This window comes from Bos taurus, chromosome X (assembly GCF_002263795.3).
Source record: "Bos taurus isolate L1 Dominette 01449 registration number 42190680 breed Hereford chromosome X, ARS-UCD2.0, whole genome shotgun sequence".
Lineage (NCBI taxonomy): Eukaryota > Metazoa > Chordata > Mammalia > Artiodactyla > Bovidae > Bos > Bos taurus.
In genome coordinates, this window is record NC_037357.1 from 52,520,003 (window position 1) to 52,592,091 (window position 72,089).

Genomic DNA, 72,089 nt, shown 5'->3' on the forward strand with positions numbered 1-72,089 from the left:
TACCAGGGGCGGGGAGCCTGGTGGGCTGCCGTCTATGGGGTCGCACAGAGTTGGACACGACTGAAGTGACTTAGCAGTAGCAGCAGCAGCTTGATACAGATTGCACTGAATCTGTAGATTGCTTTGGGTAGTTTACTCATTTTCACTTATTGATTCTTCTGATCCATGAACATGGTCTATTTCTCATCCATGGTATATTTCTCCATCTATTTGTGTCATTTTAAATTTCTTTCATTAGTGTTTTATGGTTTTCTATATATAGGTCTTTTGTTTCTTTAGATAGATTTATTCCTAAGTATTTTATTCTTTTTGTTCCAATGGTGAATGGGATTACTTCCTTAATTTTTCTGTTTTCTCATTGTTAGTGTATAGGAATGCAAGGGATAGCCTGAAACTTTACTGTATTCATTGATTAGCTCTAGTAATTTTCTGGTGGTGTCTTTAGGGTTTTCTATGTAGAAGATCATGTCATCTGCAAACAGAGTTTTACTTCTTATTCTTTTCCAATCTGGATTCCTTTTATTTCTTTTTCTTCTCTGATTACTGTGGTTAAAACTTCCAAAACTATGTTGAATAGTAGTGGTGAGAGTGGGCACCCTTGTCTTGTTCCTGACTTTAGGGGAAATGCTTTCAGTATTTTGCCATTGAGGACAATGTTTGCTGTGAGTTTATCATATATGGCTTTTATTATGTTGAGGTATGTTTCTTCTGAGCCTGCTTTCTGAAGAGGTTTTTTTTTTTTTATCATAAATGGGTGTTGAATTTTGTCAAAGGCTTTCTCTGCATCTATTGAGATAATCATATGGCTTTAATCTTTCAATTTGTTAATGTGGTGTGTCACATTGATTAATTTGTGAATACTGAAGAATCCTTGCATCCCTGGGATAAAGCCCAGTTGGTCATGATATATGATCTTTTTAATATGTTGTTGGATTCTGTTTGCTAGAATTTTGTTGAGGATTTTTGCATCTATGTTCCTCAGTGATGTTGGCCTGTAGTTTTCTTTTTTTGTGGCATCTTTGTCTAGTTTTGGTATTAAGGTGGCAGTGGCCTCATAGAATGAGTTTGGATATTTACCTACCTCTGCAATTTTCTGGAAGAGTTTTAGTAGGATAGGTGTTCGCTCTTCTCTAAATTTTTGGTAGAATTCACTTGTGAAGCCATCTGGTCCTAGGCTTTTGTCTGTTGGAAGATTTTTTATTACAGTTTTGATTTCCATGCTTGAGATGGGTTTGTTATGATTTTCTATTTCTTTCTGGTTCAGTTTTGGAAGGTTATACTTTTCTAAGAATTTGTCTATTTCTGCCAAGTTGTCCATTTTATTGGCATATAGTTGCTGATAGTAGTCTCTTATGATCCTTTGTATGAAGTAAGATTAGATGTGAACTACAGGAAAAAAAAAACTATTAAAAATACAAACATATGGAGGCTAAACAACATGCTTCTGAATAACCAAGAAATCTCTTGTATGCAGTAAGATTAGATGTCAACACAGGAAAAAAAACTATTAAAAATACAAACATATGGAGGCTAAAAAACACGCTTCTGAATAACCAACAAATCACAGAAGAAATTAAAAAATAAATCAAAATATGCATAAAAACGAATGAAAATGAAAACACAACCAAAAATCTATGGGATTCAGTAAAAACAGTGCTAAGGGGAAGATTCATAGCAATACAAGCTTACTTTAAGGAACAAGAGAAAAATCAAATAAATAAACTAACTTTGCACCTAAAGCAACTAGAAAAAGAAGAAATGAAGAACCCCAGGGTTAGTAGAAGGAAAGAAATCATAAAAATTAGGGCAGAAATAAATGAAAAAGAAACAAAGGAGACTATAGCAAAAATCAACAAAACTAAAAACTGGTTCTTTGAGAAGATAAATAAAAGACAAACCATTAGCCAGACTCATCAAGAAAAATAAAGAGAAGAATCAAATCAACAAAATTAGAAATGAAAATGGAGAAATCACAACAGACAACACAGAAATACAAAGGATCATAAGAGACTCCAGTATTCTTGTCTGGGAAATCCCATGGACAGAGGAACCTGATGGACTTCAGTCCTTGGCATCGCAAAGAGTCGGAGAAGACTGAGCAGCTGAGCACGCACACATACCTTATAACAAGCACCTACTGCACGTCAGACACTTTTCTGTACATGATCTCACTTAATCTGCATGAATTTGGCATTATTGTGTCTACTTTAATTAGGCAACAGCAGCTCAGAAGAGTTAAGTGACTTGCCCAGAGTGGCACAGCTGGTGCAGAACTGACGTTTGAATATGGTTCTGACTGATTTTGAAGCTGATACTCATTATATTACACAGGTGTTCCTCAGTGTCGACTCCTTAGAATCTTTGCTCCAGGAAATGCTCTAGGAAAAAAAAAGAATTTCTTGATTGTATTAATCAGGGTAGGATAGGAAAACTTCTGTGACAAACAGACACCTCCCAAATCTCAGTGGTTTAATGCAATAAATGATTATTTTGTATCCCTGTCACAGTGCAATGCTGCTTGGAAGGAGTGGGGGGCGCTGGGCTGGGGGTTTCTGATCTACACAGACTTCCAATGACCGAGGCTCATCTCATAGTGTGACTTGGTCACTTTTATGTCCCTGGAGTCCTTTATTGAATTCTCTGCATTCTGCCAAGAGGTGAGGGAAAATTGAGAAGGTGGAGGAGGCACAATCATTCTTATTTTTTTAGTTACATAATCAAAATAGTAATATATGTTTAACAGTTTTCACAGTCAATAGTCAGAGAACAAATAAAAGATACCTACAATTGCAAGCCATAATAGGAACTTAACCATATAAAATAGTTACATACAGTTTGGGGGGTTAAGTAGATGTGGTAAGTGGAAGTGCATACATGCACATGTTCTCATCTGCCAAGCCAATCTATGTCTTTTGGTTGGTGCATTTAATCCATTTACAGTTAAGGTAATTATTGATATGTATGATTCTATTGGGCTTCCCTGGTGGCTCAGAAGGTAAAGAATCTGCCTGCAATGCAGGAGACTGGGGTTTGATCCATGGGTCAGGAATATCCCCTGGAGAAGGGAATGGCTGGCTACTCACTCCAGTATTTTTGCCTGGGAAACGCATGGACAGAGGAGTCTGGCAGGCTACAGTCCATGGGGTCACAGAGAGTCAGACATGACTGAGCAACTAAGCACACACATACATGATACTATTACCATTTTCTTAATTGTTTTGCATTTATTTTCTGTAGGTCTTTTCCTTTTCTTATGTTTCCAGTCTAGAGAAGTTCCTTTAGTATGTGCTGTAAAGCTGGTCTCATGGTGCTGAATTCTCTTGCTTGTCTGGAAAGCTTTTGATTTCTCCATCAACTTTGAATGCGAGTCTTGCTGGGTGGAGTATTCTTGGTTATAGGTTCTTCCCTTTCATCACTTTAAATATATCATGCCATTCCCTTCTGGTTTGTAGAGTTTCTCTTGAGAAATCAGCTGATAACCTGGTGGGAGTTCCCTTGTATGTTACTTGTTGTTTTTCCCTTGTTGCTTTTAATATTTTATCTTTGTCTTTAATTTTCATCATTTTGATTACTATGTGTCTCGGGACACATCCATTCTTTATTGCTTTGGCCTGGAGAGGACACACATCACTTCTACTTACATTCCAAACATAAGAACTAACCACCTCATTACAAGGGAGCCTGGGAGATCTAATTTGGCAATGGGCTCTTAAGAAGAGAAAATGTGTTTGGTGAGCATCTAAACAGTCTCTGCCACAGGGATCTGATATACTACAGTGCAATCTCCCAAAATATCAGCTCTGCTTGTGACCTTGGATGAAGTTATAACCTCTCTGTTCCTCAATTACCTTACCTTTAGAATGAAGAGAACAGTAGCGTCTATCTTACATGAAAAGGGTTACATGAGGATTAATATATGTGAAGCAAGGACTTCCCTGGTGGTATAGCAGTTAAGACTCTGTGCTCCCAATGCAGCGGGCCTGGGTTTGATCCTTGATCAAAGAACTAGATCCTGCATGTTTCAGCTAAGATCCAGTGCAGCCAAATAAATAAATCATAAATATAAAAAAGTAACAAGCTTTAAAAACTACAAGTGAAGCACTTAGCTCAGACCTAGCACACAGTAAGGGCTTGATAAATGGCATCTAGCTGCAAACTCTATTCTTTCCATCTTTTAGAGACCATAAATGCACATTAGCATATTAGAGGTTCTAAGAAATCTCAAAGTAGAAACATTTTTTTTTTTTTAATGTTTGATTAACTCGGCCTTTCACAGGCAGATTTCTCCTCACAGCCACCTTTCAGCATCTGGTGGAACTGACATTATAAAAGAAGTACTTTGGGAAGCTCCATCCTCCTTCTAGGGAATGACTCCAATGAACTGTGTCAGTGCTTTCAGAATGTTTCCATATCACGTTATTGATGCTTTCTTTCCTATTCGTTATCTCCTATTTGGAGAGGGGTTGAAGGGAGGTTCTTTTTTTTTAAATGCCAGCCTGCTGTCAGTTGGGCTGCTGGGGACAGGAGAAGAGGCATTGTGTCTTGTGGGGGCTGGGGGTTTCTAAGAAGAGGGGCAGAAACTGGGCTGGTGAGTAGTGACTGTGGGACAAACAAGATGACTGATGTCCAGATGGACCAAGTCAGCACCCCACTCTAACCTTCCAGGTTTGAATTTGGAGGATCCAATCTCAAGAAAGCCACGGATCACTTCAGTGGTTCTATTCCCCTCTTAAATCTGTGAGTGAAGATGGGAAAATGTACTCTGATTATCTAATAAAGGCCAGCCATGAACAAGACATCATATTAAACTAGGACTTTGTGGGGAGAAGATACCTGGTGCTTATAACCCTTACATGTGGGCTATATGAAGCACACCGTCTACCCTTGCCAGCCATAGTGCCCTCGTGGGAAGGCCCTCGATACGGTCTTGTGAAGTTCATAAATAGTGCCTCTCCTAACCAATTCTCAGGAGGGAACCACTATATCTTAAACAGTTTGTCCCCTGCTCCCCAGGCTTCCCAGGTGGCTCAAACAATGAAGAATCTACTTCCCAATGCAGGATACCTGGGTTCGATCCCTTGGTCAGGAAGATCCCCTGGAGGAGGGCATGGCAACCCACTCCAGTATTCTTGCTTGGGAAATCCCACAGACAGAGGAGCCTGGTGGGCTCCAGTCCATGGGATCTCAAAGAGTTGGACATGACTGAGCAACTAATACACAGAACACACACACCTTTTCTCAAGACTCCAAACCCTCATCCTTGATCCCATCTCTCTGACTTCCTCTCTTGCTTGCTAGCCCAGGGAAGGAGCTCCTGTCATCGTACCTGAGAGCAGGGATGTCTTAGAGCATCTTCAGTTCACTGATACTGCTATAAGCTGCCACCTGCTCACCATGCCACCCCCGATGAAACTATAATCCAAATAAAGCACCTTTAAGCAGATGCAGCCTCCAGGCAAACTCCCGTGCTCCCGTAACACACATTTCAGATCACTGTCCCTAAATCCCTACTGCATAGAAGTGGATAAAACTTTATTCCTTGCCCCCTTCCCTCCTCACTACCCCTTGGGATTTTCTTGACAGGTAATTATCTGACAGAAGACATGCCTAGGTCAATGAATGTGCACACTTCTCCATCTTATGGCTCTCATGGCTGTGCCTCATGCCCACATCAGCCTGCGCATCTGCCCCTCCCTTATGAGAGTGCTTCCTTTAGCTTCTCAAAACATAGCGCCAGATGGGAGGGAGAGAAAAGGAGGCAGGAGGCATTCTTACTGGAGGAGGCCAAGATAATCTCCCCAGGGCAGAAACCATATCTCACAGCCCTTCTGAAACCCCTCTTTTACCCTCTGCACCAGGCACAAGGTGGACAGGAAGCTGACAGTAGGAAGAATTCACTTCATCCTTGCTGAACAACTGACACTCCTGTCATTTCCATTGTCAGCACTAAACAGTCAGAAGCCCTGCAGTAGCCGCTCTGGCTCCTCCCTTCGCACATTGCACTGAGTTAGTGGCCTCACCAGGCTAGCTGGTTCAGCCTGTGAGCTCCTCAGCACCTGAGCCTGGAAGGGGCCTGAAGAAAGAGGTTTTTTTTTTTTTTTTTTTTTTTTTCCCTGGTTTTGCTCTGTACAGAAATGGATGGGTGATCCAAGTTATCCAGATGCAGGCCCCCAGGATAAATCACAGGACACATTAAAATACATCACAACCCCTCCAACCACACACACACATACACGCACACACATGATTTAGTGAGCAGCTACTGTGTGCAAGTTAATGAGAACATTCAAAGTACCTGAGAATGATCATGAAGTGGTTGATTTACCACTATATCAACTAAGAATAAGAGGTAGCCTATTGAAAAATGGAATTTTCTTCAGAGGAATTGCCAGGAACCTAATAGAATGTCCTTCTGTATGCTCTGCTTAGTTGCTCAGTCGTGTCTGGCTCTTTGCAACCCCATGGACTGTAGCCTGCCAGGCTCCTCTGTCCATGGGGATTCTCCAGGCAAGATTACTGTAGTGGGTTGCTGGGCCCTTCTCCAGGAGATATTCCTGACCCAGGGATTGAACCTGTGTCTCTTAAGTCTCCTGAATTGGCAGACAGGTTCTTTACCACTAGTGCCACCTGGGAAGCCCCTAAAAGCAGTATGACATATTGTAAAGAGCAAGTCGTGGGTTCTTGTGTGGGTTTCCCTGCTTATTAGCTGGGTAATCTTGGGAAAGTTAAATTGTCAGAGTCAGTTTCATTATCTGCAAAATGGTGATGGTAATCATTTCTTCCTGTGGGATAAAAGTGAGAAAATCTATATGTCATTGCAGGAAAAGGAGAATGCACAACATGAGGACTTATGGGGTGCTTCAGGATTTGGACTTATGTGATTTTGGAGAATTCTGAAAGAGATGGGAATACCAGACCACCTGACCTGCCTCTTGAGGAACCTGTATGCAGGTCAGGAAGCAACAGTTAGAACTGAACATGGAACAACAGACTGGTTCCAAATAGGAAAAGGAATATATCAAGGCTGTATACTGTCACCCTGCTTATTTAACTTATATGCAGAGTACATCATGAGAAATGCTGGGCTAGAGGAAGCACAAGCTGGAATCAGGATTGCCGGGGAAAATATCAGTAACTTCAGATATGCAGATGACACCACCGTTATGGCAGAAAGTGAAGAAGAACTAAAGAGCCTCTTGATGAAAGTGAAAGAGGAGAGTGAAAAAGTTGGCTTAAAGCTCAACATACAAAAACTAAGATCATGGCATCTGGTCCCATCACTTCATGGGAAATACATGGGGAAACAGTGGAAACAGTGTCAGACTTTATTTTGGGGGGCTCCAAAATCACTGCAGATGGTGATTGCATCCATGAAATTAGAAGACACTTACTTCTTGGAAGGAAAGTTATGACCAACCTAGACAGCATATTAAAAAGCAGAGACATTACTTTGTCAACAAAGGTCCGTCTAGTCAAGGCTATGGTTTTTCCAGTAGTCATGTATGGATGTGAGAGTTGGACTATAAAGAAAGCTGAGCACAGAAGAATTGATGCTTTTGAACTGTGGTGTAGGAGAAGACTCTTGAAAGTGCCTTGGACTGCAAGGAGATCCAACCAGTCCATCCTAAAGGAGATCAGTCCTGGGTGTTCATTGGTAGGACTGATGTTGAAGCTGAAGCTCCAATACTTTGGCTACCTGATGCGAGGAGCTGACTCATTTAAAAAGACCCTGATGCTGGGAAAGATTGAAGGCAGGAGGAGAAGGGGATGACAGAGGATGAGATTGTTGGATGGCATCACCAACTCAGTGGACATGGGTTTGGGTGGACTCCGGGAGCTGGTGATGGATAGGGAGGCCTGGTGTGCTGTGGTTCATGGGGTCGCAGACTTGGACATGACTGAGCGACTAAACTGAACTGAACTGATTTTGGAGAAGGTTTAAGGAAGTGTGACTCCTCTGTCCATGGGATTCTCCATGCAAGACTACTGGAGTGGATTGCTATGCCCTCCACCAGGGGATCTCCTGACCCAGGGATGAAACCCAGGTCTCCTGCATTGCAGGCAGATTCTTTACCATCTGAGCCACCAGAGAAGAGCCTACACTAAGGAAGTGGGGCTTTGCATGGTTTGGAGGCTGTCAGGAAGCAGGAGTAATTCTATAACTGGGTATCTCAATAAATCATCTAAAATGAGAGAAGATTAAAGATGTAGTTAAAGAAGCAGCAGTCACTCATATTAGCCAGAATTGGGGGGTGGTGGTCATTTCTGAGGTTTAGATAATGTTCATATCTTGTTTTTGCTCAGATCAGATTATGCAGTGGCCTTTTCAGTCTAAAGCTCTCCTACTGAGCTATTTTGGCCCTCACAGTGGTCTTTCTTGGCTTTGATCCATCATGGTCACAGGGTGGCCTTGTTTGATTTTGATGTTCTGTGAGGTTGTTTCGCAGAAGAACAGCAAGCCTTAGCTGATAGTATGAGGCTGAGTCCTAGCTGTCAGGGGCTACTTGTTTTTTCTTAGTGCTTCCCTTATAGCCAAGGGCAGATGAAGTTGGGTTGCAGGACATTAATCAATGATAGCCAGAGTTTTTCTTTTGCCAAGATTTTGCTCATCAGGAGGTTGCCTGGAGAATGTAGTCTATAGCAGGTATGCTGCTGTTGCTAAGTCGCTTCAGTTGTGTCCAATTCTGTACGACCCTATAGATGGCAGCCCACCAGGCTCCTCTGTCCATGGGCTTCTCCAGGCAAGAATGCTGGAGTGGGTTGCCATGCATGCAAGAAGTATTTGCTACAGTATAAAATTCCCCTTGACTAGTTAAGAGAAAATCAAGAGTAATGTGATTGCTTATAACAGCTCTGGACACTGAATTTTGACCAGGTTGTTGGGATTTCAGAGTTGAGTTTATATAATTTAAGATTTTTTTTCTAGGGTCAGAATCAAATTTTGGACTATCTTTGCTGGTTTCTAATGTGGGAATCACAGCTCCAACAGTATACATGAAGAGGCAATCAGTTATCCCTTCTGGGAGTTCTCCAAAGTGGCTGGTATATGCTTTATTTTGGAGGTGACTGGGTAATTTGGAGGCAATTTAAAAATTATTTATAGAGAAACATAATTTTCTGGAGGAGTGGTAATTTCAAATATCTGAAAATATCTAAAATTAGAGTGAATACACAAGTTAAGTTAGTGTGATGTCTGATGCCCACATATGAAGTACTACCCTAGTGAGGCACAGACTGTATTGGGAGCAAAACTGACACCTGCAACAATAGCAGAGAGCCCATTTTGTCTCCTTCTAACTTTATAGAGCTTTTTTTTTCTTTTGAGTCAGGTTAAGCAGTTCTTGCAAAATAGGCCAAAGTTTCTCTGAAGGTATTATATCAGTCTTTGTAGTTAAATATTAGTATGTTTCTTTTAACTTGAAATTTGTTCAACATAGAAAGATATTTACATTTGAATATTTTATTTATGCTGAAGATAAACTCTATTTTTAATTTGTCAGATTATTTTTAATTCTAAGTTTTGGAGACAGAGTTCTCATAATAGTTCAACAATTAAAAGTTGGAGAAAATTTGACAGACTTACTTATTCTTCCTGTCCTTTCTTTTATAGAGTGAATGGGCAAATCCTTTTGTTACTTAATGTCCATTTTAGAAAACCCAAAGATAGTTTAGACATAAAAGACATTTTAATAGTTTTATCATTCTGCATTTGGGAAAGGGAAAATTAAAAATAGTTGTTAGAAGTGACAAGGTATAAGAAGACATAAATATCTAAAACCAAAAATATTTATAGTTAGCATGGTAGAATTACCTAGTGATAAACAACATCTATTAGGAAATTATTTTTTTTTTAAGAAGAGGAATCTTTATAAAATGATTTCAAATTACGTCACAAAGCTCTGAGAATTAACAATAATTTGGGGACAAAAAGGAACCTCTACTAATTTGGGCACAGAAAAACTTAATCATTCTACCAAAAAAAAAGAGTCAAATTCTGCTTTTACTCTTTTGATACATTATTCATGCAGCAATTTAGAGCAAGGAATTGATTAATACAAGTATATATATATATGCACTTATGCATATTCAGATACATAAATGTGAAAATATGTAATAATCTCAAGCTTTTAACTATAGCTTTAAATATAATTACCTTAGTGTGTTAAATTAAACATCATATTAAGCAACTGACAGCTTCTTAAACTGGAGCCTATTATACAGAGTGAAGTAAGCCAGAAAGAAAAACACCAATACAGTATACTAATGCATATAGAGGGAATTTAGAAAGATGGTAACAATAACCCTGTGTATGAGACAGCAAAAGAGACACTGATGTATAGAACAGTCTTATGGACTCTGTGGGAGAGGGAGAGGGTGGGAAGTTTTGGGAGAATGGCATTTAAACATGTAAAATATCATGTATGAAACAAGATGCCAGTCCAGGTTCAATGCACGATACTGGATGCTTGGGGCTAGGGCACTGGGACGACCCAGAGGGATGGTATGGGGCTAGGGCACTGGGACGACCCAGAGGGATGGTATGGGGAGGGAAGAGGGAGGAGGGTTCAGGATGGGGAACACATGTATACCTGTGGCGGATTCATTTTGATATTTGGCAAAACTAATACAATTTTGTAAAGTTTAAAAATAAAATAAAATTGTAGTTGGGAAAAAAAAAGCAAAATGAAAATAATATCCATTATCTTTTATACATGCTTCTATTTCTCTGTAATTTCTGTATTAAGTACAACTAAACATATATATTAATTCTTACCCTTTAAAAAATATTTGTTTATCTTATTTTTGGCTCTGCTGGGTCTTTGTTGCTGCATGCAGGCTTTCTGGTTGCTACCATCGAGGGCTACTTTTGGTTTTAGGGTGCGCAGGCTCAGTACCTGCAGCTCACAGCCCTTAATTCTTATCTTTAACCAAAGTAGAGAACTTTCCTTTCTTCAAACATTAGAGAAAACTAGAGAACAGAAAATAAAAAGCTATTTAGCTATCTTTTCTCCATGAGCAAATTATTTCATATCATTTTAAAGTTTTAGGGGGCAAAAAAAAATGTATAAAATATCATCCAAAAGGTTTTGTATGTTTTGTTAGTTGATTTCTATCAAACATAAGAATATAACTATATTTGTATCTGGCTTATTTATTTATTTATTTTGGAACTGTCCAGACATCCAAAGATTATTTACAATGAACCCAGGTCTAAGGTTTTAAAATTAGCTAAGAATCTGGACCGTCTAGTCAAGGCTATGGTTTTTCCAGTGGTCATATATGGATGTGAGAGTTGGACTGTGAAGAAAGCTGAGCGCCGAAGAATTGATGCTTTTGAACTATGGTGTTGGAGAAGACTCTTGAGAGTGCCTTGGACTGCAAGGAGATCCAACCAGTCCATCCTAAAGGAGATCGGTCCTGGGTGTTCTTTGGAAGGAATGATGCTCAAGCTGAAACTCCAATACTTTGGCCACCTCATGGGAAGAGTTGACTCATTGGAAAAGACCCTGATGCTGGGAGGGATTGGGGGCAGGAGGAGAAGGGGATGACAGAAGATGAGATGGCTGGATGGCATCACCAACTCGATGGACATGAGTTTGGGTGAACTCCAGGAGTTGGTGATGGACAGGGAGGCCTGGTGTGCTTCGATATATGGGGTTGCAAAGAGTCGGACATGACTGAGCGACTGAACTGAACTGAACTGAACTGGAGAAACGGGAAATACAATTTAGCTAAGACACTGAACTCTTACAATACACATCTTTTTAAGAATTTCATAAAATTAAAGTTTTGAAAAGATATCTATTATTTTCATTCTGTTTAGTTGAATACAACTTTATACATATAATTTTAATTTAAACAAGTTATGGAAACAATACTAACTTATTTAACTTATAAAACCAATGTAAAAAATTTTGAAAATTAGAAAGTTTAGTTATGAGACATTTAAACCTGGCTTTGAATAAACCAAGATGGTGTGCTAAAGATATAAAATCATACCAAAATTCTTCTTTTATTTTGAAAATAAAGCATCTTCTTATTTTCTTATAAACTATAGCAACAAGGCTATTAAGCTTTTCAGTGCACACAAAAAGTAACATGGTTTAATACATTAAAATTTTCTTTTAGACAAATCTGTGTTTATTTGAACTAAATATTCCTAGGGTATATGTGAAACAACTAAATTGTTTTGTGATAAATTAATATTTCAAGTTTCACCAAATAGGAGAAAGACAGAGAGAGGAACAGAAAAAATAAAAATGAGAGGGTCAGCCACAGTCAATGTATAATTATCAACCATAAAGGGTTAGTTATGTTTCCTGTGCAAGAATAAGGTAGAAAGTTCACATACAGAAATACAGATTTTGAGGTATACACATACAAAAAGAGTGGCATGTAGCTGGTTTTGACATAACATGGGCTCTGGATAAGTTTATCAAACTGTATAATTTAAAAGCCAGCATTTTTTAATCTTCCAAATATGAAAACTGAAGAGGTGATTCCTACATTAAACAAACTGTTCTCTCTTTTAGACAAAAGACACATTCTCCTCCTGAGTTTCTTTTGCTTTTTGCTCTAAAGAACCTCTCCTGTTCATGTCCAAAACTCCCCAAAGAAACCACTGCAGTTTTAAATCATCCCTGGTGAAATTGTGCCAGTTAGGGGGCTAAGTGTACAAATTAGCATTACAGGGAGAAAGCATGAAGGAAGCAGGTCTTGAGCCTGGAAGAGGTGCATTTTTAGACCGAGAAAACCCTATGAGAGCTCAACAGTCTATAAAGATGGTGGTGGTGAACTTCATGCATTCAGAGTTTGGCCAAAGGCCAGTCACTACCAGTGAGGGGCCAGACGAAATCCACTGACACTGGGTAGATGAAACTGACCAAAGCAGGTCTCAGGGACACAAAGACAAGACTGAGAAACCTTTATAATGCTTTGAAACGATGTGTGTGTGCGCTCGGTCATTTCAGCTGTGTCCGACTCTTTGCGACCCCATTGACGGTAGCCCTCCAGGCTCCTCTGTCCATGGGATTTTCATGGGAAGAATACTGGAGGGGGTTGCCATTTCCTACTCCAGGGATCTTCCTGACCCAAGGATCGGACCTGCTTCTGCTGTCTCCTGCATTGCAGGTGGATTCTTTACCACTGAGCCACAGGGGAAGCCCTTTGAAACGATCAGCTGAGATAAAGTTTGTCAGAAAGACACTGGTCTGAGGAGACCTGAACTCCTCAGTCCCTGGAGCCAGCTCAAGGACAAGTTCATTGAATTTGTGCCATCCTCTCCCCACAGATTTTTCCTCTTATAAACAAACAATGCTAAGACACTTAGACAAGCAGACAAGTAGGAGCATGTGTTAGAAGGCTAGAAAACAATTTTACCGGGGAACAATACAAATCTGAACAGATAACCAAAAATATCCCAAGGGATCATTCATGGAAAAGCAAAACAAACCCAAAGCTGAACGACTTCAATGAACTATCAGAGCACAATTCAGCACAAACTTACCTCCCAGATATGGGTAGGCTGGCACCTCAAACAGGTAGACAGGAGTCTCAGATGCAGTAACTATTACTAAGTGGCAGATCTGGGTCCAAGGCAGCCCTCAGCTGAAGGCTTCAGCTGAATACTGGTGAACCCTCATTTCTGTTGGTGTCCTCTAGCCAAAGACCGCCGGAGCACACCTGGAGTTGAACAAGTAGGACTTACTTCTCTTTGCCTCCAGAGAAAATGCATACCTTGTGGGACAGTAGGGTGTTGCCCTTTGATCCCTGGTTGGCCAGCTGGAGTGCCACAGACCACACGGTTGCCTCAAAAAAGAAAAAGAAAAAACCAACAAAACAAAACAAACAAATAACGCCCTACCCACAGACAAACAAACAAACAAAAAACAAAAATGTGATAGCTAGGTCATGTCTGAAGTGGTTCCTAGGCTAAACAACTCAGGGATCCAGTTGCCTAGTGAATCTGCGTTAACTGATTTTTGTGTAGACAGCACTGCTTTGCTACCTCTGGAGCTGGCCTGAGGCAGAGGCTTATAGGCTTCAGTGGGTTCTTTTCCAGTGGGCCATTTCCACCTGAGAGTAATTTCTCCAACCCCCATCTCTGACATATTCTCTAATAGTTTGTAGTACACAATTTAGCTCTTTCTCATATTTTTTGTCTGCAGCAACCCCCATGGGTAATGGAAAGAACACCAGACTTGGACTTGAAAGAACTGCATTTGAATCCTAGCTCTTCCTGTGCCAGCTGTGGGCTTTAGACACCTCAATTTGCTCATGTGCAAAATGCGTGTGTGTGTGCTCAGTCACTTCAGTCCTGTCTGACTTTTTGAGACCCCATTGACTATAGCCCGCCAGGCTCCTCTGTCCATGGGATTTCCCAGGCAAGAATACTGGAGTGGATTGCCATTTCCTCCTCCAGGGGTTCTTCCTGCCCCAAGGATCTAACTTGGGTCTCCTGTGACTCCTGCATTATAGGTGGATTCTTTACCCCTGAGCCACCGGGGAAGCCTGTAAAATGGGTGTAACAACCCTAACTTATGTGCTGTGGGATTAACAGTGTTTACTTTCATGAAAGAGGAGTAGGGTGATATATTAGTTAACATCAAGGTTCCTCTTAAGAAAGGTATAGTCCTTTGTAAGGAAAATACTTGGATATGTCAGTTTCGGGGAAGGAGAAACTGATGGAAAGGACTGGAAGAGAACACATATGTGGCTAAATTGCTCTTTGTAAGAAATAAACATGAATAAATATTTGGACGTGGGAGAGAAGAAAAAAGAGGAAGTGAGAGAAGGGAGAAAGGAACAAGAGTGGATGCATAGCAGGAGGATGGAATTTGCAAAGAAATTCCAAGTAGCAGTGTAGTCAAGGACTTTTAAATACAGAAATGTTTAGTTATCACTTTTTAATTGTTTGTATCACTGTATGTCCCATCCATCTACCCAACCTTGATAAATTTGGTTACTTGTACAAATCCTTTATGGGAGTGGTTTTTCACAGAAATCCAGAAAGAAAAACAGCATTCCCAATCTGCTGTGACAAAAAATAGAAAGCAAGGAGTTGCTGGAAAGCAATAGAAAGCAAGAAGATGAACTGCAGATGAAGCAAAGTTCATTAGGAGCCCAAATTCAGAACCAGAATTGGCCATGGGATTTGGGGCTCCCTTAGAATTCACAGAAATCTTGGGGAAGACACTGATAAAGGGGCTTTCCTGATAAAGGGTAGTATGGGAGCTGTAGCCAATTTTATCTGAGTTTGAAAGGACAGGCCGATCCTCTGTTGATAATAGCTTCCATGCACACATAGGGCAGGCCAAGCATAGGTAGATGCTCACTGTTAGTTGTGTCTGAGTCTCCATTTGGTTAATATCTCTAATATGTTTTCCAGATGAGCCTGTAAATCCCCTCAGGCAAGGCCTGTGTCCAGAAATCCTCCTATTACTCTGTATTCCCCAGGATACAGGAGAGACGGGAGATCAACAGGAGAAAGGTTAGGCCTTAAGTACTGACAACAAACACTATTATTATTATTGTGCTGTGTCCTAAGCTGAGGTGTGATGTGAATCCAAACCCCTAATCCCTGCATTGTGCAGCCCACCTCGGGATCAATCACATCTAGCCTTGCTCCAAATGATCTTCCCTAGCACCAGGCATGGCTCAGGGGGTCTGGTAAGGCTCACAAGATGAAGGAATTGGAGGACAGAATGCAGAGTAGAAGATGTGTCTATAGGGAACTGTGATTTATTTTTTGAGGTCTCCCTAGCAAGTTCCCTGGCTCCCTCCCCAGAAGCCAGCTTGACTTGCCATGGAAGATTGCTCTGGCTTATATGGTTGCCAGAATTAGCAAATAAAAATATAGGGCACCCAGTTAAATCTGACTTTCCAATAGATAAACAGTGAACACATTCTTTAGTATAAGTATATCCCAAATAGTAATTGGGAACATAGTTACCCTAAAAAAATTTTTTGTGGTTTATCTGAAATTCAAATTTAACTAGGCATCGAGTAGTTTATCTGGCACGCTTACTTGCCTGGCATGATATGTTAGACAGTAGAGGAAAGTAGGGTGGGGAGCTTTTGGAATTTCTTATTCAGCAGATTCAGCATTGGGAAATTGACACAGGCTGTTTTGCACAGCCTTTGAGGGAACTGCTTCAAGGATCATGCTTATGGCCATGCATGGGTGTGAGTGCTGATGTAGGTTGACCAGCTTGTCTCGGTTTGTCTGGAGTTTACCCAAGGTTAGCATGGAAATTTCCACATATTGGGAAACCTCTTGCTTTTTGGCAAATGAAGACAGTTGGCCATCCTGGTGAGGATGATACCTACGGTATTCAGCACATGGCTGAATTATTGAGTGAATCTCAATATTTCTTCTCAGCGTAGTTCCTTGAGTCCATTTAAAAGATGAACAGGTTCCAGGGAAGTCTAGGAATCCTGGATCTGAAAGGTGTTGGTTCTAGAGATCATTTAAGTTCAGACTTTGTTTGCTTAATGCTTATTAAACACTTCCAAAAATACTCTGTCACCTCTCCTGGTTATTATTGTTATTATTACACCTTAGCATAAGCACTGTGGTAATTATTTGATGTTCATTGTCTTGTGTAATCTTTTCAATAACTCATTATTATTACTGTACCTTTTTGGAACGAAAAATTGGAAACCCAGAGAGGTTGAATTGCCCAAAGTCACAGAACTGGTATTTAGTGGAGCTGCTACTAAAGCCCAGGTGTGTCTGACTTCAGAGTCTGTTATTAATCAGCTCTCTATGATTACAGAGCTCTGATCATCTGGAAGGCCTCCTTGGTATCTTGCTAAAATCCTTCATGCTGCAATTCTACTACTTCCTTCTTGTTTAGTTATTAACAGAGAGAGGACTGCTACTCCCAGGACTAGCCACGTTCTCCAAACTGAGATTTAACTGGGACAGCCAGCCCACCCCCAGCATCCTCCAGCTAACTTCATGATCCTTTTTGGAAGAAATTTGAGGACAGCTGGGGATCTCTTGCCCCAGAATGAAGAGCCCTATTGGCTGGCTCTCTAGGCTTGTAATATAGGCTCAGTGGCACTTTCTAAGCCAGCTCCTTGGAGGGTGTCTCCATGGGCTGAGCATTGGACAGAGCTTCTGTGGCTGGGCAGCTGCAGTATAGCCAGGGTATAGAGGACAAACCAGGGAGGATTTGCTTTCCTTCCTGAAGATTTGTGCTGCAGGGAGGAAGCAGAGGCTAAAGGAAGCTGCTGCCACTCTATCTTTTGAAACTCTTCCAAGAACTGCTGGATTCAGCCTGCGGAAATAATTGCAGCGCTTTAGAAAATTTGAAGGATTTTCAAGGATAACCCAAGGAGCATGTAAAACCCTCTTTGGAGGGTCCTCTGGGGAAATTGCTTCTTAGACTTTATGGTTTTGGACTAACTGTACTTAAAAAAAGAACCTGGTTCCCTCCAAGGGCGAGGGTATCTACATCCTAGGAAGGGGCAAGCCAGGATGGAGGAGTACATTAACCCCTCGCTGCTGGGGATGCACGCATATCTATGGCTGATTCATGTTGATGTAGGGCAAAAACCAGCACAAGGAAATGGTAACCCACTCCAGTACTCTTGCCTGGAAAATTCCGTGGATGGAGGAGCCTGGTAGGCTTCAGTCCATGGGGTCGCAAAGAGTTGGACACGACTGAGCGACTTCACGAAAAATACAAAAATTAAAACAAAAACAAAAACCCTCCCTGCTTTGGGGACTGGGGGAGGGGCAGAAGCTCCACAGAGCCTGTACACAGCCTCAGCTCCAGGGCCCTGTGCCCCTGGGCCCTCCCAGTTGTCACAGAAAATCCCACAGCAATGGAGTTCCTAAGTGGGTGGGGGGTGTGTGAGAGTGGTTGGGAGGTGGGGGCTCCCCATGGCTCAGTGCCTGCCACGTGCTACTCAGTGGCAGGAGGAGCCCATGCTGATGGGGAAAGCAGCTGCCCAGGCTCAGCCAGGGATGGGGAGGAGGAGGTGGAAAGCAAGCCTCAGCTGGGGCAGGTGGGTCTCCCTGTGTAAGGCATCTTCTTTAAGTTCTGGCCCCATGATCTGTGCTTACCTGGAGTATATAGGAAGCACAGATCCCTGGTGGCTCAGACAGTGAAGAAGCTGCCTGCAATGCTGGAGACCCCAGTTGGATCCCTGGGTCAAGAAGATCCCCTGGAGGAGGGCATGGCAATCCACTCCAGTATTCTTGCCTGGAGAATCCTAGGGACAGAGGAGCCTGGAGGGCTATAGTGCATGGGGTCGCAAAGAGTTGGACACAACTGAGTGCCTAACACTTTCACTCTTTGCAGAATACGTTCTTAGCAGGGATAACTGAGGCTCCCCTTCCTCTCCATCCTGGATGCTGGCACAGTTCCTTAAGGAAGGCATCCCAGCCTCGAGGGTAGACAATGTTCTCCATAGGAGTGAGGCTTTGGGTTGAGGTATTGGTACGGCCCACCTCTGTTGTAACAGGTGGTGTTGACTCCTTTGAACAAGCCAAGCAGCCAGGGCTGAAGGGCTTAGCCTGGCTTCTCTGAAGGGGCAGTCAACTTTGATGATGATGATGAGGATAGAGGGGGCATAATCATATTTCTGGCATCCTGGGCAGCAGCTTTGAAAAGAGGAAGCCTGAGAATCTGCCTGAGGGGGTGGCTTCCACGGCAGGCATAGGCCTCACTGTTCTTGGGGCCAGCAGCAAGGCAAGGAGGGGCCTTGTTCCTCTGGAAGGTGAGGGAGTGGCCTCTTGGCCTGAGGAACTTTCTCTCATTCAAGGGCTCACATCTTCTCTTCCCATGGGGAGCAGGCAAGAGCAATCCTCCTCTCTCCTCCAGCTGTGCAGAAGGGGTTCCTGGGGGTCATCTCCTGTGGCTGGAGCCAGCCCGTGTTTCAGAATAGGTCAGTGTTTTGGAAACACAGGCAGCTTGGGTGTGTGGGGGGAGTGGGGGCTGGCCAGCTTGTCATGGTGAGGACTTCTCTCTTGTGATCTCTTAGCATCAATGGAGCAGACTCAAGAGGCCTGCAGACTGCTGTCCCTCAATCTACCTGAAGCACATTTCAAATGAGATTTTCAACTGAAACACTAAGGCATGCATATAATTACAATTGTCCCTTGGTATTTGCGGGTGACTGGTTCTAGGACCCGTACAGATACCTAAATTTGTGAATGCCCCAGTCCTACAGTCAGCCCTCAGCCCCTAGTATCCACGGTTTCCACACCCATGTATTCAACCATTAACAGTGGTTGAATCCAAGGTTGTGAACCCGAGGATACCAAAGGCTGATTGTGCAAATTCCCATCACACAAAAATGCAGAGTGAAAAGTCTCCTTCTTACTCTTATCAGATTTTGTGAATCCTCCCAGGAATAGCAGAGATCGCTCTTGAAAATGTTCTCTTTCTTCTTTTTCCTGAGTTTGTTTCAAATTAACCATAAGGACTCCTCTTTTCTGACCTCAAGTTTAACCATACACAAAGTAGAGAAAATAGTATAATGAACCTCCATGTCCCCATCACTCAGCTTCAGTAGTTTTCAGCATTTAGCCAATGTTATTTTATCTCACTATAATTTTGTGAGGGAGGAAAAAAGTCCCAAGCATCATGACATTTCATCTGTAAGTATCTGGCTATGCATCTCTAACTGCTAAAAGATTCTTTCCCAAAACATAATTACCATGCTATTAGGGTCTTCCCTAGTGGCTCAGTGGTAAAGAATCCACCCGCAATGCAGGAGGCACTAGTTCAATCCTTGGGTCAGAAAGATTTCCTGGAGGAGGGCATGGCAACCCATTCCAGTATTCTTGCCTGGAGAATCCCCATGGACTGAGGAGCCTGGCGGGCTACAGTCCATGTGGTCACAAAGAGTTGGACATGGCTGAGCGACTACACAACAACCATGCTATTATCACACCTAACAAGTATAAGAAAGCTCTTAGTATTAACCAATCCCCAGTGATTGATTTTGAATCCCACTGATCTACAAAGTTCACATAACTTGCCCTGCCTCGAGTTCTAATGTGGGCCCTCTGCTTAGCCTGAGAAGTACAAAGGGTTGGAGACTCCGGCCATAGCAGCCGGAAACCTGTCCATGTTCTCCCTGGTTGTTCTTATTCAGGCCAGAGGCTTTCCGTGCAGACATCTTTTTGGAGCAAAACAATTTTCCAAGCAACTTCTCAGGTTATCAGAGTTTGGAGAGGCATTCTCTAGAAGTGGCTCTGTCCTTTGCTTCCTGGGTGGTGTTGGGAGAGCTGTGTCTGTACCCCATCAGCAAACTGTAACAAATAACATTCATCCTCAGAAGTTAGGTGAGTATCTGACAGCCAAGGATAGTAGTAGTGTTTCTGCTGCACTCAGAGATTGTATCAAACGTACAGCACTCTGCAGGGACCACCGTACCAAGACTGGGTGAGTTTTCATGTTCATGAAGGTGGATTATGTGGACAACTGATTTCTGCATGTCGCTAGTAGCTGTTTGATGCTCCCCAGGCACTCATTTCCTGAGTTTATTCATCTGACTGTTCTGGCTTCCAGACTACCCCTCACTGTATCCTAAGCCATGGGCATCTCCCCATCACAAATGCACATCCAGCTCACCGCTCCCCCCCCAATTTCCTCCCACTCCATGCCAGCTCAATGTATGTGACATCTCTGGCCCTCAGTTCTCTTGGCCAGAAAGGGAAGGTCAAGCCAACTGGCATGAAGTTGGGTATGGAAAGTTCTAGTTGCAGGTGCTTTGGTTGTTGTTTAGTCGCTCAGTTGTGTCTGGCTCTTTACGACACTATGGACTGTAGCCTGCCAGACTCCTCTGTCCATGGAATTTCCCAGGCAAGAATACTGAAATGGGTTGCCATTTTTTTCTCCAGGAGATCTTCCTGATCCAGAGATCGAACCTGCATCTCTTGCAGGAGAAAGGCGAATTCTTTACTGCTGAGCCACCAGGGAAGCCCAGCCACAAGTGCATAGGATATATTGCCTGCCAAGCAGCCTTGGTGCCAGGGCCAGAAAAGCTGTAAGAATAAGCCACTTGCCTTTTAAAATTGGGTCTGGGAAGACATTATCTTGGGGAGAAGCAAAGCCTCAGCTCCAGAAGCCCCAGTGTTAGTAGGTGAGTTCAAGCTTTCACTGATACTGTGCCTTCTCTGTTCCCCTTTATGATCTTTTATGTGGACACGGAGAAGTGGCTCACCAGATTGGGTACTTGAGCCCTTATTTACTTTCCTGGGAGAAATTCACTGGAATTCCCTGAATTTCATAGTTTGGTTTGTATAATGGAGAAAATAGAACACTCTTGTCCCGTGGCTTTCAAGAATCTGGTTCTGTGTGATCACACAGCAGAGGGGGGATGTTTTATCTAAGCATTTGGAGTTATTTGCAAGAAAGCTGCATGACCAAAACAAGCGATGATCAAGGAGGCCCAGATCTTTGGAGGTAGCATCAGAAGTACATGAAGCAAACTGTTCGTGAGTTTCATACAATCCTATATTGTTCCCACAGGCACCCAGTGCAGGCAGTAGGCTACCACCAAGAAGACTGGTATTGCCCTCTAGGGGAATCCCTGGGCACTGCCAGGGATCCAGCTGGACTCTGGAGAATATTTTGTCTGCAGAACCACTGGAAACAGAATCACAGAAATATGTGGAGTTGGATAGATTAAAAAAAAAAAAAAGCCCACTTGGGGACGGAGGGGAAAAAACCCTATAAGAGCTGTGGGAAAGACTCAGAAGACTGGTGAGTGGCAGCTGAGGTAGAGTGTCAAGCCCTACACAGCCACCGTGACATACTAGATCCTGGAGAGCTGGGAACCTTAAGGCGCTGGGGACAGTGAACATGACACAGTCACCCGGCTGAGCCCGTTTACCATCCCAGGCGTAAGAACAAGGGAGACACAGGAAGACGTGCTCCATCAAGGAATGTGGTGAGTGAAAGAGAGAGACAGAGAGAAGCAGTGACAGAGCTGGAGAAACAGAGACGCTGAGAGATTGAGACCTGGGGAGAAGACAAAATGAATAGTGAGGCAAGAGAGTTGAAGGAAAGAGGAGAAATGTGTATTAAGGGGAATATAGTTGAAAAATTGGTCTCTGTGAGTTTATCAGGAGCACATCTTTTCTTCCCAATAGCTTAGCAGTCCCCAGGGCTGCTGGTAGGAGTCCGGGAACAGATTTGTGAGACGCCCAGGCTGAGTGATTTCCCTTGCATGTAGAAGTGTCTCACCTATTCAAGCTGTGAAAAACCATCTCCCTCATCATATCAATCAGATTGATGTTTGGACACAGCTCCTGCCATCTGAGAAGCGAAGGGCACGCATTTGGTGACTTCTTCTTTTTGGACCTCCTTCTCCTCCAGAGCCATTCTCTTGACAACATCCATCCAGAAGTTAATTGTTGGCACAGTCCCACAGCAGGCAGAGTCCATGGCTGGAGAACAGGGCTGGTGAGGTCAGAGATCCTGGGACCGTCTGCCATCAGTCGTATGACCTTAGTCTGGCCTGCTCCAGAAAACCACTATTATACGGTTCTGCCAAAGGAGCAGCATTTACAGGGATCCTTTCTTCTTGGGGCTGGTATAAGAGCAGAGGCTCTAAAGTTCTAGATTCTCTGCTCAACTATAGCAGGACTCAGGAACTTGGGGTACCCACAGGGGCATCTGCAGAAGACTCACCCATTTCCTAACAGCAGAGCCCAAGCCAGAAACGTGACCAAGGTCTCAACTCAAAGAGAAAACTGTAAGACACAATTTTGCCTCTCTCCCCTCATAGAAAGATTCTAGGCTCTGCTCAGTACCTCCTTCCTTTCCTTTCTTACCCCAAGGCAAAGCCATGGGGAAAATAAGGAAGGGAGGGCATACCTTACTTCCCTGGAGTTGTAGGGTAATCCTCCACTTATATGTCAACCAGTTTCCTCAAAGGCCATCCATGGGAGGATGCAGACCTCAAAGTCAAGAGAGTTGTGTCTTTCTGAGGCTCCTGAAGGGCTAGGGAACACAAACAAGCAGTTTGATAGACACTGGTTAAGATTCAGTTCTTTTAGAAAACCTTCCATACGTGAATCCCACCTAGTCCTGGGCACTCAAATACTTTCACAGTCTTTAGAAATAATAAATATTAGGTTTTGCATATTATTATTTCCTTGATTTGGCTATTTTTCATCATGCTTCTTTCTTTGAGGCAAGGACCATATTTCTTTCCCCTTCCCTCCACCCTCACTGACAACCATGGCTTTACCTCAACCCACTCCTTGCCTCTCATCACCCTGGATACAGCTCTCTCATGACACTCTATTCTCAGGGTGGGGTATTGACTACCTATTTCCCAGATTGTGTTCTTCTGTCAAAGTCAGTTACCTTCCATGGAAATCACCCACATCCCCAACTCTCACCTTTCCTTTAGTGTGTTCTGTGAACCTGCACAGCATGTCTTCTTGCCCCCTCCCTGGATCTCCGTTACTCTGTCTATAAAATGATTGCAATTCTAGCTTTCTCCAGCTTGGTCAAAATCTGTTCGAGGAATCAACAGCTTGTGTTTTGTCCTCATTCAGTTAAAACCAAGAAGGATTTGGAGGAAATTATTTTTAAAAGCCAATTTTTTTCTCTATTGTGTTTCTAAAACTGGAATGGGAGGAATTGGGAGAAGTGCTTATTTTCTAAAGAGTGGTGGGGGAGGGTAAAGGTGGGTAGGGTCAAGGGCAGCTAGGTGTGAGGGGTGGTGTTGGGGCAGAGTTAGAAGGACTAGGAGATCACATCTAGGGTTTTGACCCTGACTGCCTCACCAGGGCTACCACCTTCATGGCCTCCGACACTTATGCTGCCACATCTCATACCAAAATAGACCCAAGGATCAGTTGGAGGCTTGCAGGACCTCTTTCTTTTATTTCCACCCCCAAACCACATTTCCAGATGTCTCTGCAGCAAAGCAAAATTCCACATAGGCAAGCCTTAGGGGAAGAGGGAAAGAAAAAAAGAAAAAGAGACAATTGGCACTGAAAAGCAGAAAGAGAAGATGGAGGTCTTAGAGAAGGGAGTATCCTCAGGAGGTGGGGACAAGGGGAGGAGAAGGGGAGGAGGAGAGGAGGAGGAAAGTGGGCCTGTCCCTTTAAGGGGGTTGGCTGTCAATCAGAAAGCCCTTTTCATTGCAGGAGAAGAGGACAAAGATACTCAGAGAGAAAAAGTAAAGGACCGAAGAAGGAGACTGGAGAGACCAGGATCCTTCCAGCTGAACAAACAGACTAGCCAGCCGGCTACCGTTGGAGTCAGAGTCCCAAAGACATGGGTGAGTTTCAAAAACTTTAGATTGGAAGATTCAAGCCAGAGCATAGGAATTTGCAAGAACTTTGGGGTTCAGAGTTTCTAATGGTTGAAATGAATTGTGTTCTGGCACTTGTTTTCTTTTTCATTCCTTAGCACGCAATTAGATTAACTCCTTGTCTGCTGTACTGAGAATGATGCTTTATTGCCAAAGAACTCCAGCAACACATGGAGAGTCCCACAGGTCCTTGGAGAGAGTGTCTGGAGGGCTGGATGTGGTCATGTGTCCTCCTACCCCCTTCCTTCCCTCTGCCTTCTCTTTTGCCCTGGTTCCCATGTACTGGTAATGGCCTGGTCAGCTGACATCCTTGGTTCTGCTGGAGGCAACTAATGTTGGCTGGCTCTCAGCTGAACAAAATGACTGCTTGCTTGAAACAAAATTTGGACCCTGTGGGGCATCAGAATGAAATTGGGTGACATGGATTCAGGCTTCGTCATGGCTGAGGAGGCCAATCTCAAGTTCAGGAAATGAAAATAAAGTCCTCAATGGCTTTACCATAAGGAAGAGATATGGGTACTGCTGTGTGTGTGTGCGCCGCACACACCCGTTTGGGTGACCATATCTAGTAAATATTACAGTCTTAGCCTTCCTGAGGGCATGCCTCAGATTCTAAATCCCTGCTATGACAAGGAGGCTACTGGGACCTTAGGGCTCTTGCTGACTTGGTTGAGTCCTGAGGGCATCTCCGTAGAGAGAAGCTACATGGTCTGGTCTCCTGTAGTGTCCACTCAGTGTGAGATGTACAGAGCACAAGGATTTTTGTCCATACAGGAGGCCACAGAAACATGTAGACATTGCTCACATTTGGCAAAACAAGAGCAACAGCTTGAATGTGTCCTAAATGAAATGAGAATCAACTGTCCTGTGCGTTCACCATCAAATGTATTACCCAGAAGGTTCCAAAAGCATCTATGGAGATGGGTTTTCAATTATATTAGGCTAGTGTCAGTTTTTAGGTTGTTTCATCCTGAAACACTGAAAGAGCTCTTGAGGCATGTATTCAGGCAAGATAATTAAGAAGGCATGAGCACTGGACTAGAAGTGAACATAATGAGGTTCAAATCCCAGATCTGCTACTTATGAACTTCGTGACATTGGGTAGGTTGCTATGAATTATTACGTCATCATCTCGAAAATAGGGATAATGATAATTGCTTTGTCTACTTTCAGAGTTATAAAAATAAAAAAATAATATGTGGGAGTACTTTGAAAATGGGCAAACTCTATAACGGTTATAAATAATAATAATACTAATTATTATACAATGATGCATGTACAGGCTGTCTCTTATTCTTCCTGAAATGATTGAGCTTTCTTTGCATGTACTTGGAGCACTTGGGCAAGAATTGTCCAGTTGAGTGGGGCCAGATGAGAGGTGAATATTGCAAGAACTCAATTCCTGTCCTAGGTAATGTCAAGAACCTTACCTGAAGTCAGGGCAGCTGATTGGGTAGGTTGTGAATGAAAAACAGAGAGGGAGTAAGGAAGGATGCTGAATATTACTTCCTCAGGGAGTAAAAGCCCTGAGGAAAAGGCAGGAAAAATCAGGTGACCATAGGGACATTTTCCTGTTACAGAGGCGGATAATTTCCTCCAGGGAAGATTATTGCAGATGAGGGCACAGTCGAAGCTGTATATGGGATCTCTTATTCTGAGGGTGAGCCATACTTGGGCTAGGTGCACATGATGGAGTGGCCATTATGTTTTCAGTTATGCAATAGCAAAGTACTGATATTTCAAATACTTTGTAAGTAATAGACCATCTCTAGCAAGGTACTGGACTGCTACTGCTTCTGACAGGGAGTGTGTTGCTGTTTAACTACTGCACTAGACAAATTATATCATAGAATCTGGGATTGGACTGGAAGGAACTTTAGAAGCTGTCTGAGCTAATTCTCAGTGCAGAATTCCCTTCTCCAATGTTCCTACAGCTTCTTCTTCATCATCCCCAGGAACAGGAAGCTCACTACCTCCACCACAGAGAATCAAGTAAGAGGAACAGGGAATTCTGTAGTGTTCACACAAGAGATTTACAAGGGACATGATAGTTCATTAAACCTCTTCCTGATTTGGGAGAGGGATGTTCCAAATGAGTCTTTCGGATAACAATGGAACTGGAAAAGAGCCAAAGAGCAGTAGCTGATTATTCTCTGCTTAGCAACACAATGGCATTACTGAACAGCAAAATATTGGCTCTTGCAAAGCCTGATGTCTGAGAACAGTGGCTGTTACCCTGGTAACCAGACTATGATGCCTCCCTCCAAAGGTGGCTGTTTGCTGAGCAGTGTAGTTTTGGCTGGCTCACAGTGTGAGTGCAACCCAGGCAAAAAGTGTGAAGGCAGAGCAGGGGTCCAGGTTTTTACAAAATGCCTGAAGACTAACTGAATCCCATCATGATGGCAAGAAGTCTGCAAGAGTGCTAGGAGCTAAAAAGAAAGCAGATGAAACCAGCACATTTATGTACTTTTCCTAGAGACACTGACTAAAACTGACTAAAACGATCATATGTACCCTTCCCCACCCCACTCCTCACCTCGGCCCGGCAGAGCCAGAGGAGAACCAGGCAGATTGGAAGGTCTGCTCTGCTTCAAGGGCCTTTTGCCCTGGGTTTCTTCTAGGAAAGCCAGAAATTTACTCAATAACCTGACAACTAGAACTACGCTCTCAAATCTCTCTGAGTAGTAAATAGACCTAAGAAACCCTTGAGAAATGGGTAAGAGGGAAAATACAGTCTCCAAACCCATGAAAGCAGAACCCTAGCCAATGGCATCTTTTCCCCTTGTTGTGTGTTACCTTGAAGCCTTGAAAACCATCCCCAGGGTTCTTGGTGTTGAAAGAAAGCAACAGTAGAAATGCCCTCCTTGCCCACAGAACTTCAGGTCCAGAAAACTTCAAGTTAGGGCAGTAAACTGATTGGGAAAGATAACAGCAGCCTTGGCAGGTGAATAGAGTACCTTTCCTTTCCCTTCCCACTGTCAGGGCCTGCCCAGTGTCAAACTCTCATCAAAAACTCCTTGGTTATTTTAAAATGGTCCTAAAGGTGATCACTCAGCTCTGCACTGGCCTCTGAGCTTTCTGCCAGGCCAGGCTCTGGAAAGGAGTCAGTGACATCCCAAGGAAGAGAACAAGGTTCCCTAGATCAGCTTCACACCGCAACCAAGGGGAGAGCAGGAATTGGTGGGAGACTGGGCTAAGGAAGGAAGTATGGAAACTCTTGTCTCTCAGTTTAGTGCCAGTTGCTTCTCTTTCATTTTCCCAGAAGTGGGCAAAGTGAGGACAACATGTCAGGGAGAGAGTTTAACAATCCAGTCTCTACCCCAGCCTCCCAATGTTTGGGTACAAGTTGGCATACATCAATGCACGTGTGCACCCATGCATGTGTGCATGTGTGAGTGTGTGTGTTTGGGGGGGGAGTAGGGAATATAGGAAACAAAGTGGTCCAGATGCTGTTGCCATGGTAATAATAATATCTTTTCAAAGAGGAGGCTGTGTTTCATTTTTATTTAATTATGTCTGCATGACTTGACTATCTAGCAAGCTTGGATTTTCATGCCTCAGTGGCTACAGAGCCCCTTTCCAGCACTTGAACATGGTATAAGTGCTGATTTCATGTAGGAAAGACAAGATTACAAGCAGGGCTTTGTCTGATTTGGATAAAGCCAGAAGCAAAAGTCTTTGTCTCTGGCACCTCCTGATGATTGTTGTTTTACTCCTAGAACCCACCCATTCATCCCCATCCATTCCTGGTACCAGTCACGGCTGCTCTAGCATCTTGGCCCTGTCAACTGCGATAGGTCCTGATCAAGTGAGCCTCTGTTCATGGGGTGAGGTTAAGGGGTGGGTTCTGGGAGGAGGGTAAAACTGTAGCTCAGATTAGAGACTTAGAGAGATGGGGCCAGTTTTTCACTCAATGAGCCTGCCTGTTGTTTAGCTCTATTGTATAGGGTTCTTCTATCTCTCCCTTTGTCAGCTGGATTCAAGGGACAGGCTGGGATTTGTGCAAGGCACAATTGGTCTCTTTCTATCATCCCTTTTGATCAAAGACCTTCCTTTCCTCCCTTTGATGGGTTCCCAGATTCAAACTGAATTTCCATCATGGAGCTTGTCCTTGAGGCATGCCCAGGGCATGGGAAAGGAGGGAGGGCTTGGGAGCTCTTGGCTCCTGCTTAAAGAGACAGCATCAGAATCAACCCAGTACAACCCAGTATCTATTTCTGGATAGACAGAAATATGGACGAGAGTCACAGCAGTCCTGTTGATCCTTGTCAGATTCCTGTGAAGAGCATTAATGAGAAGGACTTGAAGTTCTATCACAGACTGATTAGTTTTGGGAGTTCACAGATACATCTAGCCAACACTGAATATTTCCCCTTTGCTTACATTTTGCCCACAGGGCTTGGTTATACACATTTTAATACTAGATTGTAGGTAGCTTTGGTCTTTGATTTGCCGATATGTTTGTTCTCCCCAAGACTGAAAGGTTTCTGAAGGAAGGGACTAGGCCTTATAGTTCCCTTTTGTTTCCCACAGTATCTAGGTTATTGCCATATGCTTAATAATTGTACTGAATTCAATGAATGGAAAGGAAAACCCTGGGGAAGGTCATTATTTTTCTGTATGATCTCTCATCAAAGTCAGGTGGTTTAGGGACTTCCCTGGCAGTCCAGTGGTTAAGACTTTGCCTTCCAATGCAGGGGGCACAAGTTCAATTCCTGGTCAGGGAGCTAAGATTCCACATCCCTAAGAGCCAAAATCTCCAAGAAAACATAAAATAGAAGCAATATGTTATAACCAATTCAGTAACGACTTTAAAAATGATCTATATAAGAATCTTTAGAAAAGGTCAGATGGTTTAATTCAATTCAGTTGCATTGGGTAATATTATTGCTATATAGTTCTTTTCTGCCAACTCCACCATGTTGCAGTCAATACTTAGCCTGGAAATATAAGAATGTTTCCTGAGAGGCCAAGGAGGTTCTACAGAATCCCTCATGGCCTTCCTGAATCAAACCGGTAACTTTTCAACCATGAAGTCTTCTGAAATGGAGACCTTTTGGCTTTAGGTTATTGTTCACACAACCCCAAATTAAAGGGAACCCAACGAACCTTCCTCAGAATGTTTTGATTGTAAACTCCTTTGATGACACAATTTCTTGCATGTTCTGAGTTTTTCCCAGTTGGAATCCAAAATTTGATTTTTTGCTCGGGCTGACTGGTGGAGATTCTTCACTTCTGCTGAACTTAAATGCCCTCAGAACAAACATTTCATTTCAATGTGAAGAGATGGACATCTTATGCTGATATTGTTGAACTATTTATAGCTGAAGAGTGATAGATATACTCAGGACCATTTAATTTCAGCTCCACGTTAGAGATTCATTAAAGCCTAGGTCTTTCTTGTACCTTGCTTCGAGTGACAGTAAAGCAGAAATGGGGGTGCTAAGTTATTTGAGCTCTAAGAAAATGGAGGAAAAATGGATTGAAGAAGAAAGAATATCAGTGGATGATTCAGAGTTGCTCCCAAGGCTTAGCCCTTTATCACCCAGTAAGAACACTATATATGATACTCTGGTTATTTGGATGATACAGGGATCAGATGGACTAACGAGGCTTTCCCCCTGATCTTTACAACCCTGGAGGGGGCATCAGCTGAAACTTAGACTGGAATTCTGTTTCGTTAGCAAGAGTTCAAGTTTTTTCATTCCTGATCTCACCTGCACCACCATTTTAGCCCTTTCCAGGATAAAAAAGGTGGGGTGAGTCAGTGGGCACAGGATGGTCACTTGCTTGGGAGGATGGTTCTCCTTACTTTGGGCTAAACAAACAGTTCTTCCATTGTTCCCTGGGTCTGACCCCCTTTCCACCCCCAGGCCTGGAGGCCCCTGCAGAATACCAATGAGGCTCCTGAGATCTCAGGGAAAAAACAAGGCTTCTTTGTCCAGGAGAGCTATGGAGGGTTCTGTCCAAGCCCTGACCCTGTGCTGGGGAGAGAGGGAACAGTGGGGTCAGGCACCTTCCCCTCCCTCCACCCCCAGGCTTCAGAGACCTTCTTCAGTAGAAGATTCTAAGAGTTTGGGAGTGGGGAAGATTTGGATAGGCAGAGAAGGAAAATGGCAGCACTGTTTATTTCCAAGCTCCTTTTCTTGACTTACAAGATGCATCTAGTATCTTGACCTGTTAAGAAAGAGGAAGATCGGTATCTGAATGTTTCCTGAGAACAATAATCAATTTCAAGTGCTGTGTTTTTCTCTCTGGTTTATATATGCGTTTATGTACATGTTTGCATTCATGCATGTGCCCCCGCTCTGGCACAAATGTGTGCATGTGGGAACACACACACACACACTCACACCCCATGCACCAGCTCTAATGAGGCACTCTTACCAAGCACAATTCATACTAAGTAAACTCTGCCTCCACTTAGAGCAGCGAAGCTACAAACTGATTGCTTTCCATAGGGGCCAAGTTTTCCGACAGCAGGCCTTCAGTTCTTAGAGAAGGGAGGAAATGCAGTTCTGCTTCAAATGTTAGCTACTTATTTTGCTTGGCTTGGGCTTCTATGCCTAATCTCTGGGGTGACACACAAGAATTTTGAGGAAGAGGCTCTTTGAGCACCAAGGAAGGGCTATCATTTTAGGGGACAGTGGGTAAGAGGACTCACTCACGCTGTGGCCCTGAGAGCAGAGACAAATGCCTCTACCTCAGCTTTCTCAAGATAGAGAGAATTTGGTCCTTCAGAATCTGTTCACATGGACATAGTTCAGGCACATCACCAGATGGTCAAGCTCTAAGGGCTACAAAGAAACTGTACTAGTATTAAGAGAGTCAGACAAAGGATTTTCCTGGTCCCTGGCATTAAAAAAATGAGCTTTGGATAAAGTCCAAATCTAAAAGTCAATACAATGCATTTTATTTGTGTAAGGAGTTTCAGCATGCTTTCCCAAAATAGCAGCTTCTTGGCACATTTGCTATTTATTTGTGTGTGTATATGCACGCAAATAATTTTTATATGCATATAGTATATCAATCCTGAATATTCATTGGAAGGACTGATGCTGAAGCTCCAATACTTTGGCCACTTGATGCATAGAGATGACTCATTGGAAAAGACCCTGATGCTGGAAAACGTTAAGGGCAGAAGGAGAAGAAGATGACAGAGGACGAGATGGTTGGATGGCATCATCGACTCAATGGACATAGTCTGAGCAAACTCTGGGATATAGTGAAGGACAGAGAAGCCTGGCATGCTGCAGTCCATGGGGTCACAAAGAGTCGAACACAACAGTGACTGAACAGCAACAATGCATATACTATATACAAAATAATTCATATATCATATCTATATGATATGTGAATAGATGGATAAAATTAGTGTATATATAACTTATTTTCTGAAGATTTTCATTTCTTTCACCTTTTGGGGTTGTGGCCAAGAGACTAGAAGGTGCCTTTCCCATCATCTACTGGACATTTGTTGTTTCACTCCACATGACACCTTAGAGCTCAGGGCTTATACTTGGGACACAGCTACTCTCAGAACCTATGACTTCTTATGTGCCCTTCCTGTTTCTCAGCAACACTTGCATGGGCCTGGGGTACCAGATCTGTGGAATTTCAGAGTCTCAGCATTTTAAGACACCTGTATTCCCAGGCCCTAGTGTGTTTTGTCACGCCAGAAAGACATTTCATGCTTTGTTGACTTTGTATAACGTGTCTTTGTAGTTGTTTTGACAGAACTCCAGGGTAGGACTAAGGGTGGGGACATTGGCCAAACTGTATCATAGGGGGACAAGTCAGCCACGCAAAGTGTCCCAAAAGCATTCAGCCTGTATGTTTACTACTGCGAGTAATAGTCATCCTCCCATGAACATCTCCTGTCCTCTGCCAGTTTCCTCCTTTCTTTGGAGTGCTCTCCAGACATCCAGACTAAGAATAAAGCATTCTGTGCTGCAAATGCAATGTTCAGAAATACCCAGGAACATGCAATTTCAGTTTTCCCACCTGAAATGCTCTTTAAGGGTCAACTCTTGTCTGACAATATAAATATTTCTATGAAATTGGAAGGGCATTTACCCTTTGTAACCATTTACTAGGCTGCCTGAAACTGTTGGTTGAAAATGTCAGGTCTACCTAGTTCATTCTCCTCCATAAACAAAAATGTCCCCATGGCAGAGTCTATGTCTTTTACATGTTCACACTCCATGTGACACCTAACACAATGCTGGACACATAGTAAGTACTCCATAAAAGTTGATAAATGGCGAAAACAAACAAATCAGAAGGATAAGAAAGGAGGGAATGAGAGCACCATCTTTCTAGTGGCCTACTTGAATACTGATTATTCAAAAACTCATGGACATTTTGGGAATTCAAGGCAAGGATTTATCTTCAAGAATGGAACAAAATATGGTTGGGGGGAGTCAGTCTCACATTCCAAAATTCTGAGGTTCTAGACTCTCCTGCTTTTGGTCTCTGAGGTGACCCCTCCTCCATCCCTGCATCCATGCATGTGAGCACAGGGCCTGGCTGGGCTGGCAGAGAGAGATGAGTGATGAACTATGTATTGTACATCCCTGACTGTTTGCCCTCCTTTTTCTTCAGGCTTATTAGAGTGCTGTGCAAGATGTCTCGTAGGGGCCCCCTTTGCTTCCCTGGTGGCCACTGGATTGTGTTTCTTTGGGGTGGCACTATTCTGTGGCTGTGGACATGAAGCACTCACTGGTACAGAAAAGCTAATTGAGACATATTTCTCCAAAAACTACCAGGACTATGAGTATCTTATCAATGTGTAAGTACCTACTCTCCCCCACCAATCCTGTCTATCTTCGAGACACAGAACTCATCAGTACCTTAGTGACTAGTAGGGGATTGGTGTGGAGCCAGACAGAATTCCTGGGTCTTCCTTCTTTTTTAAAAAACATTTTTTATTGGGGTATAGTTGCTTTACAGTGTTGTGTTACTTTCTGCTGTACAATAAAGTGAATCAGCTATATGTATACACATAGCCCCTCCCTCTTGGACCTCCATCCTACCCTCACCTGCCATCCTACCCATCTAGGTCATCATAGAACACAGAGGTGAGCTCTCTGTGCTAATAGAACAGCTTCCCACTAGCTATCTATTTTACACATGGTAGTGTATATATAGTGAAAGTGAATATATATATATATATATATATATATATATATATATGGGGCTTCCCAGGTGGTGTTAGTGGTAAAGAACCTGCCTGCCAAGGTTCTTGGTTGGGAAGGTCCTGGGTTGGGAAGGTCCCCTGGAGGAGGGTGTGGCTACCCACTCCGGTATTCCTGCCTAGAGAATCCCCATGGACAGAGGAGCCTGGCGGGCTATGGTCCATAGTGTCGCAAAGAGCTGGACATGACTGAAGCGACTTAGCACACACACAGTGTATATATATGTCAATCCCAATCTCCCAATTTATCCACCCCCCACTCTCTGTCCACACATGTGTTCTGTACATTTATGTCTCTATTCCTGCCCCACATATAGGTTCATCTGTACCATTTTTTCTAGATTCCACATACACACATTGATATGTGTGCAGATTCCACCTATAGCACATCTGAAGCCCTAAATGAAGGGGAAGTGCCACATTCAGGGGAGGAGGGCTGCCTGCCTGCCACCTCACTCCTACCACACCCACTCCACCCCTGCCCTTGCTTTGTCTCACATGTTCTCATTTCTGCTAAGTAGGGTTAACATGGACTGAGTTGGAGCCTCTGCAGTGGTCCATATAGAGAACTCGCGGGAGGCAGACTGATGAGACAAGAGTGGGGCTGCTGCTCTCGTTTCACCATACCACTTGAGTGTACTCCAGCCCAATACTAAGCCTCTCCTGTTTCTAGAGCAAGTTAGGCTCTACTTCCTTCATCCGTCTTCCTTTTTACTTAGCTCCTCTCTCCTCTCTTCTCTGATGGAGCATCTCTGAAGGGTCAGGCCAAGGAAAGTAGGGTCCCAGTTCTTCAGGTCACAGGGTAAGACAAATGTGGGGGAGGAGCATCTTCTTTTACTTCAATAAGTGTTGCTCAGTCGTGCCCGACTCTTTGTGACCCTATGGACTGTAGCCCGCCAGGCTCCTCTGTCCATGGATTCTCCAGGCAAGAATACTGGAGTGGGTTGCCATTCCCTTCTCCAGTTACCTCAATAAGTACAAGGTAGAAGCCTAGAGGAAGAACCTAGTGATTCCCCTAAAGCATCCCTAGCCTTGTTTAGGAGCCTACTCAGGAGTCCAACTGACTTATGCAGCAAGGGAACCGGGTCCTCCATGCATAAGATTTTCTGGCTTTGTGTTATCTGTTAACACAGGATCCATGCTTTCCAGTATGTCATCTATGGAACTGCCTCTTTCTTCTTCCTTTATGGGGCCCTCCTGCTGGCCGAGGGCTTCTACACCACCGGCGCAGTCAGGCAGATCTTTGGCGACTACAAGACCACCATCTGCGGCAAGGGCCTGAGTGCAACGGTAACAGGGGGCCAGAAGGGGAGGGGTTCCAGAGGCCAACATCAAGCTCATTCTTTGGAGCGGGTGTGTCATTGTTTGGGAAAATGGCTAGGACATCCCGACAAGGTGATCATCCTCAGGATTTTGTGGCAATAACAAGGGGTGGGGGACAACTGGGCATGAGTCTGTGGCCTCATCCCCACCCAAGGCTGGGTCCTCTCTAGGGGCCTGGCTTCTGAGTGAGGACCTGATGGCTACGGCCAAATGAGGTCAGGAAGAACGTGGTGCCCAGCTGGCTTAGCCTCGCTTTTCAAAAGGTCCCTAGAAAATTTCATCTCAAAAGGGAAAGCCTGAGTTCTGTGGGGTGCTTCATACAATCAGACCATTTCTAAGCCATCTACTGGTACCTCTTTGATCCCTTCCTAGCTGGGACCACAACAACAGTAGATCTGACTGCCTAAGAATTTAAAATGTTACTCAGTGGATTGAGATGTAGGTTCCTGATCTGAGAGGGAGGGTGGATCATAGAAATTAAGTAATTGACTCCGAGATGGAATCCATACTATTCTGGGATCCTACATTGTTGAAGGTCCCAGAGGGAACTAGCATAGATCTGCACGTTTAAGGCCTTATCTGTCAGAGGGCTATTCTGCTTCTAGTGAGGTACACATTGGTTTCCAGCCTCTAGAGTTAAAGACCATTTGGGGGCTGAACATCTGGGGGTTGTGCTGTTATCTTTTGTGGCTAGTATTGGCTTAGAAAGGTTTTTGGATTGGAAATTGAAATCTCTGATTGGCTTTGTTCAATAACTAGGGATCCAAAGTCCTTTGACAAGGGGCATTTTTTAAGCTCAGCCTAAGGCATTTAAATGGCACGACTTTCTTTCAAGATCTCTTTTGATTTCTTCACACCTTATCTGTCCAAACAATCTCCCGAAACCTTTCTAACCCAGGGGTCCTCCTCACTCCAACCCCCACCCATTCTCCCCCTCCCCGTCATTACTTGGGGCCAATTCTCTAGTAGATAAGATACTGCCAATGACATTTGGCAGAGGTGCCCCGCTTACTAATTGTATTTGGTGGAGATCCCTGAAATCTGGTTTCATGTCTGGCACATGCCATTCCAGGATCTCTTTGTTTACATTTCAATATCTGCAGGCTGACACTGATTTCTAACCACTCCATGTCAATTGTTTTAGTTTGTGGGCATCACCTATGCCCTGACCGTTGTGTGGCTCCTGGTGTTTGCCTGCTCTGCTGTGCCTGTATACATTTATTTCAACACCTGGACCACCTGCCAGTCTATTGCTGCCCCCAGCAAGACCTCTGCAAGTATAGGCACTCTCTGTGCTGATGCCAGAATGTATGGTGAGTTAGGGTGGCTTGGCTCTCCTACTCCCTATAGAAGCATGATATATTTGGTTCTTAGGCTAAGGAGGGTGGTAATTATGGGGAGAAATAAGAAGTATGGATGCTCGTTAATCCCTCTCCACTGAAACCAGAGAGATTTCTTCCCTGAGAAGGGAAACCACTTGTTGGAAGTGGTGGGAGTTTTCTTGGCTGTTTGCACTGCTTTCTCTTAGTTGACTGCTGTTCTGAAACCAGAAGCAGCCCATTTCAATAACAAACAGAAAAATTTTCAACTGTTCAATACTACCTCTATTTTTTGAGTAAATCTTTAGAAAAGAAAATCCTGATAATTAGTAGGACCCAACTTTTCAGCCAGGATGATTAAAGATGAAAGTTCTCCAGGTAACCCCAAAGCTCTGTGAAGTTTACCTTGTGATATTTGTCTCTTACTTAGGTGTTCTCCCATGGAATGCTTTCCCTGGCAAGGTGTGTGGCTCCAACCTTCTGTCCATCTGCAAAACAGCTGAGGTGAGTGAGCCATTGGGTTATTTTACAATGAAATGGCCCAAACTGTAACATTTCTACCCATCTTGGATTTTAAGGACTACAGTTTCTCTTTGCTGGGTTTTGAGTTAGCAGATTGCCTTCTATGAAATATCGCCTGAGCCAGTGAGCGTATACTTGGTAAAATATCTAGTTTCCTAAAAACAGCAGATAAAACCTTCCATTCTAAGGCTTACTCTCTTAAAAGAGAAATTTGTAGATTTAGGTAAAGATAGAGCTTAATGGCAAAACCCCTCAAGTGAACATTTTTATTCTTAAAAACCTTATCAAGGAAATGAGTTGTGCACAGATATTCATCGATTTTATAACACACATTTCGTTTGGAACTTCTCAATCTCATTTAAAAAGAAAGTACATTTGAAAAAGGAAAACACTATTGAAAATGGATATTATGCACAAATGCAGCAGGGGAATAAAAGGAAGGAAGAAGGCAGTAAACTATTTCTTTGAAAGCAAAATGTTTTGGGATCCCAGGCACAACCGTGGGGAACCAGTTGATTATTTGGGAGGACTATGTTATTTTATGAGTATTCTGTGTTCTGGGTGCTATGGGTACACGGAAGAATGGGAGGCCTATAGATGTGACAAGTTAGTTAGAGATGCCAAATTAACACACAAAAAAATCAACACCTTCTGAAAGTTGCGCTTCACAATCTACAGCACAGCTTAGTTTTGCGGTTGCAAGACCCAGTTCTTCTGCATTTTCTTACAGTTCCAAATGACCTTCCATCTGTTTATTGCTGCGTTTGTGGGGGCTGCAGCCACACTGGTGTCCCTGGTGAGTTGTCTTTGAATGATCTTGGCAAATAAATGGTCCTGGGATAGCTTGGAGACAGCTATACTGAAAGGTAAAAAGATAGATTCCTTCTAAACTTGAAATGCTGGAGAGAAGCTCCTGGGCAGAGATGGCAGAGTATAGAGACTATGTCTTTCTACTTTGGGTTGGCAAGGAAGAAAAATTTCAAAAATGAGATAGGAACAAGTAAAGTGATATGAGGGAAGAGGAGGAAAGAGATTCGTGGTCAAGAAATAAGATATTGGGACTTCCTTGGTGGTGCAGTGGCTAAGATTCTGAGCTCCCAACACAAGGGACCTGGGTTTGATCCCTGATCAGGGAACTAGATACCACATGCCACGGCTAAGAGTTCGCATGCTGTTCCTAAAGATTCTACAGGCTGCAACAAAGATCAAAGATCCCATTTACTGCAACTAAGACCCGGCACAGCCAAATATACACATACATACATACATAATTTTAAAAAGAATAATAAGATATCACATTTACAGAGCATGTGACATTGCCAAGTGCTTTGCAGTCAGAAATTATCATTAATTCTTAACACATCCTGGTCAGATCAGTGACAAGAACACTGAAACCTTACTAAATGTGATTTTTTGTGGCCTGGAATTCTATACACTATAAATAGGAATCCATCTTGGATGCCTTCCAAGGGATTTAGTTACTCTCCTGAAAATACTGGAAGGACCTCTTAACACTATTAGAATTGTTATTATTGATGGTGTCGCGGCACAGTGTCAATGTCATGCCTTCATTATTAAGAACACGGGGTACTGAATAAGTGTTGATCTCCTCAGGATCAGCTTGCAGCACTCCTGGCTCCCACCACTGAGGGTTTTCTCCAGAGTTGGGTTGTTCCTCATCTTGTGAAATAAATGGCTGTATTAAGTGGGAGAAAGCTGTGCTGCACAGTGGGGCTATGCCTCTACAGGAAGTCTAGGTCACTCAGACATACAGATATGATGATGGCAGAGCCCAGGTAGTGTTCACTTCCCTGAGGAAAACTCAGTGCTGGGCAGAGCAGGGGTGTAGAAAAAATCCTTGTCAAGTTGATTCTCTGGGCCTGTCTCATGGAGGACTTCTAGTCAAGTATACAGGGCAAAAGCCTGAATGTGTTCCTTTGTGCAGAATATTTTTTTCTTTATTTACCTGTGATTTTATTTCTACCCTTCCTCATTCCCAAAAGGATTGGAAGAGAGAGAGCTGCCTTTTCTACTCTCACTAGTCTTCTCTCTTCTCTTCCCTACAGCTCACCTTCATGATTGCTGCCACTTACAACTTTGCCGTCCTGAAACTCATGGGCCGAGGCACCAAGTTCTGATCTCCTGTAGAAATTTCCCTTTCTCTAATAGCGAGGCTCTAACCACACAGCCTACAGTGCTGCGTCTCCCATGTTAACTCTTTGCCTTTGCCACTGACTGGCCCTCTTCTTACTTGACGAGTGTAACAAGAAAGGAGAGTCTCACGGTGATTAATGTCTCTGCGGACTCTCCCCTCTTACGTACCTCTTTTAGTCATTTTGCTTCATAGCTGGTTCCTGCTAGAAATGGGAAATGCTTAAAGATGGTGACTCCCCAACTGCAAGTCACAAAGAAGTGGAGGCTCTCATTCAATTTTCAAGCATCTCCCGAGGACCAGGAAGTGTTTTCTTCTCAAAGGGCACTTCCACTGATGAAAACAAAGTGGAAAGAAAGATGTTCAGGTAGAGAGAAGGGAGGCACCTGTCCCTGTTGCCATCTTGGGAGCCAAATATATTCTCTTTGGTGTACAAAACCGAGAACTCACTCCAGTCTCCCTAGTACCACTGAAGAGAGAAGAAAAAAAAAAGAATGCCAGCAAAACAATAAGAGCATTTGCCCAAATCTACCTATTGCAGCTGGGAGAAGGGGGTCAAAGCAAGGATCTTTCTCCCATAGAAAGAGAGCACTGACCCCGATGGCGATGGACTATTTAAGCCCTAACTCAGCCAACCTTACTTATAGCATAAGGGAGCATAGTGTTTGTGTAGACAAAGGGGGCGCTTGGCCTTATACCTCGTTAGAGAAGAGAAACAGGGTGTAGTCAGCATCTTCTTACTCCCTTCTCCCTGATAACAGCTACCATGACAACCCTGTGGTTTCCAAGGAGCTGAGGATAGAGAGAAACTAGTTCATATGAAAAATAGACTGGCCTAAGGAGCAGCAGTCGCTAGTGGCTAACAGTGTAAACTGGGCCAGCCCTCTGGTAGACACAGGATAGATAACTTTTTGGATAGCATGTTTTTTTCTGTTAATTAGTTGTGTACTTTGGCCTCTGTCATATCTTCACAATGGTGCTCTTTTCATGGGGTATTAGCCATTCAGTCATAGCAGGTAATTTGAAGATCTTGATTTGTTTCAGAATGATGCACATTTTGTATTTTCCAGCTTGTCTATCACTTGTTTGGGGTTGTACCAGAAAGGTCTGGAGAATGATTCTTTGATTATGATTCTCTAACAAATGAAAATTGGACATTAAACAACACAAATGATATGTAAAATTGGCTAGTTCTTGCATCTGTTGGGATTTTTGACCAATGATTCCGTTCTTTGCAGAAACAGATTTGGTGAATTCGAATCTCAGTTTGAGTAACATATCTGATTGTTCTTTCTAGGTGGTGGGAGATAATTTGATTTAGTAATGTTACCTTGGTGTGTTAAAGAGTTAGTTTTAACATACAAGTTATTCTCTCCTGGTGCAGATCAAATAACTAAATGCACCAGCCATTAGCTATTCTGTTGGTGAGGTTCCATGGAAAAGGAAAGGGGGAAAGAGTTTGAAACTCAAATAGCTCCCAGGTTTCAGTCTTCCCTTTTTATGTTTGGGTTTTAATGTTGGGTTAAAAAACAAAAAGCTGATTGGTCTTTATTCAGGGAAAGATTTTACGGGTATGACTGTAGGCGGCTCTTTTGATGTAAAGAGTGGTTTTGCTTTCTCCCCCAAAGTGATTTCAACAACATTTAAGGAGATGTAAAATCGTTACCAAAAAAACACTTGATATTTGTTTTCAGCGAAGTATACAATATAAGCTTCCAGGCTGCATATAGGGAGAAGATGGAAAAGGTTCTGTAAGAAACCAATCAAGATCAAGGAAAGTGAAGTAATCCATACCTTGTGTTTTGTTTTGACTTAATAATATAACAAATAACCAACCCTTCCCCAAAAACTTTCTATGTATACATACACACATATACACATATGAACAGAGTTAATCAACTGAAAGTGTTTCCTTCATTTCTGATATAGAATTTCAATTTTAACACACATAAAGGATAAACTTTTAGAAACTTATCTTACAAAATGTATTTTATAAAATTAAAGAAAATAAAATTAAGAATGTTCTCAATCAAACAACTGTGTCTTTGAATTGAATTGTTCTGTTTGACTCCACAATAGCAGTTCAACTAATTGTACCTTTATTGTGCTTTGTTCAAGGACCTTATTTATTTTTCAGGTCATCCCAAGTCATTCTCACAATAATTTTATGAAATAAAGAGTAAATGAATCACTTCTGTTTTTATAGTTGGAGACACTAAGAAATAGAGGCAAGGTAAATTACCACAAATAACCAGTATATATCTGGGCTTGGGCTAGCACTCAACTCAGGTCTTGATACTAATTCATTGCATTTTAGGGTTTCTTTTCACTTAGAAATTGGGTTTCAGAGTGCTGTACAAATTCAGAGTCAAATATGACATGGGCTTTTATATGGTATGACAATGGGCTTCCCTTGTGGCTCAGCTGGTCAAGAATCCACCTGCAATGTGGGAGACCTGGGTTCGATCTCTGGGTTGGGAAGATCCCCTGGAGAAGGGAAAGGCTACCCACTCCAGTATTCTGGCCTGGAGAGTTCCGTGGAGCTGTACAGTCCATGGGGTTGCAAAGAGTCAGACATGACTGAGTGACTTTCACTTTTATGTGACAATAGTGCCCCAGCCCTGGTGTGTATAGGATTCAGTTATTGTTAACTTTTCCTTGAATTGTTTGTATATTCCAATAATGAACGCTTAGTGCTTCAGGCACGAATAATGCTTAGTTTTATATGAGAAGTACTGGGTGAAAGGTTTAATGTATGGGCAGAACAGATATAGTAAAGGCAGTGTAAATGTAAACAATCTGTGGCAGGGCAGTATTAAGCTAATTAGCAGCACATGCTATCCCAATGCCCCACTCACTAGCCCACTTAGGACACAGCATCCAATCCCTGTCAAAACCCTAGGCTATGATTTGGCACTCTAACGACCAGCCTAAAGAGATGGCAAGGAGCATCATCAGAGAGAAAAGAGAGTCTAGCTTGGGGGCAACAAGATATTCATCAGTTAAGGAGCTCTGTACAAAAGTAGTTTCAATGTAATCTCCTGGTTTCTGCTTCACTGCAATTAATATTCTGCAAGCAAGGCTAGTTGGATGACTTTAAGACAAAAAGAATAAAAATATGAAAAGGACTTATTTTTAGACACTGGCAAACAAGGACAGAGCACCATATTTTGGAAAACTGATTCAGGGTGCTATAAAGTGAATGTATTTTTGCCTCAGAACAGTGGAAAGCCACTTCCCAAGAAAGCTGTGTTCTCCATCTGCCCTTATTTGGCTCTGCCCTCTGGGACCCATCTATAGATCGAGTTTTCATGCTCTCAGAAGCTGAGAGCACATCCAGTCTATCAACTGAGTGCATTGTTCTTAGCTCTCCCACACACCACAAACCTCCTTTCTCTGAACTGAAAGAGTTCTCTTTGTGCCTAGATCAGCCAAAGATCAAGATGCAGCAGTATAAACAAGAAACATTTTCTTACAGCGTCAATTGTATTGCTTTTCACATCTCCAGGGTCAGTACTGAGTGCAGTTATGCAGGGTGTGGAAGCTGTGGGTTTGGCCCAGAGCAACATTCATTCATTCACTAATTCAGTCTACAAATATTAATTGGGCCCTTATAAGCTTTGTGCTAAATCCTAGGAATTTCAGGTTTGGGGGTGATGTGAGTAGAAAGGGGATAAAGATATGATCTCAAAGATCTCAGTCAGCCTCAACCGTAGTGGAGAAATCTCCCAGGGTGGAGCATGGGAGCAGTGGAGGCAGGGAGCATGCAAGAAGCAGTCTGACTGGCTGACTGCAGTGGGCATGTGAATTCTCCTTTCAGTATGTGGGAGAGGTCGAGGTTAAGGGCCATGACTTCACGTGGCTCTGGTTTTCTAGGGCCCTGATAAAAACAAAACTTCAATTTAGAGCCCTGACAACATGTGACTTGCTCTCTGTGTCACCCTGCTCCTGGCCTCACATGTGACAGTATTTATGCACACACTGTCACAATGAGTGTGTGTGCTTCCACCCACTCAGTCATCTGGGGAGTCAGAGGGCACACACATCAGAATTTACGTAAACACAGGCTATTCTGCCTGACTTTTTTTCCTTCCAGGCCAAATCTGAGAAGCCATGCATGGGTAATATGAGACACATGATACTTCTCTCTTTGATTTTTCATATTGAGAGCACAGACAGCGTGTCTATTTTGACATTCATGTCTAGCTTGATGAACATTAAGTAACAGAGGGAATAAATAGCCATTCTTACATTAAAAAATCAATACTTGGCCTTTTCCTACATAGATAAACAGGTAAGGAATTCAAGTCAATATCTATAAACTGGGAAGATTTTCCTTGTCCGATTTGAAACAAGCAATCGTACTTTTCCCAATTTTTATTGTCCTGGAAAGTTTGGTGTCTATGTGTTCCAGCTCTCGAACTCTTGAATTGATCAACTTTATTCCAAAGGAAAGAAAATTAAGATAGAGTTATGAGCATTTTCCACATAACGAAATAATCAAAGGAAATCCAACCTTAACATGGTTCAAACCTTCGACAAATGTTCAACGAATTCTCTGTGCCAAGTGCCGTGCTAGTTGCTGGTAATATAGCTGTGACTAAAACAGACACAGTCTCTGCCCTCAGAGATCTCAACTAAAGGGAAAAAAGTTAAGGAGGGAGACAAGTAATGTGGTAAAGAATGAGAGTAACATCCTGAGACAGAAAAAGGTGGGGAAAAAGAGAAATTTGTACAGTCCCTTGAGAAACGGAGTCAAGTAAATGAAGACGGAGGCATACGAATCTGTGCCTAGAGAAAGGCCTGACATACTATGGTATTAGGGTCAAAAGATGTTAATGCATTTCTAATGTATTGTCCATCAACATAAACAGTAAACCTCCAGCTCTGGGCTCTGAAGGAACTATATTAATTGATACTCCAATCTATTATGTGAAGGTCTAACTTTCAAACATGGAAAGGGAAAAACAGCAAAGCTGGGTTCTGATGGTTATAAGAGAGTTGATACTTTAAAATTTATAGGTGTCTCAAATTTTTAAAAATATTTTTTTCTGATTAAGTTCTTTAAAAAAATTTAAAAGTATAGTTGAAGTACAGTGATATTTTATATAAGTTGTTGTTCAGTTGCTAAGTCGTGTCTCACTCTGCGACCCCGTGGACTGCAGCACACCAGGCTTCCTCGTCCTTCACTATCACCGGGAGTTTGCTCAAACTCATGTCCATTGAGTCAATGATGCCATCCAACCATCTCATTCTCTGTCATTCCCTTCTCCTCCTGCTCTCAATTTTTCCCAGTATCAGGGTCTTTTCCATGAGTCAGCTCTTTGCATCAGGTGGCCAAAGTATTGGAGTTTCAGCTGCAGCAAGAGTCCTTCCAATAAATATTCAGGGTTGATTTCCTTTAGGATTGACTGGTTTGATCTCCTTGCAGCCCAAAGGATTCTCAAGAGTCTTCTCCAGCACCACAATTTGAAAGCAATAATTCTTCGGCACTCAGCTTTCTTTATGGTCCAACTCTCACATCCATACATGACTACTGGAAAAACCATAGTTTTGACTATACAGACCTTTGTTCTCAAGGTGATGTCTCTGCATTTTAATACACTGTCTAGGTTTGTCATAGCTTTTCTTCCAGGGAGCAAGCATCTCTTAATTTCATGGCTTTACTTACTGTCCACAGTGATTTGGGGGCCCAGGAAAATAAAATCTGTCTCTGCCTTCACTTTTTCCCCTTCTATTTGCCATGAAATGATGGGACCAGATGCCATGATCTTAGTTTTTTCTGATGTTGAGCTTCAAGCCAGCTTTTTCACTTTCCTCTTTCACCCTCATCAAGAGACACTTTAGCTCTTCTTCACTTGCTGCCATTAGAGTGGTATCATCTTCATATCTGAGGTTGTTGATATTTTTCCTGGCAATCCTGATTCCAGCTTTTGATTCACCCAGCCCAGCCTTTCACATGATGTACTCTGCATGTAAGTTAAATAGGCAGGGTGACAATATACAGCCTTGTCATACTCCTTTCCCAACTTTGAACCAGTCAGTTGTTCCATATCTGGTTCTACCTATTGCTTCTTGACCCATATACAGGTTTGTCCAGAGACAGGTAAGGTGGTCTGGTACTCCCATCTCTTTAAGAATCTTCCACAGTTTGTTGTGATCCACACAGTCAAATTCTTTAGCATAGTCAATGAAGCAGAAGTAGATGTTTTTCTGGGACTCCTTTGCTATCTGCATGATCTAATGAATGTTATTCATTTGATCTCTGGTTCCTCTGCCTGTTTAAAACTCAGGTGACTCAGTGGTAAAGAATCAGCCTGTCAAGCTGAGGATGCAGGTTCAAGCTCTAGGTCAGGATGATACCCTGGAGCAAGCAGGAAATGGTAACCCACCCCAGTATTCTTGCCTGGGAAATCCCATGGACAGAGGAACCTGGCAGGCTACAGTCCTTGGGGTCACAAAGAGTCGGACACCACTTAGTGACTAAAACAACAATTGTGAAAGTTACAGGTGTGCAATATAGTTATTCACAATTTTTAAAGATAATAGTCCATTTACAGTTATTACAAAATATTGGCTATATTCCTTGTGGTGTACAATATATCCTTGTAGATTATTTTGTACAGAATAATTTGTACCACTTAATTCCCTACCCCTATATTGCCCCTTGGAGAAGGCAATGGCACCCCACTCCAGTACTCTTGCCTGGAAAATCTCATGGGCGGAGGAGCCTGGTGGGCTGCAGTCCATGGGGTCGCTAAGAGTCGGACACGACTGAGCGACTTCACTTTCACTTTTCACTTTCCTGCATTGGAGAAGGAAATGGCAACCCACTCCAGTGTTCTTGCCTGGAGAATCCCAGGGACGGGGGAGCCTGGTGGGCTTCCGTCTATGGGGTCACACAGAGTTGGACACGACTGAAGCGACTTAGCAGCAGCAGCAGCAGCATATTGCCCCTTCCCTTTCTCTCTCCCACTTGAAACCACTTGTTTGTTACTTGTATCTGTGAGTCTACTTCTTTTTTGTTATATTCACTAGTTTGTTGTATTTTTTCAGATCAGATCAGGTCAGTCGCTCAGTCATGTCCGACTCTTTGCGACCCCATGAATTGCAGCAGGCCAGGCCTCTCTGTCCATCACCAACTCCCGGAGTTCACTGAGACTCACGTCCATCGAGTCAGTGATATCATACAGTATTTGTCTCTCTGACTCATTTCACTTATCATAATGCCTTCAGAGTCTATCCATGTTGCTGCAAATAACAAAATTTTGTTTTTATGACTGAGTAGTATTTCACTCCACATCTTCTTTAGTCATTTATCTGTTGATGGACGCTTAGGTTGTTTCTATATCTTGTTAATTGTAAAAAATTAACTATGTTTACATGAAAATTTTGGTACATGTGTCTTTTCAAGTGAGTGTTTTTGGTTTTTTTTCAGGTATGTACCCAGGAGTGGAACTTCTGGGTCATATGGTAGCTCTATTTTTAGGTTTTTGAGAAACCTCCATACTGTTTTCCACCATGGCTGCACCAATTTACATTCCCACCAACAGTGTAAGAAGGTTCTCTTTGTTCCACATCCTTGCTAGGTAGCTCTCATCTTATTTGATGATTTGAGCTTACATCTAGAGCAACTTAAAAGAGAAGAAAAATGTGGCTCTGGCAGTCAAAACCCTCTTTCATGCCTTTAGATGTGCTAGTTATGAATTTGTTGAAATCTTATTTGATTTAAAATGTGAAATCAGCTAACAATAACCAAAAAAATGCTGACAGAAACATAAGCATTCTCCTATGTGTGTGCTCATTCACTCAGTAGTATCAGACTCTTTTCGACCCCATGGGCTGTAGCCCATCAGGCTCCTCTGTCCATGGGATTTCCCAGGCAAGAATACTGGAGTGGGTTGCTATTTCCTCCTCCAGGGGATCTTCCTGACTCAGGAATCGAACTTGAGTCTCCTGCATTGCAGGCAGATTCTGGAAGCTAGTTAGAAATGTAGACCCTCAGGCCCTGCCCTACAATTACTGAATCAGATGCCACAATTTAACAAGATCTTAGAGAACATTTTTCTGTATGTAATTATGTAAAAATGCATTAAAATGTATAATATACTTACCTTAAAAAACTAATGTGATATTTGTGCACTGCCTTACTAATATATGCATTATAAAGCATGTAAAACAGAACATTTAAAATGTGAATATGAAATATTTTGAAATAAAGTTTCTTTCATTTGATCACATATGTAAATTTATCTCTTATTTGAAACATTCCTATAAATATTTTAGTGAGAACAATGTGATTGAATATGTCTCATGAATTTTGTAATGATGGTTGAACATTTTGGAATATAGCAGTTTAAGGCTTGGCTCTAATGAATGTCATAGCTGGAAACAATGTCTAACTAAGATTCATAGATCTAAATGGCTGTGGTATGACATTACCTGTGCTCAGTAAATCATGTTACTAACTTTACACTTATGCAAAGGTTTTTATTAAAATTTGGGTATTAAATTCCTATTCTCCCTAGCATCAATCAGTGGCTCTTGCAGAGTAAAATATTTTTACAAATCAGTGCAAGCTATTGCAGGCTGTTTTAGGCAAGTTTATAATATCTTGTTACATTTTTTTCACACAATTCTCAGCAACAAAATTACAAGAGGATAATAAAAAACACTCTCTGTGACCTATGCCTTTGAAAGACATTTCCTTTCTCACTTATTGTTAAAAAGACATCTTTCCTTGACAGACAGACTGAGTGATGACATCAGTCAATCTTTATATTAGATATTAATGAGATAGTTTCTTTCTTTTTTAAGATTAAAAATTAATATAAATGCTAGTTCTGATGAATCATATTTCAATCTCATAGAGTACACACATCCCACATTAGATACAATACTGTGTAGCAGTTTTTCCAAACCATGTTGAGTATGAAAATCTCTTGCTTTAAGGTGAAAACTTTTCTCAGGTATGACCATGATAGTGGTCATATTTTACTATTAATTGGTTGAAAAAATATTTAAAATGTACTGTTAATTTGGTAATACTCTTTTTTATTAATGTAAAGAGTTTCTCTTTTATTCTTCTTTTTAAAATTTAAGTGTAGTTGATTAAGAATATTGTGTTAGTGAGAATAATGTGATTGAATATGTCTCATTAATTTTGTAATGATGGTTGAACATTTTGGAATATAGCAGTTTAGGGCTTGGCTCCAATGAATGTCATAGCTGCAATTAAGAATATTGTGTACAGCAAAGTGATTCAGTTACACATATGCACATATATCTACATTTTTTTCAGATTTCTTTCCATTATGGTTATTGAAAGATATTGAATATAGCTATACAGTAGGCCCTTGTTATTTACCTACATTATATATAGTAATGTGTACTTGTTAATCCCAACTCCTGATTTATCTCTCCCTCCCCTTTTTCCCCTTTGGTAACCATAAGCTTGTTTTATATGTTTGTGAGTCTGCTTCTGTTTTGTAAGTTCACTTGTATCATTTTTTTTAGATTTCATTTATAAGCTATATCATTTGATGTTTCTCTTTCTCTGTCTGACTTATTTCACTCAGTCTGACAATCTCTAGGTCCATCCATATTGCTGCAAATGTCTATTTCATTCTTTTTCCTGGTTGAGTAATATTCCTGTGTGTGTGTGTGAGAGAGAGTGTGTGTGTGTGTGTGAGTGTACACACCACATCTTCTTTATCCAGTCACCCATTGATGGACATTGAACATTTAGATTGCTTCCATGCCTTGGCTATCGTAAATAGTGCTGCTACGAACATTGGAGTGCATATATCTTTTTGAATTACAGTTTTTGTCTTTTCTGGATATATGCTCAGAGTGGGATTGCTGGATCATATGGTAACTCTAGTTTTTTGAGGAAACTCCATATTGAATAACACTCTTTTAAAACATTTTCTTATAGAAAATTTCTAATATACACAAAATTAGAGAATCAATTTCATATATTGTTTACTCAACTTCAACAATCAACATTCAATAGCACTTTAAAGCGAGTTTCTATTTTGTTGCTGTCCACATACATGAGGATATTCATTGATTTATTATAGTGGCAATCCTTGGTGTTCAGCTGGATGTGGTGACTCCTTGCAGAAATGTTGCCATTTTCTACCCTACATGCATGTGGACAGACGAACAAAGCTTAGAGAACTGTGTCACTCTAGAGTTTAAAATCTTTGTGAGTTAAACTAGGCTAGGAGGTGACAATATACTTGAATCATTTCATATTGGCCCCCACAGAATCACTTTTAGTAAACTGCTCTGCTTTGTGATATAAGGGACCTATACTAAGGAGTGCTTCTAAAAAGCAGTCTTATGCAACAGTGACTATGTTTACTTTGGGTATGTTTCTGTGGGTGTCATTCACTATACTATACTATATTTACCTAGAAAGCAACAGTGGAGACATTCCACAATCTCTGAATCAAAAATAGCTGAGCCTTATTTGAATGGTGGGGTAATGCAAATTCATTATGATTACTGATGTTGCTGTGTTTTGGATGCTTTTTTTCTGGAGCACATTCAAGCTTTAGTAATTTAATCAATTTTTGAGTTGTTGAAACCATTTCAGAACAACCTCTTGCTTCGTTGGGTTCTCTTTGTTTCTCTCTTTCCCCTCTGGAGCTGCACAGGGTGGTCGGGATTGAAAGATGGAAGAAAAAAACAGTTCTAGGTCTGTTTTTTTTTTTGTTTGTTTTTTTTAAATTTTTTCCTCCAGCCTCAATTTCGAACTCCAGAATACAGAAATAAAAGACTGGGCTCAGGTGTGGTTTTGGAGTGAGTTAATACGTGGATTCAAGTATGGTGAATTAACATCTCTCAACCAGACCTTGGCAGATTTGATATTCCAACCCTGAGGTGAACTCCAGGTTTTTTTGTTTTTGTTTTTGTTTTTTTTGCCATTTTTAATATATCATCCTTGAAGGTACTCTATCTGGAAAACACTTCAAGAAATAGATATAAATTTGAGTTAAAATGGCTTCATGCCCAGAGTTTTTATTTTCATAGTTTGGGAAGGCTTTTACATTGTTCATTACTCTCTTTCCCATAATAAGAGCTGAGGGGAGCTAATTCCCAGGGCTGTTCTCCACATTCTTGGGTTCTGCAATTGTTTTAAGGAGTATAAAAAATATTAAAAAGATTTTAATGCAATTAAAATTTTAAAGGCATATGACATACATTTTAAGGAAAAGATGAGATAAACTAAAATAAAAGAAGCAATAATTTTCAGTTCTACAATATCTGGAAATTACTGCTTTAAACAGTTACCAAAGGAGTGGATTCTGCCCCATTTCCTCCACTTCTGCCTTCCTGGGCTTAAGGGTGGGTACATTGATGTCGCCAGGAATAGGTTTTGCTCTGACCCCCTATGTTGATAGTCACGGCCCCTCCTCCATAGTGTTTCTGCACCCCATTCTCACAGCCTGAGTATTCACCTTGTACCCCAGATATAATAGGACTGTCCCAATTTTGGATCACTACAACAGTAACTTGTAACTCTGGTTCCCTCCTAGGAGTGTGGCTCAGAATTGCTGTTACCAGTTGGTTCACCATTCCTGTTCAATGGTGACAGGCCTAGCAACCACTGGCAAATCTGCCTGAACCTCTCTAGATTCTATTTCTGCACTCTGTTCACCCTACTGGCTTACAGAGAAATCCCCTGCTCCACCAGACAATCTGGTAACATGAATAACAACCTGGAACTATAATAACAGCAAGCACATAGAACTTCTGCTGTGGGTCAGCATTATTCTTAGTGCTCTGCAGATATGAACTCATGCAAGCTTCATAACAACCCAAAGGTCAGTACTATTAATATAAATGATATAGTTGAAGAAACTGAAGCATGGTACAGGTTAAGTACATTGCCCAAAGTTATAAGCTGATAAATGGTGGAACTAAAACTTTTTGAACCACTTTATTGAGGGATGATTGACATATAAAAAGCAGTATATATTTAATATATTACAACTTGATGTGTTTGGAAATAAGTATACCTTGTGAAACCATCATCACTCTCAAAGCCATAAACTAAGCCATCATATCCAAAAGTTTCCTCTGCCCACTTTGTTTTGCTTTGTTTTTCCTTTTGCCATAAGTGAAAGTTGAAGTTGCTCAGTTGTGTCTGACTCTATGCAGTCCATGGAATTCTCCAAGCCAGAATACTGGAGTGGGTAGCCATTCTCTTCTCCAGGGGATCTTCCAAACCCAGGTATCGAACCCAGGTACCCTGCACTGCAGGCAGATTCTCTGCCAGCTGAGTCACCAGAGAAGCTTTGCCATAAGAACACAACATAAGATAGAACTTAGGAAAATTTTAGCTACACAATCCAGTTAAAAGGGCCTGTTAATCACAGGCCCTGTGTTGAAAGTAGGCTTCCAGAACCTATTTATTTTGCATAACTGAAACAGTGACAGACTTTATTTTCTTGGGCTCCAAAATCACTGCAGATGGTGACTGCAACCATGAAATTAAAAGACACTTGCTCCTTGGAAGGAAAGCTATGACCAACCTAGACAGCATATTAAAAAGCAGAGATATTACTTTGCTGACAAAGGTCTGTATAGTCAAAGCTATGGTTTTTCTAGTAGTCATATATGAATGTGAGAGTTGGACTATAAAGAAAGCCAAGAGCCAAAGAATTGCCACTTTTGAACTGTGGTGTTGGAGAAGATTCTTGAGAATCCCTTGGACTGCAAGGAGATCAAACCAGTCAATCCTCAAGGAAATCAGTCCTGAATATTCATTGGAAGGACTGATGCTAAAGCTGAAGCTCCAATACTTGTGCCACCTGATGTGAAGAACTGACTCATTGGAAAAGACCCTGATGCTGGGAAAGATTGAAAGCAGGAGGAGAAGGGGACGACAGAGGATGAGATGGTTGGATGGCATCACTGACTCAATGGACATGAGTTTGAGCAGGCTCTGGGAGTTGGTGATGGACAGGGAAGCCTGGCGTGCTGCAGTCTGTAGGGTCACAAAGAGTCGGACAGGACTGAGTGACTCAACTGAACTGAAACTGTAGCCTTGACCAATGCCTCCCCATTTCTCTTCCCCACCCCCAGCCCCTGGCAAGACTTAAACCTAGGCAGTCAGATTCCAGACTCTTTGTACTTAACCACTGCTCTGTGGCTCTCCCGGCACAAGGACATATCCTATCATAGGGGATCAGGGCTTTGAAATTAAGAAAAACATTTTATATATGTATATACTTACATATATATACAAACACATATATGTGGAATCTAGAGAAATGGCATGTGCATGAATGTGTGCTCAGTGACTTCACTCGTGTCTGACTCTTTGTGACCCTATGGACTGTAGCCATGGCTCCTCGGTCCATGGGATTCTCCAGGCAAGAACACTGGAGTGGGTTGCCATGCCCTTTTCCCGGGGATCTTCCTGACTCCGGGATCAAAACCAAGTCTCCTGTGTCTCCTGCATTGCAGGTGGATTCTTTACCACTGAGCCAACTGGGAAGAAAAATGTTATAGGTGATCTTATTTGCAAAGCAAAAATAGAGACACAGACATAGAGAACAAATATAAGGATACCAAGGGAGGGATGTGGGAGGGATTTTGGGATTGAGATAGATATATATATATATATATATATATATATATATATATATATATATACACACACACACTATTGATACTATGTATAAAATAGATAACCAACGACAACATACTATATACTACAGGGAACTCTACTCAGTGCTCTGTGGTGACCTAAAGGGGAAAGGAATCTAAAAAAAAGAGGGGATATGTGCATACATATAGCTGATACACTTTTCTGTACAGCAAGAAATACAAGGTTGTAAAGCGACTATACTCCAATAAAAATTAATTTAAAATAAATAAATGGATCGGATCAGTTCAGTTCAGTCGCTCAGTCGTGTCTGACTCTTTGCGACCCCATGAATCGCAGCACGCCAGGCCTCCCTGTCCATCACCAACTCCCGGAGTTCACCCAGACTCACGTCCATCGAGTCAGTGATACCATCCAGCCATCTCATCCTCTGTCGTCCCCTCTCCTCCATAGGTATATTAAGAAACACTTTATATAAGAAAATTGTCCTGTTTCTCCTGAAGAGAAAGTGAGATTAGCGAGAACAGGATGTGAGGGTCCAAAAAGGCTAATCAGAACTTGGAATACCCGGTTCTCACTATGAGGAAGAACCTAAGGCAGAAATGCCACTGTGCAAATTATGTAGCCACTAAGTACAGAACAAGTTTTATCAAAAAATAAACAGCTAAAAAATATGTACTATGTAAAACACTAGCACATGATTTAAGGGGATATCAATATGTTTCAGTTCAGTTCAGTTCAGTTCAGGCCGTCAGGCACGCCTGACTCTCCACGACCCCATGAATTGCAGCATGCTAGGCCTCCCTGTCCGTCACCATGTTTAAAGACTATTAAATACTTTAGGGTGGATGCCTGGGGTGGGAGGGGGATCTGGGAGTATAAATCATGGAAGAAGGAAACAAAAAAAGAAAGACAGGGAGAGAGAGAGAGAGAGAGGCCTTGCCTGGAATGATGACAAAAATTTACTAAGAACTGAGGACTATGATCAACTCAATTCTCAGCCACCTGAGGTCCAATTAAACAAATAAATAGTTGCCCTGCAATAGAATCCTTTACTTTTGAAGATGCTTGTCATTTTTCTGGTTGTCTATATAGAGTGTCTGATACATGTCAAGGGTAAGTAAAATCTAGTAGGTGACTGTATAGGAATGAACCTTAGTGTAGCCTTTGCTTTACTGGGAAATTACTAGGCTCTTCTTTGTTTCTTCTTTTCTTTGCAGTTTGACTTGAAAATAAACTCATACCCCAGGCTGTCAGTGTACGAGAGGTTACTCTTCAACAATTTATGGAGATGTAATTCACAAGCAACTGACCCATTTAAAGTGTACAATTCAATTAGTGATTAGTGTGTTGGCAGGATTGTGCAATCATCACCATAATTTTAGAACATTTGCATCACTCCCAAAAGAAACCCGATATCCATTAGCAGTCACTTTCTATTCTTTCATCCTCACCCTTCCAGCCCCAGGCAACCACTAATCTACTTTCTGTCTCTAAGAATTTGTCTATTCTGGATAGTTCACATAAATAGTAACCTACAGTATGTGATCTTTCATGATTGGTTTCTTTCCCTTAGCATAATATTTCTGAGGTTCATCCGTGTTATAGCATATATCAGTACTTTGTTCTTATTTATAAGGCCAATAACATATCTTCCAATTGTTGAGTAATATATCCAATTACCAAATATATATTCCATTGTATGGATATACCACATTTTATTTATTCTTCAGTTAATGGATATTTGGGTTTATTTCCACTTTTGGGTAAGTATGCTGCAATAAACATTACTGTACAAGTTTTTGTGAGAAAATATGTTTTTAATTCTTAGGAGTATATACCTTCCAGTAGAATTGCTGAATCATGTACTAATTCTATGTTTAACTTTTTGAAGGACTGCCAGATTGTTTTCTGCAGTGGCTGCAATATTCTATATACCCAACAGCAAGGTATCAAAGTTCTAATTTCTACACACCTTTGCCACAAAGTGTTATAATTTGATTCGTTGATTATAGCTATCTTAGTGGGTATGAAATGGTATCTCATTTTGGTTTGATTTGCATTTCCCTGATGACTAATGATGAGCATTTTTAATATGCTTATTGTATATTTATAGGCCACTTTCACATCTTTGAAGAAATAGCTATTCAATCCTTTGCCCTTTTTAAAACTGGGGAGTTGTCTTTTTATTATGGAGTTTTAAGAGTATTATATAAAGTATAGGAGCTACAAATCCTTTATCACATACATGACTTTCAAATATTTTCTTCCATCCTGAGTTGTGTTTTCACTTTCTTGATGGTAGTTTTGAAGGAAAAATTCTTTGATTTTGAAGAGTCTAATTTATTTTTCCTTTGAGGCTCTTGATTTTGTTCTTATTATCTAAGAAATCCTTGCATAACCCAAGTCGCAGATTTTCACCTGTGTTTCCTCCTAAGAATTTTATCACTTTTAAAATTAATTTTTATTGGGAGATATTGGCTTCACAATGTTGTTAGTTTGTGTTGTAAAGCAAAATGAATCAGCTCTTCATATCTATATATCTATATCTATATGTCCCCGCTTTTTTGGATTTCCTTCCCAATTAGGTCATCACAGAGCATTGAGTAGAGTTCCCTGTACTATAAAGTAGGTTCTTATTAGTTATTTATTTTATATATAGTAGTGTATATACGTCAATCCCAATCTACCAGTTCATCACCCCTCCCCCTCCTTCAGTATCCATCCGTGCATTCTCTATGTCAGTGTTGTTTTAACTCTTATGTTTAGGTCTATGAACCATATTGAATTACATTGCTGCTGCTGCTGCTAAGTCGCTTCAGTCATGTCCAACTCTGTGCGACCCCATAGACGGAAGCCCACCAGGCTCCCCCGTCCCTGGGATTCTCCAGGCAAGAACACTGGAGTGGGTTGCCATTTCCTTCTCCAATGCATGAAAGTGAAAAGTCAAAGTGAAGTTGCTCAGTTGTGTCCGACTCTTAGCGAGGAGAGCCTACCAGGCTCCTCCATCCATGGGATTTTCCAGGCAAGAGTACATTAAGTCCCCTATATACGAATCTTCAAGTTGCAGACTTTCAAAGATGCAAACACGCGCTCCATCACCATCAGGCATGAGTGAAACTGCAGCTGGCCTTCCATCTCCTATTGATGATCCTCCACCTCTACCACCTCCCACCCCCTTCTCCCTGTTCTAGTCAGTAACTTTTTCTGCCTGTTCACTTGATGCAAGCTAGTCCCTGTTTGCCAGCTGTTGTACTGTACCACTATACTTGCAAGGAACTATACTGTAAGATTAAAAGGTTTTCTTTATTTTTTGTGTGTTTGTTTATATGTATTATTTGTGTGGAAGTATTGCAAACTTTTCAAAATGTGGTGCTGGAGGAGACTCTTGAGAGTCCCTTGGGCTACAAGATCAAGCCAGTCAATTCTAAAGAAAATCAACCCTGAATATTCATTGGAAGGACTGATGACTGAAGCTGAAGCTCCAATACTTTGGCCACCTGATGTGAAGAGCTGACTCATTGGAAAAGACCCTCATGCTGGGACATATTGCAGGCAAGAGAAGTGGGTGACAGAGGATGAGATGGTTGGATGGCATCATTGACTCAATGAACATGAGTTTGTGCAAACTCCCAGGAATAGTGAAGGACAGGGAAGCCTGGAGTGCTGCAGTCCATGGGGTCGCAAAGAGTCAGACACAACTGAGCGAATGAACAACATGGTAAACCTATTACAGTACAGTACCATATAGCTGATTATGTTAGTTGAGTACCCAGGCTAACACTGTTGGACTTAATGAACAAATTGGACTTTTGAATGTGCGCTCAGAATGGAACTCATTCATATGTACAGGACTTACTGTAATTTTTGCATATTGTATGAGGCACAACTCCATTCTTTTCTACATGGATATCTAGTTGTCTCTTGTTGACTATGATGGCTACTCCATTTCTCCTAAGGGATTCCTGTTCACAGTAGTAGATATAATGATCATCTGAGTTAAATTCACCCATTCCATTCCATCTTAGTTCGATGATTCCTGGAATGCAGATGTTCACTCTTGTCATCTCCTGTTTGACCACTTCCAATTTGCCTTGATTCATGGACCTAACATTCCAGGTTCCTATGCAATATTGCTCTTTACAGCATCAAACCTTGCTTCCATCACCAGTCCCATCCACAACTGGGTGTTGTTTTTGCTTTGGCTCCATCCCTTCATTCTTTTTGGAGTTATTTCTCCACTGATCTCCAGTAGCGTATTGGGCACCTACTGACCTGGGGAGTTCATCTTTCAGTGCCTTATCTTTTTGCCTTTTCATACTGTTCATGGGGGACAGCATATTAAAAAGCAAAGACATTACTCTGTCAACAAAGATCTTTCTAGTCAAGGCTATGGTTTTTCCAGTGGTCATGTATGGGTGTGAGGGTTGGACTATAAAGACAGCTGAGAGCTGAAGAATTGATGCTTTTGAACTGTGATGTTGGAGAAGACTCTTGAGAGTCCCTTGGACTGCAAAGAGATCCAACCAGTCCATCCTAAAGGAGATCAGTCCTGAGTGTTCATTTGTAGGACTGATGTTGAAGCTGAAACTCCAATACTTTGGCCACCTGATGCAAAGAGCTGACTCATTTGAAAAGACCCTGATGCTGGGAAAGATTGAAGGCAGGAGGAGAAGGGGAATGACAGAGCATCAGATGACATGGTTGGATGGCATCACCAACTCAATGGACATGGGTTTGGGTGGACTCTGGGAGTTGGTGACGGACAGGGAGGCCTGGAGTGCAGCAGTTCATGGGGTTACAAAGAGTTGGACATGACTGAGCGACTGAACTGAATTGATCCAGTTGTCACAGCACTATTTGTTGGAAAGACCATTTTTCCCCCCTTGAATTATCCTGACACCTCTGCTGAAAGCCAACTGACTGAAAATGTAAGGATTTATTTCTGGACTTTTAATTCTATGCCATTGATCTATATATCTATTGTTATGTCATTACCACACTGTCCTGATTACTATAGCTTTGTAATAAATTTTGAATTTTGGAAGTGTGAGTCATCAAAATTTGTTCTCCTTTTCCAAGACTGTTTTAGTTGTTCTGCATCCTGTGTGCTTCCATATCAACTGCAGCATCAACTTGACAAGTTTTGCAAAGAAGCCAGCTGGGACTTTGCTGGGGATTGTGTTGATTATGTAGATCACTTTGGGAGTATTGCTATCTTTGCAATATTAAGTCTTTCAATTCATGAATACAGGATGTCTTTAATTTCTTCCAATGATGTTATGTATTTTTCAGTGTACAAATCTTGGACTTTTTAAAATCAAATTTGTTTCTGAGCATTTTTTTTGATATTATTATAAATAAAATTATCTTAATTTCCTTTTTTGATTGTTCACTGCTAGTATACAGAAATACAACTGATTTTTGTGTGTTGATCTTGTAACTTGGAACTTTGTTGGACTTTATTAATTCATAATTTGGGGGAATTTCCTTAAAATTTTAAATAGTAACAGTATGTCATCTGTGAATAGAGATAACATTAATTCTTCTTTTCCAATGTAGAAGACTTTTATTTCTTGTTCTTGCCTAATTGCCTTGGTTAGAACTTCCATCACCATAAAATAAAAGTGGAGAGTGGACATCTTGTCTTGTTTCTGATCACAGGGGCAAAGCATTTGGTCATTCCCCTACAGGCATGATGTTAACTGTAAATATTTCACAGATGCCTTTTATCAGGTTGAGGAAGCTCCCTGATATTCTGAGTTTGCTAAGTGTTGTGTCTCTGTGTATTTTATCACAAGAGAGTGCTCAATTTTGTCATCTGTTAAAGTAATCATGTGTTTTTACTTTATTCTATTAACATATTACAATGTTTTATGTATGTTACCAGCCTAGTATTTCTGAGATAAATCCCAATTGGTCATGGCATATAATCGTTTTTACATGCTGCTTGATTCAGTTTGCTGGTGTTTGGTTGAAGTTGTTTGTTTATATATTTATAAGGGTTAAATGGTCTGTATTTTCTTTTCTCATAATGTCTTTATCTGACTTTGGTATCGAGGTAATAATACTGACTTCATAGAATGAGTTGGGAAGTGTCCATTCCTCCTCTATTTTGTGGATTGTTTGTGAATGATTGTGTTAATCTTTTTTTAAAGTTTAGTGGAATTCATTACTACAGCCATCTGGTCTTGGGCTTTTCTTTGTGGAAAGCTTTTTTAAAATTACTAATTCAATCTCTTTACCTGTTATAGATTTATTCAGATTTTCTATTTCTTCTTGAGTCAGTTTTAGCACTGTGTGCCTTTCTAGAAATGTGTCCATCACATCTAAGTTATTCACCAGGAGTTGTTCATAATTTCCTCTACAATTTTTTAAAAAATTTCTATAAGATTATGTTTTGTTCTTGATTTTAATGAATTGAGCCTTTGCTCTTTTATTCTTGGTCAGTTCATCTAAAGTTTGGTAAGCTTTTTTGATCTTTTCAAAGAACCAGCTTTTTTGTTTCATTAATTTTGCTCTTTTTCTACTCTCAATTTAACTTATTTGCACTCTAGTCTGGGTTATTTCCTTCTTTCTCCTTGTTTTGTTTTTTATTTACTCTTTCTTATTTATTAAGGTGAAGGCTAAGCTATTGATTTGAGACCTTTCTTCTTTTAATGTAGGTGTTCCCTCTAAGTGCTGCTTTTATTGCATTCCCAAGTTTAGGCGTGTTGTACTTTCATTTTTCACTCATCTTCAAGTATTTCTTAATTTTTCTGTGATATTTCCATTTATCTATTTATTATTAGGATGAGTAGTGTTTAATTTCCACGTCTTTGTGAATTCCTCAAATTTCCTTCTGTTGTTAATTTCTAATTTCATTCTGCTGTGGTCAGAGAATATTCTTTAGATAATTTCAACCCTTCTGAATTTATTGAGACTTGTGCAATTGTGTAACATATGATCTATCCTGAAAAATGTTCCTTGTGCACTGGAGAAGAATACATTTTGGTTTGAATCATTAGAGATGCTTTGTTAGGTCTACTTGGTCTATAGTGTCATTTTAGTTTTATTTTTCCTTATTGATAATTTGTCTAGTAGTTCTATCTATTGTTGAAAGTCAAATATTGAAGTCTCCTGTGATTATTGTTCAATTGTTTATGTCTTCCTTCAATTCTGTCAGTTTTTTGCATCATGTATTTTGGGGTTCTGTTGTTAGATGCATATATGGGGTAGATTCTTGAAGGTTGCTCAGCTCCCATCTATACCAAAGTAATAAAAGAATATATCCAGACTTCAAGAAGAAATTTAACTGGAACTCCTCACAACAGTTTGGCAGATAACATGGAAAACATATTGATTATTGGATGATATAATTAGGTGGGTTTGTAATAAGTTGAGTGATTGTACCATAATAGTGCTAACTAGTAGGGGTTTATGTCAACCTGAAAGGCTCTGTCCTTCAGCATGTCCTGTTCGAAATTTTGATTAATGACTAAAGTTAAAAAAATAAGACCTGCATATTAAATATGTCAATGACAAGAATTGAGAGTGACAGCAAATATAGTGGCTGCTAGAATTAGGTTAAGAAATCATCTTAACAAATTGTGACCATGGGATGAGTCTAACAAGATGCAATTTAGCAGGGGTAAATGTATTGCCACAGTGTTAAGTACCCTATCTCCTCCAGTGAATTGCATTAATACAAGATAGCAGTACAAGATTGATTAGTACCACATGAGAAAGCCATTTAGGGAGTATAATTAATAATGAGTAGCTACTTGTGCCTAGCCCAGTGCCTGGCAGTAACTGCTCAAGGAAAGAAAAAGGAAAGAAAAGAAGGGAGGAAGGGAAGGAGAAAGGGAAGAAAGCTTGGTACAAATACAAAGAAATATAATGTGATTTTAGGTTGAATTAGCAGCAGTTGATTATCTCAAGAAAATCCCACTACAATGATATTCCTAGGGGAGGAATAGTTGGAAGGTGGAGGAGGCCTTGCCACCCAAATCTTGCCCCATCTTCCCTCTATGTGCCAAGACGTAAGCTATCACTAGATCCTGTGCTGGTGAGGAAAGTAGCTGATGGTTGAAATTTACTCTGTGGTGCACCAAGGCACCCAAAATGACACATTTTACCAGAGGAACACATTAGAGTTTGCTCTGAGGTCAGAGCTCAGGAACCAAAGGATCACCCTAGACTATGCCTTAATGACCCACACCTCCTATCCAGTCTACCTTTTTCCTTTCATTACAATGGAAACTTGAATGATTGCAATAGCTTCCTCTATGCTCTTCCTGTCTCTATTGTAGCCCCCATTCACATTCACCCTCTCACTGGAGTCAGAGGACTCTTTAAAAAGGCAATTCTGGTCTTCAGTAACTTTTATGTTTAAAACTTTACTGAAAGTCTGCACTCTTAGTGATTCCCATACAGTCTTTTTTCTCCTCCTCCTCCTCTCTTGCACGGCTGTCACCCCACCCGCATCCCTCCCATAATAAGATGCTGTCCTTCTCTGCCTCTCCTACTGTCAAAGTACTCTTCTTTGGAAGAATATTTCTTGAGCTTCCTTCACTGAATTATTTATCTATGCTTCCTGGAGCATGACAAAACATCTCATTAAAAGCCCTGGGTGGGGATGACACCCCCTGGCCCCAACCCACACAGCTAACAGGAGAAAGAGCCAAGAGGAGGAAGAGACATGGTGGCTGGGGTGAGAGTTCCCCCCCAAAGGGCCTGTAGAGAGAGTCCATGGGACCCGGGGACTCAGGAGGGTGATGGATGCAGGCAGGCTCCTGACTCCAGGGTGACCAGCGTGCTGGTCTGGGCCATTATCCTTCTTGAAAGCTTTGGACAAACAAGAAGGCCTGAGCCCACCATGCCTCTCAGTCTAAGACTGTTCAAGTGCTGAGCAGTCAAAGAAATAGTCATGACACTGAGGAGAACTCACCCCTGTCTCTGCCATCAGGACTCAGTAAAGTAGGACAAGTTATCCATCCCGATTGTACCTAGAGGGACAGAGCCATGCAGTGAAGACAGTGGACGGGGGACTGGAGACCTAATTTTTGGTTCCAGCTCTGCCATTAGCCAGCTGTGTGACCCTGGGCACACCACTTGGCTTTTCTGTGTCTGAGTTTTCACTTGTACAAGGGAGGCAGCACACACGGTGTGGTGATTCAGGGTGTGGGCTCTGGAGCCAGGCTGTCCGGGTTCACATCTCAGCTCTGTATGTGACAGTGACAAACCCATTTGGCCTGACAAAGCCTCAGTCCTCTTACTTGTAAAATGGGGACAACAAATAGTGCCCGCCTCAAAAGATTGCTGCAAACTGTACAGCAGCCAGCACACAGCCTTGAGAGACACTCAGAGACGGTTGCTACATGCATCTCATCAGAGATCCTCGTTCTCCAGAGTCTGATCTGTTCAAGTCACTGGGGCCTGGCTCTTCGTTCCAGAGGAAGCATGCCATTCTGGTGGTGAGGAGACGTGGTTTGCAGGTGGCCTGGGCCAGCCCTTCAGAGAAAGATGGAGGCACATCATGTGTGATGTTCTGCAACCTTCCTGTGGCCCTCCTCATTTTGAGGCATCCTGGGGAACCCTGTGGTGGAGACCAGGGCTCCCAGGCTTCCAGGACATTTGCCCATGACACTGCATAGGATAGAGTAAAGGCTGTGAAGGAGGAAAAATAATTTCCTCTCTATCCTTCCATGTTCTTGACTGAGGCCCCTCAGTTCACTTCAGTTCAGTCACTCAGTCGTGTCCGACTCTTTTTGATCCCATGGACTGCAGCATGCCAGGCTTCCCTGTCCATCACCATCTCCCGGAGCTTGCTCAAACTCATGTGCATTGAGTCAGTGATGCCATCCAACCATCTCATCCTCTGTCATCCCCTTCTCCTCCTGCCTTCAATCTTCCCCAGCATCAGGGTGTTTTCCAATGAGTCGGTTCTTCACATCAGGTTCCCTGAGGTCTCTGGCCCTGTAATAAAAGACAGATTAACAGGAGAAAAACATACAGACTCTGGAACCTATGTACCTCCTGCATTCACGGGAGAGACCCAGGAAAATTGAGTGACTCTCCAAAATGGTCTAAGCCTCCAACTTATATACCATCACCAGCTAAAAACAAAAGAAGATGATAAGGGAGTCGGGGAGAGCCAGTGATGGGAGGTTTTCAGGAAAAACTCAGGGAACAAGGGTAAGATTGCCATGCATATTTAACAATTGCTGTCTTCTCCACTGATAAGAATTTCTTGAGATTAAGCCATCCTTCTCTTCCTGGTCCAGGAAGGGAGACTCCCTTACAAATGGAGATTTCCCTTATAAATGTAAATGTTTCTTACAACATGGTAACTTCTACTAGGTTTCCAGAGCTTTCTTAGCTCTGCTGTTCCTTAAAAATAACCAGCCTAAAATAATCCTTATGCCAAAGAGATATATTTTGAGGTGGTGAATTCTGCCCTTGCTCTGTGCCCACCCCTGGGGAGCCACAGCAAGGGAGGTCAGGGCCAGGGCAAGAAGTCAGCAAATCCAGGCCTCTCCTCCCCTGGCCTCTGGGTACTCAGACAACCAACCAGAAATGTGCAGCTTCCCTTGACCTCTTACCCCAGACCAGACTGCCTTGGCTTTGGTTTGCTTTCCATTTGGGGAGTCACCTATGATTCTGCCAAGATTTGGGAACCTACAGAGAAAGGGCCTGTGCTTCAAGCCATTAATGGTGTCATGAGCAACCTGGCCAATAGAGCAGCCAGGACTGGCCCCACAGAGGTTTGCCACTCAGCACTGTTGTCCAAGCTGGGGCTGCCACCAGTGCCTCCCCATTCATCCACCCATCCATCCATCCTTCCACCCAACCATCCATGCACCCACCCATCCTTCCATCCACCCAACCATCCATCCATGTACCCATTCATCCTTCTATCCACCTGCCGGGAGCCGGCATATTGCATATTGAGTGCATATTGCATATTGAGTGCAGCACTTTTCAGGATCTGGAATAGCTCAACTGGAAATTCTATCACTGCCGGTAGCCAGCGTGAGGAACTCCGCCCATGACAAAGGTCATGAGGAAGGAGGCTCGGCATACGCAAAGGCGGGATCGAGCTTCAGGAGTCCCCCTGGAAATTCTCGAGCATATACCCCCAAAACCAGAGTCTGCCTACTTTCTGCTTTGTGCTTTCACCTACACCTCTGACTTTACGGGGGGCTGTCCCCCACTACCTCTCTGAAAAAAGTTAGCTTACAGCTCCAGTTAATAATTCCTGGGTGTGACAGTGTTTAACCTACAAACTCCTTTGGAAATCCTCTAGCCTGCCTGAATAGGTTTTTCCGGCCACATGTGATTGTTCAGAGCCTCCCAACTGTGAGAGGCAGGAGATGTTCTAAACTGTCTAAACACAGATTCTTTTGAGTAGTTAAAAGATTGATTAGAAATTGTATTGGTAAAGGGATTTTCACTTGTTGGGCCAATGTTTGCTGCTAAGTTTCCATATCCCTTACCTGCTGTGTCCCTGGCAGTGTATTGGTTAATATAATTGGTGTAAATAGTAGCTTTAATGTTTGTAACCTGGGACCCTTGAGTTAATTCTTTTTGTAGCCCACCACACCTTTGCGCTGTACGAATGCAACTTTATCTAATGCTTTTGGAGGGTGGCTCCTGACCAATCACCTTTAGAGAAAAATAAGTTTTCTGAAGAAAAGGTCTTAAAATGTTAACAGGCCTCCGGGCCAGAAGATGATGCAAATCACCTAAGCTTTTGCATATGATAAGTTTGCAGGAAGAAAGCCTGGTTTGCTGCAAGACTCTACCCCTTCCCCCATTATCCTCTGTGCATAACTTAAGGTATAAAAACTACTTTGAAAAATAAAGTGCGGGCCTTGTTCACCGAAACTTGGTCTCACCATGTCGTTCTTTCTCTTACCTTCTGGCTGAATTATTCAGCCTCTTTTCTCCACTGAATTTCCTCACTGAGCTATCCTTATTTCAGCCTCTTTTCTTCACTGAATTTTCCTACTGAGCTATCCTCATTCTATTACTCTTTATATCCTTAATTAACATTTAATTAAGCAATTGTTTCCTGATCTTCGCCTACGCCGTCTCTCCTTCGAATACCCTGGTTCAGCCGGGGCTGGTCCCCGGCAGGTGGCGCCACCCCTCATCCACCCACCCACCCACCCATTCACCCATCTATCCATCTAGGTACCCATCTATCCTTCCATCCACCTTCCCAGCCACCCACCTATCCACCCATCCATCCACCCATCTATCCATCCATCTCCAAATATTTAGCTCCCATTTATCTTGTGCCTGGCCCTGTACCAGGTGCTGTGGGAACTCAGCAATGAGAACAACACAGGCCTGGACCTAAGGGAGCTTATAGTCTCTTCAGGGGAGGGGAGGGCCTTTATGAGGAGCCACACACATGGATGTGAGATTACAGATTGTGAGAAACAGAAGGAAATAGAGAGGTGTTCTGAATGCCTGTAAGAGTAGGAAGACAGGGAAAAAGCCTAAAGAGGTGATGCTTAGGCCTGACCCCAAGGGAGAGAAGGCACCAGGCAGGCAGTGATTGAACGGAGAGGATGAAGGAGGGCCGAGTTGTATCCCTGCCCCGGACCAGGGTGTTTCCAAGCCCTTTGCCTTGGTGGGTCAGGCTCTGGGTTCTGGATGCCCATTGACTTTCACTTGACAAACAAACTCTCTGACCGCCACCACTGAGGCTTTTCAATACCGAGCCCTCAGACCATGGGCCTCAGAGTCCAAGAGAAAACTTGATATAGGTACGTGCCTGAGCTGCACAGCCCACAGAGACCTGAATTTAGCAGGTCATGGTGAGTTCAAGTATTTGCATTTTCAATAAGGTCTCTCGGTGGTTCTGTTATAGGTGGTCTGCTGCTCTGTGGGCCATTCTTGGCCATTCTATGTCTATAGACATAATCGGCATGTCTATAATGCAAATTTGAGTTTCGCATCTGTTTGTTTAAAAACCTTTCATTTGTTGCCTATTACTTTCAAAATACATCCACATTCCTTAGTAAAGATAAATGGCTTTTTGTGCTTTTGCTTCTGCCTCAACTTCTGCTCCTGCTTCTTCCCATTTACCCTCCTCATCCCCACACCTTTAATAGTGCCTGGTACAGGGGAGACACAGGACAAAAATTTACTCATTACCATGAAAATGAAGAATTTAAAACATATCATATTTTGCTTAGGGACCTGGGGATATTTCAAGTCAAAAAAAAAAAAAAAAAAAGAGCTGTTTTCAAATACTGGAAGTCTATTTCATGTAAAACACTTGTTTCCTTTTTTTTTTATAATTTAGAGAAGAGATATTTTTATTTTGGACTTCTGTATTTCAGATTTGGAATATGCAAGTCTAATTCTCTTCCTGTACACTGCATATATGTGGGATATATACACAAAGACCTGTAAAATACTTGTTTTGAATAGCCCTAGGACCAATCAATAGGAGAAGGCATTGGCACCCCACTCCAGTACTCTTGCCTGGAAAATCCCATGGACGCAGGAGCCTGGTGGGCTGCAGTCCATGGGGTCGCTGAGGGTCAGACATGACTGAACGACTTCACTTTGACTTTTCACTTTCATGCATTGGAGAAGGAAATGGCAACCCACTCCAGTGTTCTTGCCTGGAGAATCCCAGGGACAGGGGAGCCTGGTGGGCTGCCGTCTATGGGGTCACACAGAGTTGGACATGACTGAAGTGACTTAGCAGTAGCCCAGCCGGACCAATCAGTGGAAGTCATAAGAAGTCAGATTTTGACTCCACGTAAGGAAGCTTGCACCATCTTTACAAAGATTAATCACCTGCATTGTAAAAAGGTTACATTTCCTGCCCCCTGCAGTATTCCAGCATTGATTCTATGGCTACTTGGCAGGTATTTGGTGAAACTGGGAAGAAATAACCTACCATTCTTGAAATAGGATTCTATGGGGTAATAAAGCTAAACAGGAGAAGGAAAGAAAATAAACTCCCCATTTCAGGTAAGTAGAGCATTATGGTTTACATTACCATACACACCATACCCATATACATTATATATGGAGTACCTGTTTTTCATACTACAGAATAGACCAAACGAAATTAATATCCCTTATTTTTTTATTTGTTGTTCCAATAATAATTTAGCCTCTTACAATGTCTATGGGTCACCATTACAAACATTAGTTCTCATAATATTGAAGTGTGGAAATGCCAGATAACAAAAATCTCTGCCAAAATGTTCAGCTTTTGTTACTGTAACAAAAGAAATATTCTAGAAAAAACAGTAAAGATATGCATCATGCAGAGACAATAATTCTTCAGCTCAATTTATTATGTTCCAATTTTTTTTAAATTGTGACAAACTAAAAAATAACACTACAAATCAGAAAGCTAGATCAGAAAGCTCATTGGCTGCTGCTGCTGCTGCTGCTGCTGCGTCGCTTCAGTCGTGTCCGACTCTGTGCAACCCCATAGACTGCAGCCCACCAGGCTCCCCCATTCCTGGGATTCTCCAGGCAAGAATACTGGAGTGGGTTGTCACTTGGCTGAGATACAGCTAATAACAAAAGCTAACACCGGTACACAATTAACAGCAGTTTTTACGATTGATTGTCAATAACTTTTCTTATTGTACCTACATAAAATAAAGGAGGAGAACGTGGGACTGAAGGACAGGATTTTCTTTTTAAACTCTCCATCAGGTATCTCTTTCCTTGCTCTGTTTGTTAGGAACTTCGATTTTAGTCATTTGTGTAATTTTTAGTCAGATTTTAAAAGACTTGGGATGCTAACAAAACCCGACAGCTATGATTTCAACAACAATTTTCAGCAGCTTTTGTTTGTTCAGTAAGGCAGACACTGTGGGGAGGCACACCTTCTCAGTAGTTCCTAGGGTTGCTTCCTTGGGAGGAAGAGTAAGGCATGACTGACTCAATATTTCTTCCAGAAAAGAGCTACTTGCTATTTTTTTGACTTCTTCTTCCACTGTCTGAAGACTGAATCTTGCTCTGCTTAGAAACTTACCTTCGTTTCCTTGAAACTTACCTACCGTTCCTTTCTTTGCCCCTCTGGCTTCATTTCCTCCCTGTCTCTATCTCTTCTGCATCTTTCAAACTACATCAGATGAATAACTTAGGGGGATCTACTGTGTGTCGTGGTCATGTCAGTCATGTCCAATTCTTTGTGACCCCAGGGACTGTAGCCTGCCAGACTCCCGACCAGTAATGCTGAAGAAGCTGAAGTTGAATATTTCTATGAAGACCTACAAGACCTTCTAGAACTAACACCCAAAAAAGATGTCCTTTTCATTATAGGGGACTGAAAGGCAATAGTAGGAAGTCAAGAGATACCTGGAGTAACAGGCAAATTTGGCCTTGAAGTGCAGCATGAAGCAGGGCAAAGGCTAATAGAGTTTTGCAAAGAGACTGCACTAGTCATAGCAAACACCCTCTTCCAACAACACAAGAAAATACTCTACACATGGACATCACCAGATGGTCAACACCAAAATCAGATTGATTATATTCTTTGCAGCCAAAGATGGAGAAGCTCTATATAGTCTGCAAAAACAAGACCAGGAGCTGACTGTGGCTCAGATCATGAACTCCTATTGCCAAATTAAGACTTATATGGAAGAAAGAAGGGAAAACCATTAGACTATTCAGGTATGACCTAAATCAAATCCTTTACAATGATATGGTGGAAGTGACAAATAGACTCAAGGGATTAGATCTGATAGACAAAGAGCCTGAAGAACTATGGACGGGGGTTCGTGACATTGTACACGAGACAGGGATCAAGACCATCCCCAAGAAAAAGAAATGCAAAAAAGCAAAATGGCTGTCTAAGGAAGCCTTACAAATAGCTGTGAAAAGAAAAGAAGCAGAAAGCAAAGGGGAAAAGGAAAGATATACCCATTTGAATGCAGAGTTCCAAAAAATAGGAAGGAGATATAAGAAAGCCTTCTTCAGCGATCAATGCAAAGAAATAGAGGAAAACAACAGAATGGGAAAGACTAGAGATCTCTGCAAGAAAATTAGAGATACCAAGGGAACATTTCATGCAAAGATGGGCTCGATAAAGGACAAAAATGGTACAGACCTACCAGAAGCAGAAGATATTAAGAAGAGGTGGCAGGAATACACAGAAGAACTGTACAAAAAAGATGTTCATGACCCAGATAATCATGATGGTATGATCACTCACCTGGAGACAGACATCCTGGAATGTGAAGGCAAGTCGGCCTTAGGAAGCATCACTACGAACAAAGCTAGTGGAGGTGATGGAATTCCAGTTGAGCTATTTCAAATCCTGAAAGATGATGCTGTGAAAGTGCTGCACTCAATATGCCAGCAAATTTGGAAAACTCAGCAGTGGCCACAGGACTGGAAAAGGTCAGTTTTCGTTCAAATCCCAAAGAAAGGGAATGCCAAAGAATGCTCAAACTACCGCACAATTGCACTCATCTCACATGCTAGTAAAGTAATGCTTAAAATTCTCCAAGCCAGGCTTCAGCAATACGTGAACCATGAACTTCCAGATGTTCAAGCTGGTTTTAGAAAAGGCAGAGGAACCAGAGATCAAATTGCCAACATCTGTTGGATCATGGAAAAAGCAAGAGAGTTCCAGAAAAACATCTATTTCTGCTTTATTGACTATGCCAAAGCCTTTGACTGTGTGGATCACAATAAACTGTGGAAAATTCTGAAAGAGATGGGCATACCAGACCACCTGACCTACCTCTTGAGAAACCCGTATGCAGGTCAGGAAGCAAGAGTTAGAACTGGACATGGAACAACAGACTGGTTCCAAATAGGAAAAGGAACCAGTATGTCAAGGCTGTATGTTGTCACCCTGCTTATTTAACTTATATGCAGAGTACATCATGAGAAATGCTGGGCTGGATGAAACACAAGCTGGAATCAAGATTGCAGGGAGAAATATCAATAACCTCAGATATGCAGATGACATCACCCTTATGGCAGAAAGTGAAGAAGAACTAAAGAGCCTCTTGATGAAGGTGAAAGAGGAGAGTGAAAAAGTTGGCTTAAAGCTCAACATTCAGAAAACTAAGATCATGGCATCCAGTCCCATCACTTCATGGCAAATAGATGGGGAAACAGTGTCAGACTTTATTTTTTGGGGCTCCAAAATCACTGCAGATGATGATTGCAGCCATGAAATTAAAAGACGCTTACTCCTTGGAAGGAAAGTTCTGACCAACCTAGACAGCATAGTAAAAAGCAGAGACATTACTCTGCCAACAAAGGTCCATCTAGTCAAGGCTATGGTTTTTCCAGCGGTCATGAATGGATGTGAGAGTTGGACTGTGAAGAAAGCTGAGTGCTGAAGAATTGATGCTTTTGAACTGTGGTGTTGCAGAAGACTCTTGAGAATCCCTTGGACTGCAAGGAGATCCAACCAGTCCATGCTAAAGGAGATCAGTCCTGGGTGTTCATTGGAAGGACTGATGTTGAAGCTGAAACTCCAATACTTTGGCCACTTGATGCAAAGAGCTGACTCATTTGAAAAGAGCCTAATGCTGGGAAAGATTAAGGACAGGAGGAGAAGGGGACGACAGAGAATGAGATGGTTGGATGGCATCAACGACTCGATGGACATGGGTTTGGGTCGACTCTGGGAGTTGGTGATGGACAGGGAGGCCTGGCAGGCCTGGCATGCTATGGTTCATGGGGTCGCAAAGAGTCAGACACGACTGACTGAACAGAACTGAACTAGGAAACTTGTTTGTCTTAAAGAGGGTCTTTACGTCTATTGAATACCACAATCCTTTGCCAATTCTATCAGAAGAACCCATGTTGTGAAGTTTTTTAAAAACCATTTTTAACCTTTGAGCACATTTAAAATTCATTGTAAATACTGCAGTAATAGTCATGAGAAGAGAAAAAAATCTACTCTGGAATGTGTTTCTGTTCTTAATGTGAAATAAATATAGATGGGGGAATTGTTGATTAATATCTTGAAGGAAAGAAAGAATTTCTCATCTACTCTGTGCCAAGAACATTGCTAGGTCCTTGTGAATATTGTTTCTGGTAATCCTCAAAACAACATGGTAAGGAAGACATTTTATTACTACATAAGCTGAAGAAAATGAAGATCAGCAAGTTTACAGGAAGTGGCAGGACTGGGATTTGAATTCAGAAGATTAAAACCTATGTGATTGCAACACTGTGAATATACTAAATGCTACTGAATTTTACACTTTAACATGGTTAATTTTATGTGATTCTTACCTGAAAAGACAAAAACAAATTTAAAATCAGAAAAAAAATGTATATGTTTATAGTTTGTATCAATGTAACTAAATCACAATACGGTCAACTGGAAAATGCTTAGGATTCAGCTCTGACTGGCCAGCTCTGTGACCACGAGCAAGTTATTTCACCACTCCAGGTTCCAGTTTTCCTCATCTATAAAATAAGGAGAAGTTGGACTAGTTGGATGATTTCTAGGCGTCCCTTCAGCTCTTAACAATCCGCAGTCTTGTGTTTCATCTACCACTGAATACTGGTCTTTATTGCCCCCTTGTGGGTGAATGCTGAACTGTCACTGTTTCTGTATTTGTGTAAGATTTCAGAATAATATTCATTTAAATAACAGCAAAAAACACAAATGGAACCAGCCTTTGACATCATGCAGATAAAGAAGTTGAATATTTTTCTATCAATTTTTTGTCATGATGACACAAGATTAGACTCATAATCTCTCTAAACAAAAATAAGTGCATAGTTTTAAATGTGGTCAAGAACAAAGAACAGATCAAGTAGCATTTCTCTCTCCTCCACCACCCTGCTAACCCTTTTAATAATCTTTCAACATTTAAAAAAATATTATAAACAAAATTAAAAAGGAAGAGGTATGGGAGAGGACTGCAGAAAACCAGTAATACAGATATGATGAAAGGTTAATGCATATAATATATATATATATAAAGAGATTCTAGAAACCAATAAGAAACAAAAATGACTGTTCCCCAAATGTTCTAAGGATTAGAATGGGCTGTTCACTCGAGAAAAAATAAAAATAGTCAATAAATACATGAATAACTATTTATTCTCAAAGATTGAAAGAAATGCAAATCAAAACATGAGATAATTTTTCATTCATCAAATTAGGCATATGTGGTTCACAAAGATAATATTCCATGAAAAAATTGAGTGTTTATAAAAATAGGCCTTCTTTTATTTTACTGTTATTGATGTAATTTGGGACAACTTTTCTTCTAGATGACAGTTTGATAATGCATATTAAAAATCATAAAAATATTCATTCTCATTGACCTGGAATTTTACTTATAGGAAATAATAGAAATGTGAATTGATTAATATTAGGGACATGCACTACTACTTTACTTTGTAAAAAGGAGACCATTGGAAAACAACCTAAATGTCTAGCAATAAGTGTCTGAAATATCTTTTTTTTTTTTTTTCAGAAGCAAAGGAAAACTTTATTCTTCAGTCAAAGAATGGAGAGATATAAGCTCCAGGTTTAGAGAACCAACTCTTTCCTGATTACATGTATAATGGCAAATCCTTCAATAGACTATTATGCAAGCATTAAATATAATCCCTAGAAGAATATATAATGACCTAGTGAAAAATGTCATGTTGCTGCTGCTGCTGCTGCTAAGTCGCTTCAGTCGTGTCTGACTCTGT

The 72,089-nt window shown here is 41.7% G+C and overlaps 1 protein-coding gene across 2 annotated transcripts; it reads left to right on the forward strand.

Moving 5' to 3' along the window:
- The first annotated feature begins 24,089 nt into the window (after nt 1-24,089).
- Nucleotides 24,090-39,992, forward strand: PLP1 (proteolipid protein 1). 2 transcript variants are annotated; one of them, XM_005227842.4, is made up of 7 exons: nt 24,090-24,264; nt 32,902-33,088; nt 34,627-34,783; nt 35,961-36,129; nt 36,566-36,639; nt 37,388-37,453; nt 38,724-39,992. In XM_005227842.4, exons 1-7 carry the CDS (start codon nt 24,261-24,263, stop codon nt 38,793-38,795), a joined length of 729 nt encoding a protein of 242 aa, XP_005227899.1. In that variant the 5' UTR covers nt 24,090-24,260; the 3' UTR covers nt 38,796-39,992. The 2 variants fall into 2 exon arrangements, with proteins under 2 accessions (XP_005227899.1, NP_776574.2); NM_174149.4 differs by having other exon boundaries at nt 24,184-24,264; nt 34,627-34,888.
- Nucleotides 39,993-72,089: the final 32,097 nt, after the last annotated feature.

Excerpts from the sequence above, each read along its gene's own strand:
- PLP1 (NM_174149.4), top strand. Across the intron at positions 34,889-35,960 it reads GGCTAGGACATCCCGACAAG|TTTGTGGGCATCACCTATGC; the intron begins GTGATCATCCTC and ends CAATTGTTTTAG. Across the intron at positions 36,640-37,387 it reads CCATCTGCAAAACAGCTGAG|TTCCAAATGACCTTCCATCT; the intron begins GTGAGTGAGCCA and ends ATTTTCTTACAG.